A 71,672-nucleotide genomic window follows, 5' to 3' on the forward strand; every position below is an offset into this window, starting at 1 on the left:
GGACGTGCCTTTGCTTAATATCTTTTTCTGCGTTGTGTGTCTCTGTCATCCCTTCTTTGAAAATTAAGAATTCTTGAACAATTTATATCACCTGGTACTGGGTCTGTGCATTTTTTAAGGTCAAAGCGAGCCATGTTAGCAATCTGCGAGTCTAAATGTTACTTTGCACGACCGTGCTATCAAGCCATCGAGTCATTATTTTTTCTAATTATCATATCAATGTAAGCCTAGTGAATTGCATCTAAAATACATAAAGAAATATTGTTTGACTTTGGGTAGGTTATATGCCCTGTCGATGTAACTTGAAAATGGAACTGCCTGTTGTGTCGAAGAGGAAGCAAAATGATGTCTTCAGCTATCTCACTATTTGCCTGGAATCATGTTCTATATTCAAACCTTTGTTTTGCTTTTCTCTCAACAAGTTCTGGAATTTTCAAGGGGGCTTATGGAGACTTTTTCAATGCTCTTTGGGAAGCCATGAACTCTTGAAGATGTGATTGATTCATTTTGATTGATATTTGATGTTCCGTGTGTGCAGAGGAGGCAGAATACCGTGAGTAGGGACAAACAAGAGATGGAACTTATAGCACGAGGACGCCATGATCCATGTGTTCCTCGAGGTTGGTCACTTTTCTTCAAATTTTTTTGTTTTTAAATCGTTTTCGTTTTGAACAAATACTTCTTTTTACTGTGGTGTCTTTGTCCCCAAAATTTCTATTCGTTCTCATAAATTGCTTCCATTATGTAGCTGTTCCCATGGTGGAAGCAATGGTGGCACTCGTGGTTGTTGATCAATTAATGGCACAAGATGCATAATGTATGATGTTTCCGATTAATCCTGCGTTTCAGGAACCCCTCGGATCGTCCAAAGTGAAAAGGCTTAGATTCCTGTCATGTGCCTTATACATACCCAATGAATTGTTCTAATCTCATCCTTGATTTAGAAATAAGATTTGTCGTTTTATATTTCTTTGAATAATAATATCATTGCATAGTTAGGGTGGGGTCTTCTATTTTAGGTAGGATATGATTTTCTTTATTTTAGGAGTTTTGACTTATCTTTTATTTGAACAAACAAAAGATTTGGAATTATAAATCTATAAGATTCTTAGGGATTTGATTTTTGATATAATCTTGTTTAGGGCGGTAGTATTTTGAATAAAATTATAAATAAAAAAAAAATTATTCACAATGATTTGAGGTTATCTCTCAACGAGCCTCAAATCAAAAAATCAAAAGGTTATCTCCGAGCCCCAAATTCAAAATAGACAGACCCTCCTTGGGTGAGATTCATAATGTGGGGTCATAACAAATTGGGGCTTTTCATTGTTTACAGCAAAATCCAAAATATCATTTGGTTAATTAAAGCAATTGTGGAGAATTTGTGTTTCTAATGTAACACACCAACTAAGTCGGCGTGTTTAAAGAATAGAATCAGAAAGGGCAAGCCTTGAAAAAAGCTCATAAAGTCACGGTGTGACATCATGAAATTAAAAAAAAAAAATTATATTACAAGTAAGAAAAAATTATTATTATTATTATTAAATAATTTTAGGAAAATTGTTAGGTGATACATGTATTAAATATGAACAGTATCATTATTAATTTTTGAAATACTCATTTTTATTGAAATTTTGTATTAAATCAATTACTAACAATAACATGTATTATTATTAAATAATTTTAGAAAATTGTTAAGGTAATACATGTATTAAATAAGATTGCATAATAATAATAATAATATTGTAATTATCTATTACAATTTTTTAGTTAGAGAAGAGATTGTTATAATTAGATCTATCATCCCACACTCAAAGTTTTATTAATGATGTGTCTATCATAATAACTACCTTGTTGGGTTGGTATGCCTCTTATCCAATTGTAATTTTACCCATTATCAAGTTTTAGTAGGAAAATACTATATGCCCAGTTCCATTCCGGTGGTGGGTTGAAATAGCTTCCCCCTCGACCCTCGTACAATCAAGGGCAAGGAGCGGAGGGGCCCCAACCTATACTAAGAATAAAGATGGGGCTCCCTCCTTACTCTTCTTACTCTTTAAGCTGCCCTTTAAAGCTCTATAAAGACTCATATGTATACATAAATGATTACACATTGCACTTGAAATTACGAACCTATCCATCCACTTTATTTAAAAAAACTCTTTAAAAAATATATTAATTAATAGTTATGTAATTTTAAGTGCAATATTTAACTCAATGTATAACCCTTTGTATATATATATAGCACCACCCATTTTAGTATGATATTATCTTTATTTTAATATATATCAAATTAATTATACAAAAATATTGATTAAGTTCCAAATAAAATTTTCAAAAAATAAAAGAATTTACAAATATACAATACGTGGATCGAAAATAATAAAAATAATAATAATAACTAGAAAAATTTGTGAGATAATTCTTGTATTAAATGACGATGATGATGATTTGCATTAAAAAAATTAGTGGAAGTAAAAAGAATATGCATTAAAAACATTAATAAAAAATATTGAACGTTTACGAGGAAAAAATAATAAATGTGAGGCTTTCTAAAACTATAGAGAAAACATCTCCAAACTCATAATTAATTTAAGGGCAACTTGTAGATAACTCCCTAAATCAAACATAAGTTTCAATTTACTCCCTATATTTGTCTTTCCGAAAATGCTATTGTCTTTATTTTAATCATTATTATTTCTTGAATTATCAAATGTGGAATCAGATTCAAAATCTGATTCACTTGATTCATCAAGATAATAAATATTTTCATCGTCAGATGAAAATTCAATTGTTTCTACTGGATAGAATCCAATAGTATATATTTCTTCAAGAAGTTTAACTTTATTTTTTTTTTCGTTTCGTTTTGGACATTCATACGCATAATGTCCTTCTTTGTTGCACAATCAACATGTGCAATTCTTTCCTTTACCCTTTGGGCAAGGTGGTTTTTTGTTATCAAATTTTTTTATAAAATTTTCTTTTATAAGATTTTCTGAAGAAATTCTTTTTAAATTTATTTTTCTTATAAGGAATGAATTTTCTATTAAAAGATTTATAAAGTTTATTAAATTTAGTTTGTTTTTGTCTTTTTAAATGTTTATATGGTTTGTTTGTTTTGCAACCATATTCTTTTACTGTGAATTTTATTTTTTCACAACAAAGGTTATTGTTTTGTTTGTAGGATTTAGAGATTCTTTTATTTAGTGTTACTTCATGACATTTTTTTGTTATTATATTTTTGATGAATTTAATAGCTCCTCCTAAAGTTTTAGCATAAGGACTAGTTAAGAATTCATCTTTACTGTTTATTGGTATATTAGGTATTTTATTAAAGATACTTAATTTATAATGTTCCTTTTTATCAACATCTATTAACTGATAATAGTTTGTTTTATAATCACAAATAAATTCTTCTAAGTAACATAAATTGCATAATTTAATATTATCTAGAATAAAAATTGCTCTATTTTGTTCTATGTTCTTAGCTACCAAATTAGCATCATTATTAGATACTCCTAAAAATCTTGATACAGGGCATCAACGAATAGTTCAAAATATCGATGTCCTATCATTCCTTGTGATAGATTAGTAATTACTAGGTTTTCAGCCCAAGTTCTTACAACTCCTACCAATGTTATTTTTATCATCCCATGAGTTAAAACTTGAATATTCTCACTTTTATCTAATAATGGTGTTAATTGAATTTGTACTGATAGTTCATTTGTCCAATGATCTATCTTTGATTTTCTTTCTTTAGTTGTTGAACAACATAAATCTAAAATATTTTGTTTCACAAATCCTGATGTTTTTTATTCTCTAAGAATGTCTCTAACATCTTTATAAGATCCAAAGTATTGGTCTCTGTTATATTTAAATTCTTCATCATCTCTTCCGCCACTACCTTCTACATTCGTTCGTAGATTTAATCGTGGTCTAGAATCATCTTCGGATTCTGATTCTAAAATATCCATATTTCTGTATTGTTCTGATTTTTGATGTGAATAATATAATTCTTCTATATTTATTCCTATTTGTTCAAAATCAGATTGGTTTGTTTCACTAAAAATCTCCATACTTATGTTTTCCATAACTAAGGGGATTTCTATACCATGATTCAATTTTGAATAGTGGTTCTTCTTCCATTTTCCTTTTTCCTTTATCTATTGGAAGAACTTCCTTAAGATAGTTTAATATTTCATTGTTATGTCTTTCTTGTTCAATTATTAATCTAGCCGTGGCTAAATCAATATATTCTTTGAAATTTTTCTCTAATTCTTGTATTGTTAGATTGATCTTATTAATGTTATTTTCTAAATCTCCTAGATTTTTTTCTAATTTTATTAAAGACGTCATTACGATGAGGTTGACTCATTAACAATAGCTTGTTTAATTTTAAGAATATTTTGATTCATGGCTCCAATTTTCTCAAGAATATCTTCATCATTTCTAGCAAATGATAATGATCTTCTTGGTACAGAATGTTTTGTGATTTGGAGGTCATCTGAACTCCATCTTTTATAGGGATTTATTTTTTCAATAAATGCTTTTCGAGGGTGTTCAATTCTTGTAATATTTTCAAACATTTTTTCAACAGAAATAGTTGGTTTTGTTGAAATTATTCCTGTTTGAGAATTATTACTCATTGCTAAACCGACAATATAGTTTATATTGATTGGATGGTTTCCTGTTAACATAAGATTATTTCTATAAAAGTAATAATCTAGTGTTAAAACATCATTTATGTTTTTATTAAAAAGAGATATATTGTACTGGGGTAAATACAAAATTTCATTTTTTTGTAACATAAGTTTCCTTCAATTTTTTCAAGGATAGAATCCTCGAAATTAAGTATCCTTTTGTCACGAACTGTTATTTCAATTGGTGTATCTATTCCTTCTCGGTAGTGAGCTGATATTATTATTTCAATTCCTCCGATATGAACATATTTCAATTCAGATCGTTCTTTTTCACTGGCTTTTGCCATGATGGTATCAATATCTTGAGTTGTTAATAACTTCAGAATATTAGAACTTGATTCGTTATTTATTTTACAAGATCGTTCTTTTGTACGAATAGAATAATAAATTAAATTTTTTCTTGGATTAATAAAATTTGAAATCTTGCTTAATATTCCTGGTTGGTCTATAAGATTTGTTTTTGAATTAGAAAACTCTGTTTTCTGTATCTCAGCAAACTTATTTTGATTAAATATAATATTCAAATTATACTCTTGGTTTTCTTCAGATTCATCAATCTGACTATTTTGATTTGGAATTGTTACTTCTGTCATTTTAACAGATGATAGAACTTCTTAATTTTCTTAAGGCTATTAAAAGCCTTTTTGTTGAATCTATCTATTCTAATAAATTCTGAAAATCTTCGAAACTATATCAATTGAAGATTGACAATTTTTAAGATGTTTCAAATTGTTTTCACAATTTATATATCAAAATTTATATTTTGAGAATATAAATTAAAGATATTCATTTTTGTATTTTCATACATTTTCCATTTAGTAAAAATTGTTACTTCTATTATTTTGTTTTTGTTGATCGGATTTCGATAATTTATTATTATTCATAACAGATTGTTATGTCTTCAATTTCTTCATTTTCAGAAATCTGAATTATCATTTTCCAGTTTATTGAAAAATGTTCTTTTTTATGATTATTGAAATAGAGAGTTTGGAGATCTTTTATTCTATTCCAATATTGATTTATTTGACGTGAATCTTTTAGTAAGATTATTTTATCAAATAAATTTTTAATCTCAATATCTAAGGTTAATCCAGGCATTAGTAATCTATTTTAATAACCGTTTTGATACCAGGTTGCGGAATTCTTGCGGAATTATTATGAATTTCTTATTCATGGTTTATAGATCTGATTTATGGTTTATAGATCTGATTCATTTATAACAGATGGTTGTTTTCATATGAATTTGGTTCCATTCATAGGTTATTATTACAAATTTTAATTGATAAATTGATTCGAATATGGTTAAATCAGAAGTATTTAAATGATATTCATGAAATGTATCATATTCATGATCATCTTCTATTTCAAACCAGTTTTTTATTATTAATCTTCCATTTCTTATAAAGAATGATGACATGATTAATGTGTTTTGACTATTTCTTTAAATTAAGGGCTGCAGGAGATTTAGGAAGGTTACCTTGATTGAATGAGTCTTGGTTTTGAGCAGAGGCCAAATCCTTGCTTTCCCTTAACGATCACTTGATCAACTGGTACTTGCTCTATGGATCTCCAGGTTTACTCTAAACATGAATCTTCAATGGTTGGCTTCCAACCTTATCCTCCTTATGCCCTGCTTGTTTAGTTATTAGCCATAAGGCTTAGTTTTGTTTTTGATTTTATGTTTCTTAGTTTCTGATAGTTTTCATACGTCTTGTATGATTGTAAGAAACTTAAGAAGAGAGAGAGAATACTCAAACTTCACTCGTTTATTTACAGCACAAAACATCTCCTTTTATAGGCATAGAGAAACGCATACATAATTAAAAATAAAAGGGAAGAGGGGGACCACCCGACACTACATAATGGAAAACAACTCATTTAACATCTGAGTGGATGCCTTTCACATGTGGCGTGGTCCACGATTTCATTTGTTTTTACATTGTGTCACTATCTGAATCACTTGTACCTTCGAACCATTTTTTTATTGGTTTGTCTTCTGTGACAGCTAATTTTTCCGTCTGAATTGGTTGGCAATGTCCACATTTATGAGTGGAAATCATTGTTCCTAGTCTTTGACATAGCATTTGTTGGGTTTCTTGGGTCATGTCAACTCTTGCTTCATAGATCGGAGCTTCGAATTGAGCTAACATGTCTTGTTCTTTCTTTTGGATTGTCTCCTTCTGTCCAGTGGTTAATAAAATTTTACTGGTTGCAAAATTTATTTTAACCTTTGAGTTTCCATCAATCTTTCCTGTCTTTGAGATCATGTCAATCAATGTCTTTATTCTTATCTCAGGAAGTGTTGAGATATCCATTACTGGTTTCTCTTCATTTGATCCTTCGAATAAGAACTTGTCTTTTTGTTTTTGACATTGAATATATACCATTGGTTGATAGAATTTGTTATCATCCCAATCTGGAAGGGTTGAGTGAATACTCAATGTTAATACTGGATCGTCTTTGAAGACTATTTTCTTGAATTGAATGATACTATTCCTCAACTGATAAGGAAATAAATCTATTTCTTGATTGTTTGGACTGACTTCTAGCCCGCTTAATAATCCGTTCGAGAAGAATCTTGCAACTTCATGTGCTGGAGCGCCTTGCAATGTTCTTGCTCTTGATATGTATTGTGTGTCACAAGTCTGTAGCCAATGACCTGCATTTGTCTTAGCTGTTCTTAAATAATTTAATGTTTCGAAAAACTCATTCTTGAATTTTTTTGCAAAATTTGTTTTTTCCAAAAATTGGTTTTTGTGGTCTTAGATTGACCATCTTTCTTCCTTTTTTTTCAAGGGCGCTTTTGAACGTCCTTTCTTTCTTTTTTTCTTTTTTCTCGGTGCTGGCTGTGACCACCGGTTTTTTTTTTTCTTTTCTTTTTCTTTGTTGTCAGTGTTGGCTATGACCACTGACTGTTTCTCATTCATCTCCATTATTTTATCAAATGGAGTTGCTATCTTTATTGGTGTTCTTGGTGAGAATGATGATGACGAGGTTGTCATCTTTTCTTTTATCTTCTGAATTTTTCCTTTTACATTTTTTTCTTTTTGTTGAAGAATTTGAATCTCTTCTTATATGTCGATCAATATTTCTTCTAATTGATTGAATGTGTCCATCCTGCACAAGAAAACATATATATATATATATATATATAGTTAGAAATTTAACTCTTTATCGTGAGTAACTCGGATAGTTTTATTATGCGTATCATTGCATTTATGAATTCTTTTTCAAGAATTGAACCAATCTTAGATTGATTGTTTTACTCATAGAGTAATTTATGTTTCTGAATATAAATCTCATTTCATCAATTTATATTTCCCATGATTTCTGAGGCATGTTCGGATGACTGAAAGTCATAAAATAATTTATGTATCTGAATATATATCTCATTTCATCAATTTATATTCCCCATGCTTTCTGAGGCATGTTCGAATGACTCGTGGTCATTTTCTGGATCACTTAGGATCTCTTATGTTATTCCGTTACTACGAATAGTATAATTTGGATGAAGTTCTCTGGTTAATGCGTCGGGTAATGAATTATTCGTTCCTTTGACATGTTGGATCTCGAACGGATAATGGTTCAATTCCAATTTCCATCTAATTAACCTTGCTGCATTTCTCCCATCATTTCTTGATATTTTCCTTGTCTTGAAATATGTTAAATTCATATTATCTGTTCTTACTAAAAACGGTTTAGAAATAAGATAAATTTCATAAGTTCTAATTGTAAAAATTAGAGCTAGTAATTCTTTTTCATTTGAGTGATAATTTAACTGTGCACCTTGAAAAGTTTCTGATGCATAATTTCATAATTCTTCATTATTTCTAGTAGCTGTTTTAGTAAGTTCTTTTAAATTTCTTTTTCCAGTATAAGCTTTTAAACATGCTCCTCAGTATTCATCTGAAGTGTCTGTTTCAATTATTATTATATCTTTATTTTAAGGAAAATATAACTCAAGAAGATTACTAATTATTTTCTTTTTAATAGTGTCTATATAATTAGTATCTTCTTTAGACCATTTCCACTTGTAGTCTGTTGGGTTGTGAAATACAAGCAATCTTGATTTTGATGATAACAAAAATTTTTATTGTGTTTATAACATATTTCATCAAGTGTTGTAGTTAGTAGATCAAAGATTGAAGGTTTGAGCTGGAAATCAAAGTTAATCAAGTTGGCGTAGTTTGGTAAATCAATCATATCTCACAACTCGGTGATCCAAATGACTTGAGACCAAAACGGTTGGAAAGCTTGCTCAAATATCTACAAGTAATATCTCAGGCCAGATGAGTTAATTCGGACGTTATCAAGGTGAAAAAGTGGTCGCAACATCGAGCTGAATGCGAACCAGATCAAAGTTACAGCAACCAGATCAAACAGACCAGCTCTGGTATTTTAGTCATAAATTACAGCTCGATTATCCAAACGAGATGATTCAGTATGAGTTACGAAGCTAAGACAATGATCTATAAATCATCTTTAAGAAGCTCAATCTGAATCGGAGCTTAAGAAGAAGATAAAGCACGATGAAGTTTTGAGATCTGCACAGAAATTCTGCAGAATATAATTTTTGACACAGCTTAGTATTTCGAGTATATCTCTCACATACGAACTCGAAATTGATCGATTCTTGATTCCGTGGAAAACTAAGATAAATGGCTACAACTTTTATGTTCATCACCTTGCCCAGAAATCAGTGAATCAAGAGCTATAATCAAATGAACAAATCAGATGAAACATGGCCAAATCAGATCAAGTGAACAAGACAAGATCGAAGTTGCTCTATACCAGATCAATTGAACCAGACCAGATCAAAGCTCGACCAGATCAAAGCTTGACCAGACCAGATGAGTTTGACCAGATCAAATCGGTCAAACAAGCCCCATGAACAGTAAAATCAGCTCAACTTCAGAAAATGGACAGCAACTCAAATATGACCGTTGCAACTTCAGAAAGTGTCCAGAAACATCTCAAACGGTCATATTCTTGAATCTAACGTTCAAATCATTCTTGGAGACTTTAAATAAAAGACTTTGAACATCAAACACAAGCTTTTGGTGGGGATTAAAAGCATGGGCAGATTATAGAAGAAAAAAAAGCTAGAATGAGAGCAAGCCCAAGGTGTGAGGAAGAAGAAGAAGAGATGAGCTTTCAACGTTAAATCCTCTACACCAAACCCACTTTATAGAACACTATTCCTTGTTCAATATCTTTGTATATGAGTTGAAGAGAGTCACTCACACACATACGAGAGATGTGCTTTGAAAGATTAGTTGAGTGAGAGTCTTAGCACAAAGACATTAAACATTGTGTTTGTAGTCTTGGCATAAGAGACGTTAAACAATATGCGGATTGTGAGGTTGAGGCTTACAATCGAAAGTGGCTAGGAGTTCTTGTTTAGGCATTAGATAAGTCCTAAATTGGATTGGGTTTGTACAAATGGGTTTGTATAAATCAAAGTCTTCTAGTTGATCCTTCCGAGGTGGAAGAAGGGGTGACGTAGGAGATTGAGCTCCGAACATCTATAAACAAATTCGTGTCTATTTGTTTATCGCATTTACATTATTATTGCCACTGTTTTAAGATGCATTGTTGAAGCATTTTATGTGTTCTTCATACACCAAAATATTGCATACAAAGTGTTTGATAAAATTCTTCAACCAAAATGTTTTTTATTATTTGAACTTGCATCTTTTAAAATGACTTTCAAAATGTTTATTCGGTTTCTACGAAGGATGATTTCGAGTGTATTCCGCTTGGTTTGAAAACCAAACTCGATATAATTCATCGGTGCTCGGTTTATTTTTGAACATTTCAAGAACGAGCTATTGTAGCTCTAAAATATTTTTTAGTGTGTATTCACCCCCCCTCTACACACGTATTTCGATCCTAACATAGTCCTGTTTAACTTTTACCTGAAGAGGTTTTCTGATTTCTGCAAGTTTCTTAATGTAATTTCCAGAATAAGTTAATAATCCTAGAAATCTTCTTAATTGATCTTTATCCTTGATTTCACTAGGAAAATCATGAATTTTCTTAAGTATATGTTGTTGTAAACATTTTTTCCATCTTCTATTTGTAATCCTAAATAATTTATTTTTGTTTTGAATAACTGTGCTTTCTTTTCAGAAAGTATAATTCCATCTTTATGACAAATATCTAATACTGTTATGAGGTCTTTATAATGTTGATTTAATGTTTTTGAGTAAATTAATATGTCATCTATGTAAACACAACAAAAATCTACATAAGGTTTAAAAGATTAATCTATGTATCTTTGAAAGATACCTGGTGCTTGTTTAAGTCCGAAAGGTAATACAGTCCATTGATACTGTCCTTTTGGACAACTGAATGTTGTAAGTAATTGTGTTTGTGGTTCTAATTGAATTTGCCAGAATCCTGATTTACAATCTAAACTGAAAAAATATTTCATTTCTCCTATATAAGATAATAAATCATTCTTATTTGGGATATAGTATCCATCCATAATTGTTGCTTTATTCATTTTTCGATAATCAATTACCATTCTTTTCTTATCAGTATCTTTCTTATTGACATAAAAGGCTGGTGAAGAGTGTGGACTCTTACTAGGGATGATTATCTTAAGTTTTAATAATTCTTGAACTTCTTTTTCAAATATTTTTACATCATCCATGTTACATCTTCTTGGTGCTTCACGCATTGTGATATTAGGGTCTTTGAATTTTATTAGAGTAATGAATTGTTTTCTTTTCTTAATTTTGTCCTGAGGATTTTCAGAACAAATATCATGATTTTTTTTCAGGATTAATCGTTAAAATATTTTTTATTTTTAGTTCTATTGGATTTGTATTTCGTTTATGAAAATTCTTTGTAAATCCTTCATTTCCTACACGAAATGTTGTTCGTATTTTAGGAATGTAAATCATTGATGATCCTTTGTTTAAAGTTATGTGATTTTCAAATTGTGTAAAAGGGAGATATTCTCTTAAAAAGTTATTTCCTATTATAATGTTCATTCCTGATTCTATTTGGTATATAATGAGTATTACAAATTTTGTTTCCTCAATTTCTATTTTTAATTTTTCTGCTACTGTATCAAGCATTATTATTGATCCATCTCCTATTCGGACTTTTAATCCTTTATCGCATTTCTTCCAATAATGATTTGGAAGTATATGTTTGCTTCCTAAACACATACTTGCTCATTATCAACATAAGCATGTATATGATATGGTTTATGTTCTTTGATTTTAATTTGAATTTTTATATAAATGCTATTTGAATTAGTCTTGTTTTTACTTTCCATTCTTTCACATTTTTTTTATTTTTTTAATTTTACTGATTTATTAGAATTTTAATAGATAAGGGTATAATGGGTATTTTTAAACAAAATTTTCTGTCTTCAGGGAATTTAAAATAAGTTTGATTTGTGTAGGGATTTATAAATAAGTTATAAATTCGGAACTTACTTCCGTGTTACTACCTTTGGAGAATCTCATGATGGTGGTGTAGCGTGTGTGATCGATGGATGCCCTCCTGGAATTCCCCTCACAGAAGCTGATTTGCAAGTTGATCTGGATAGGAGGTGCATTTTAAGCTTCTTTTTTGTTCTTTTTGTGTGCGAGTGCAACCTACTTTCTATGAACAGCGGAAAAGGGAACAATTTTTTTTTATTATTCAGCTTTGTCTTGATTTTACCAGTTTTTGCCTCACCGCCGTAAAATGTATGTAACTGGATGTGGTAGATGACAAAAACAGAGATAACAGTTCTTATATCACTAAAGAATTGGAGATAAGACATGTTAGATGTAACTTTCTTTTGCCGTGGTTTGTTTCTTTGAAATCACAGAGTTATATTCAGTTCCAATTGGCTAATCTTTGTTGATGGATTCAGTGTCTTCAGGAGGCCTGGTCAGAGCAGAATAACTACTCCTAGAAAGGAGACTGACACATGCAAAATATCTTCAGGAACTGTTGATGGTTCGTTCTTCATTAGTCTATCTTGAACTCTATGTTTTTCTTTCCGTGCCCTTATTATTGAGGCGTGTAATGCTTGTAATGTTCTTGAAAATGTAGTAACATATCATGTACTTACTGCAGGGTTAACCACTAGATCTCCAATCAATATAGAAGTGCCCAATACTGATCAAAGAGGGCATGTAAGTACATAAACAGGTCTTTGTTTGTTGTCTAATTTAGAACTTAATGGTGCAATTTCATCAATGTACATATGAAGATATTGAAATCTGCCTAGAATTGATTTTCGAAAAGACTGGTAGGCAGACCCATAGGATTAATGGGGCTAGTTTCATTTCTGTGATTTCATTTTTCAGGACTACGGTAGGAGATCTTCTGCCAGAGAAACAATTGGAAGAGTTGCTGTAGGAGGTGCTGCAAAGAAAATTTTAAAAACTACATTCTGGAACTGAGGTAAGTCTTGTGTTCACATGTTTAGTTGATTATGCAACTACTATATTTTTTTTTTGTTTAGCTTTACCATTTTTATTCTGATAATTTTTCTTTCAGATTTTTGCTTACGTTTCACAAGTGCACAACGTCGTACTTCCTGAAGGTTTGGTTGATCATGACACCCTGACACTTGATCAGGTATATGAATTTACCTACTTTTCCTCGACATATCGTAAATGATGGTGGAGAAACTCTTGCACATGTGTGTTTTGTTTATAAATCTTGTCCATATTTTTATTCCTCTAATTTTATGTGGTCATCTTTTAGGCCATTTTGGTGGTGTAATGTTTGTTATCATTCAAATTTTGGCAGATTGAGAGTAATATTGTAAGGTGCCCAAATCAGGAGTATGCTGAGAAAATGATTGATGCTGTTAGAGTGAGAGGTGATTCTATCGGAGGCGTTGTCACTTGCATTGCTCGGAATGTTCCACGGGTACCCCCTGTCGAGCAACACATTGGAATGTGTTTTATAATTTACTGCAACACTCTGTCTTTTAGTCGTTCGTAGATTTTAAAAATTCTTCAAAAAAGCTGTCTGAGCACCCATTTGCATATTTCTAGGAGCTTGGTTATCCGGTCTTCAACAAACTTGAAGCAGAGTTGGGCAGAGCTGTTATGTCACTACCTGCAACGAAGGGCTTTGAGTTTGGCAGTGGATTCGCAGGTACACAATCATATATGTTTATGATCTAGAATTTCCTTTATTTGATGACCGGCTGATAGTTTGCAGGTGTTGTATAATAATTAACGTAACGTGGAGACATTTTTGTCCCAAGTTTAATAATCTTTTGTTGAAATCTACCAGGTACTTTTTTCGCGACTGGCAGTGAGCACAATGACGAGTTCCACAGGGACGAATCTGATCGAATTAGGACAAAAACCAACCGATCTGATGGGATACATGTATATTGTGTTTTTTTTTCCTGAAGGACTAAATGTATAGGTTATACCTGTTATCTTTCTAAGTTTACTGTTTATGATTCCCCAATACATTTTCAGGGTGGAATATCAAATGATAAGTGCATGAGAATAGCTTTCAAGCCAACAACCACAATCTCTGTAAGTTATCTCCTTTTCTCTTCCTGCCTTCGCGGTTTCCCTGCTTTGGACGTGCCTTTGCTTAATGTCCTTTTCTGCATTGTGTGTCTCTGTCATCCTTTCTTTGAAAATTAAGAATTATTGAACAATTTACATCACTTGTTACCGGGTCTGCATTTTTTAAGGTCAAAGCGAGCCATGCTAGCAATCCGCGAGTCCAAATGTTATTTTGCACGACCGTGCTATCAAGCCATAGAGTAATTATTGTTTCTAATTATCATATCAAGTTTATAAATGGCTCTGCCAACAACAGTTGCCAATTACAATGAGTGAATTGCATCTAAAATACATAACTTTGGGTATAGGTTATATGCCTTGTCGATGTAAAACCGGGTACTTGAAAATGAAACTGCCTTTTGTGTCTAAGAGGAAACAAAATGATGTCTTGATCAGCTATTCTCACTATTTGCCTGGAATCATGTTCTATATTCAAACCTTTGTTTTGCTTTTCTCTCGACAAGTTCTGGAATTTTCAAGCGGGCTAATGGAGACTTTTTCATTGCTCTTTGGGAAGCCATGAACTCTTGAAGATATGATTGATTCATTTTTATTGATATTTGATGTTTTCGTGTGTGCAGAGGAGGCAGAATACCGTGAGTAGGGACAAACAAGAGATGGAACTTACAGATCCATGTGTTCCTCTAGGTTAGTCACCTTTCTTCAATTTTTATTTTTTTTAAATCGTTTCGTTTTGAACAAATACTTCTTTTTACTGTGGTGTCTTTGTCCCCGAAATTGTTAATTACCTTTCAACAGCACGCACGCAGCAACAGAAAAGATAGCGAGCCGAGAGTTTAACTCTCTATCTTTAAGACAAATTTGCCCGCCTAGGTGCTTACGGGTTGATCAAAGTGTCTCCCAAGATAGAACGCTATCTATCAACTTCGATTAGTAGCACTACAAAATCGAAGCACTATGAACACTTCAAAGTGTTTAAAAAACTCAGACTCGAAACTCAGATGTATGAGTATGCAAGAGAAGGAAGAGAGAATCATAAATTAGCGAGTTGGAATGAATGCATATGGCGTCTATTTATAGACGTTGGAAAGCTGCCTCGGACGGTTGCACCCCTTCGATGCATGCATGGCCGAAAAGTTGCAATGGTTCGGTCTGAAGAGATGCACCTGTTCAGCCGAAAGGACGCACTGTTTCGGACCAAAAGTCGTGCCCATTCACACGAAAAGTTGCACTGATTCGAGCTGAATGGTTGCACTGATTCGGAAGCAAAATAAAATATTTAATTTATTTTTGTCCAAAAAATTTATACTTATGTCAAAGCCAGCCCAGCCCACGCCCACGCCCACGCCCGTGACCGTGCCGTGCCGAGCCGAGCCGAGCCGGTCAGTCGGACGGACGGCGACGGCGGGTGGCGGCGGCGTAACAGGGGGCGTAACAGAGGGCGGCGTGACTTTGGCAGAAGGATCAGTAGCCATCATACGAAATTTGTCTTAAACTTGTTAATCACCTTTCAACAGCACGCACGCAGCAACAGAGAAGATAGCGAGCCGAGAGTTTAACTCTCTATCTTTAAGACAAATTTGCCCGCCTAGGTGCTTACGGGTTGATCAAAGTGTCTCCCAAGATAGAACGCTATCTATCAACTTCGATTAGTAGCACTACAAAATCGAAGCACTATGAACACTTCAAAGTGTTTAAAAAACTCAGACTCGAAACTCAGATGTATGAGTATGCAAGAGAAGGAAGAGAGAATCAGAAATTAGCGAGTTGGAATGAATGCATATGGCGTCTATTTATAGACGTTGGAAAGTTGCCTCGGACGGTTGCGCCCCTTCGATGCATGCATGGCCGAAAAGTTGCAATGGTTCGGTCTGAAGAGATGCACCTGTTCAGCCGAAAGGACGCACTGTTTCGGACCAAAAGTCGTGCCCGTTCACACGAAAAGTTGCACTGATTCGAGCTGGATGGTTGCACTGATTCGGAAGCAAAATAAAATATTTAATTAATTTTTGTCCAAAAAAGTTATATTTATGTCAAAACCAGCCCACCAGCCCACGCCCGTGACCGAGCCGTGCCGGTCGGACGGCGGCGGCGGCGCGCGTGTGGCTATTGACATTTTTTAATTAACTGTTTAGTCCCATAAAATCACGCCAGATAATGATTGTGATACTTGGTTATGTTATTATCTTTTATTTTTTTAATATGATAATATTTTTTTTGTTAATTATATTAGAATAATTTATTTGTGTATTATGATAATAACGATTTTTACAATTTCAGTTATTATTTGTTGATTTTTTTCATTATATGTGTGATATTTCTTAAAGTTGTGTGTCAAAAAGTTGGTTAATTGGATTATTTTAAAGATTCTAAAATAATAATAATAATAATAATAATAATAATAATAATAATAATAATAATAATAATAATAATAATAATAATAATAATAATAATAATATCATTTCAAGACAAGGAAAACATAAAATCGAATTAATATAGGACTTTTACAAATCATTATAGGTAATTTTACAAATCATACCTAGGATATTACCAAATAATTTGATTATTAATTCTCAAAAATCGCTCAAGAACGTCTAAACGTCATCACTCGGCTAAAGAGTTGGAAGAGAAATTTTAATAAAGCATTTGAACATGTGATTCAATCTATTATTATCAGCGTTCTAAAAATTCCCGCCTAGGCGGCGCCTAGGCGGCGCTGGGCGCTGGGCGGCGACCCGCCGCCTCGACTAATGCCTGGGCGGTGCTCTGGGCGTCGCCCGATTAATTGGCCGCCTGGGTCACCTACTGCCTAGTCGGTTTACCCATTAATAAAAATTAAAAAAAATTTAATTTTTTTAATTAATAAAAAAAACTTAAAAGTAGATATTTTAATTTTTTGAAAGAATTTTACACAAAAACTGAAAAACATAAGATATAAAAATTATTTTTCATAGTGGAACTCATAAATATTCCAAAATTTTATTTTTTTAAGCTAAAAAAAACCTCCTAGGCCCTGTTAGCAAATATTATGTAGATAATATTTGCTAACAGGCCCCGCCTAGTGGCTAGGCCGCCGAGCGCTTTTTAGTCTGCCTAGCGCTTTTTAGAACATTTATTATTATTATTATTATTATTATTATTATTATTGCTACATAATGTTATAAAATTATTTAACCAATTAATTATTATTATTATTATTATTGCTACATAATGTTATAAAATTATTTATCAAATAATTGGTTAATTAATTGGATTATTATTGTTGTTGTTCTTATTATTATTATTATTATTATTATTATTATTATTATTATTATTATTATTATTATTATTATTAAATTATTATTATTATTATTATTAAATTATTTTTATTATTAATATAGTAATTGAAGCCATATGGGCTAACCGAGGCAGGTAAAATTTTTAGAAATTGAAGTCACGCCACTTTGAGTAGCGTGATTGGAAGTGTTTTAATTTTTTCTTTTTTTAAATTCACGCCTATTAAGAGGGCGTGATTTAAATTAAGCGTAATAAGGTAGAAACAAAATCTATCTGCCTTTACCTTATAATAAAAATAGATTCTGTGGTGAACAATGAAAAAATCCTAACAATTGGTGTCAGAGCCGGTCGTTATGGGGGATATCAATGTTTTTCAATAAAAACTTGAAGCCTTTGTAAAATAGGTTTCGAGATAAGTTGGAGGAAATACTCAAATGTTTGTCAACCTTTCGATAAAAAAAGGAGATCAGGGCATCAGATTTGAACAGACCACCAACCAACATTATACAGGAGATCAAGGCTGCGAGGATGGCATATATATCCTCTGCACTTCAAAATTCAAAGTAATATTTCTCCGGTACAATAGCCAATCAGTCCCATTGGGATGTCTTAGTTATGTGAGAAAAAAAAAATTCAACACCAACGCACATCGGAGAAAGACAAGAAAATGTTTGCCTTTGTCCAGGCGATAGTGAACCATGGTTCCTTAATTGGGAACGAGATCAGCCCATGTTCCAGCTGAAGGAATTTAAGAACCAAAACTATCGAAGCCTAGTCCTTGAAAGATTCCATCAACTTGAAGAGAACCAAGTGACGCCTTTTAGTGATGCTCAAACTCTGAGGGGAGCCATACCTTCTCTCATGGTTGAGGACAACCATGATCTCCAAGGGGAGTAATCTCATATTCTATTATACTGCGAGATTTTATATTTGATAAATAAAATTTTTGCATTGGATTTTTATTGTGTAATAATTGATCCAAAACTCATTTTCAATTTTTGAAATAAAATATTTAAAATAATATAAATACAAAGGATCATTTATTAATATATCACGCACATAATGGGTTGCTTAGAAGCAACTTTTATATATATATATATATATATATATATATATATATATATATATATATATATGAATTTTCAGCTGCCGAACCATGTTTCCCCCCTTGGTCCGCGACTAAAACCCAGTAGTGGGTTTTAGTGATGCGAAAAAAAAAACAAAAATCACTAAAACCCGGTAGTGGATTTTAGTGGTCGCGGACTAAGTGGGTAAACATGGTTAGACAGCTGAAAATTTCTATATATATATATATATATATATATATATATATATATTATGTATATTATTATTATTTTATATATATTATTATTATACTGCATATAAGTATGTATAAAAATATATAAGGATATGAAAGTCAAATTCAAAATTTGTTCTCATGTGTCCAAAATGACTTTGGCAAAAAGTGCTCCAGCATTCATGATAAGTGGTCCAGTTTTGCGCAATTTTGTCGTCCTTGTAACTAAATTGAAGTATATATGCTGGGAATCAAAATCTCAGACAAACATGTGAATGTGGTTGATTTTTAAAAGAGAATATATATTTTTTTTGTCTATTAACTTGTTCATGATTTGGTTTTAGTTCATTAACTTTTCAAAATTTGATTTTGGTATACTAACTTTAATTTTCAGTGATTTTGGTCAGACTACATACATATTGGCTAGACATGCACGGACATACGTTGTGATTTTGGTCCAACTACATATGCAACGCTCGGAAATTTGGTACGTACCCGCATGCATAACTAGGGAGATTTAATAGTTTAAAATAGAGTAAAAAAGGGTTAAATGACTTTTATATGATATTATGTGATTTATTTGCATTTTTAAATATTATTACAACAATATTAAAACCGCTATTATGAATTTATTTGATAAAACTTATTTTGCGATCGTGTAGACGGGACCGTGGACGAATGAGATAAAAGTTTTCATCTAAAAATTTATGACTAAAATTTTTAAGGGTTAAATTAGTATCTTAAGGTTTTATTTTAAAAATAATAGTTTTAATATATATGTATGTATGCATATGAGTCCAATATTCACCAAAATAAGTCATTTTAAAAGTTTTAAGGGGCTTTTAAAAATCTATAATTATATATCACAAAAATTATCAGTAAAATAACAATTTTTAAAGGTTATTTTTATATTAAAAATTATAGATTTATTTTCCTAAAAATCTAAACTTAATATCTTAACAAATTAACGATATATCTAGATTCTTCTTTATTATTTTCTTCACCTTCTTCACCTAAAATCACACCCTAGCCGCCATCTCCCCTCTCCCTCACGTTCCTCATCAGAAAACCTTCACAGCACACACAACACAATTAATTTGAAGAAAAATCAAGAGTTTGATGTGTCGCTCATCTCGGAGATCAATCTACGCGTCGGTAACGTATGTTCGAGCGAATAAATCGCAAATGCACGTCTCGAACTCATTCTTGACCACCATTTAAGTCATATTACACTGATTTTAAAATGATAATTCTGATTTTACATGATGTATGTGATTTGAATAATGAACAACCAAGAATACATGAACAACCACGTTTTATGCTATATTCATCATCTTTCTCATGTTTTTCTACCATGGCTTGTACTATAGCATGATGCACCATGTCTTGGGGTCTGAGTTAGGGTCCCTATGGTCGAGAAAGGCCAGGGTTTGGGGTTGGAATGGGCTGGAACCGAAGAAATCTCTTCTGGCCTATTCCAGTTGGGTTAGAACCGGAAGACAGAGGGGAAGATATTCCAGGTGGTGCTTTGGGCTCAGGTTTTCGGTTTCGGGTCGAATCTAAAATATAATGGGTCAAGTTAGTTTGGTTCGGGTTTGGGTTATATTTGTTGGGTTCGGGTATTTTTATTTTAAATTTAATAAGAGATTAAGTTAATATTAAATGGGTTTTAGGCTTGACTTAATTAATTAATTATACTATTTTAATTTTAAATATATTCTTAATTAATTAATAAAATGAGCCCACTAATTTGTCATGGACCGTGTGATCCATGAAAATTATTGAGTCAAGTTATGTTGGGTTTAGTAATTTAATGGTCTAATTTTTAGGTTAATAGGCTAGTTAATAATTATTATATTAATTTTGAGTTAATTAATTAAGTAAATGGACTTAAATAATATTTTTAGTGAGCCCATTAGTTTCCCATGGGTCTGGGGTCCATGAGAGTTAATGAGCCAAGTCATGTACTCATGTTGGGCAAATGCTTATTGAGCTAGTCTAGGAATTTTTGGGTTTAAGTTAAGTGGTCAGCAGCTCGAACAAGTCCTTGAAAAAATAAAAGGTCCGTAAATATATATTTACTTCATGCATGTTTTTTTAATATATATATATATATATATATATATATATATATATATATAAGTATGATTTTTAAGAAAATAATTTATATATATATTTGCGGGCAAATTTTCATGAAATAAAAAATAAAGAAATTTTTTAAGTTAATGCATCATGTAAGAATTTTTATGTTAAGTTTAAGGGCATGTTAAGAAAAATAAATTTTTATAAAAGTTGAAGTGAAGGTGAAAACTGATATGGTTCGTGACCGTATAAACGAAGGAACATCAGTCAGTTGGACTTGTCACTCGTGCATAAATAAAATAATATAATAGTATGTATAGAGATACATATAGGGAAAAATTATAGAGGCGAATAGATAAATTTTGCAACTGAGAAAGCTACAGATCAAGAAAAAAAATTTGCAGAGGGGAACACAAATCTTCAGGCCCTGCGAAAATTTGAGAATTGATGAGATTATAGATTTGGGAAAGAAGAAACCTCCGGGATAATGAATCTTTGGAGCCTATTGCGAAAATGATTCCTACTCTCTCATTGATTTTGTTTGATATTAAAAGTAATTTATTTGATATTTATAATGAATATATAACATCAAATATGGTGGACAAATTGTTTCACATGAAACACAATCCACTGCAATTAGTAATATTATTTCTAAACTTACTAAAACACAACTTTTATTAAGGTATAATGGACGAAACGTCCAAAAGGATCCTCAAGTTTTAGTTAGGGACTTGAGAATTATTTTATCACTACTTTTGATTTTAGTGAAACAGATGAGGAAAACTTCGATATTTTGAGATGGTGGTCGCAAAAAACACAAATATATCAAATTTTTTCTACAATGACAAATAAATTCTAGTATGTCCTGTTTCAACAGTTGCAGTGGAATAAGCTATTAGTAGAGAAAATACATTGGACGAGAGATGTTTAGCTTAAGGCCGAAAAAATTTGATGCCCAATGTTTGCTTAATGATTGGTGATAAAAAAAAACCGCTAGTCGAACACAACATATACAAAGTGATGATGAAGAAGCCAAAATGTACCGAAGGAACAACCGAAACTACGACGGAAGAAAATGCGAGTGAAGTAGAATAAAATGTAATAGATTTGTAATATAAGATGTTGAGATTCTAATATATTATTTATTTAATAAATGTAATAGACTTTTATTATAGAAATATGAAATATTTGATTGAATTTATTTAAAGAATATGTCTTATAAATTTTTTTTAAAAAAATTGAAGTTGCACACTTGCACCTTCGAATTATCAACATTGGGGCGCAGCAAACTTCTTCTTGAATTTTTTTTAAAATTGCAAGGCTTGGTTCAAAACCGGTGGTTAACCGGACCCGGATCGAAACCGCCGGTTCACAAACCGGACCGAAACCGGCCATGGGCGGGCCGATTAAGGGTTGGTAAAATACCAACCCGGACCCAGCTCGTGGCCAAGTCTACCGTGGGGGTGGGTTGGTTCGTTTTTTTTTTAAAAAAAAAATGCAGTTTTTTTTAAAAACATGAGATATTGCGGTGCGGTGCAAGGCGGAGCGGTCGGTTCGGGCGATTTTTGAAAAAAATTGATTAGCCCTACCGAATACACCACTTTATTATGTGATTATGAGTAAATATCTAGTCATATATATCTTATATCTTTGAAATGAGTTAAGTCGAATATTTAGATTGAAAAATAATATTTTTGATTTAAAAAATTATTTTATTACAAGTGAGGTTGATATTTTTTCATTTTATTTGTGGGGATTATACGATCTTTTTATTATCAAAATTAACAAAAAAAAAGTATAAAATTACAAAAGTAATGTAAATATATTAATATATACAAAAAATATATTTAAATTTATCATAAATGTTAAACATATGTTAAAATAAAAATATTTTAAAATTTAATTTAGAAAAATTGATAAATTATGTACAAAAAACGGATAAAAGGTATGTTGAAAATTTAATAAAAATGATAATACGAAGAAGTAAAATATCAACACAAAATCTTTCTAAAATATAAATTATTTTTTAATTTTCAGTACTATCTTTATCTATATTTTTAAATTCAATTATTTTGATTTATATTTTAAAATTCTTTTACGAATGTCACTTCTAATATATATTTTCTTTCGAATGTTCGATAGTATTTCTATATGTAATTTTAACTTATATCATATCTTTATTTATAACTTTAAATTTTTAGATTAGATTAGATAGCTAAACTTTTGAATATTTGATGTATCGTGCCGGTCTTGAAAATAACATGAAATGAATTTTCGATTAATATCATTAATCTGCCTCCGACTACCACAAGATATGAGAGTAATGCCTCAGCTAAAATGAAACATGTACAATAATTATTATACCATAAAAAAATTGATACAAAAATTTTAGAGTAATAATTCATGTACAACCAAATTTGTGCAACACATTCTGCCACCATAAAAAATCGACATAAACATTGTATTTATCAAATCTCATGATATATTTAAAACAAAATATCACGATATAACATCAAAATATTACTATACAATAGCAAAAACTCACGAATATAAGAGCATATTCGAGTTCGAGCTTGATTCAAAACTCGATAATTTTAAATATTTTGGCTCGAGCTTGGCTCGAAATGAAGCTCGAGTTCGAGTTCGGCTCGAAACATTCGAACCTGTTCGTGAACTATTGCTCGGATATTATGGTTCGAAAAACTGTAAATGTTCAAAAAAGTTCGAAATGTATATATTTATTATATAATTATATTATATTAATTAAATATTAAGGCTCGGAAACTATCAAACATAATAATTTTGGCTCGAGCTCGGCTCGAAAAAAGTTCGAATATGTTTGAATTCGGCTCGAGTTTGATAAGTTCGAAATACGAATAAAATATTTATCGAGCGGTCTCGTAAAACTCACGAACTGGCTCGATTCGTTTGCAAGTACTCTAGTAAATATCGTTGTATAAGATAATTGGTTGTAACTCTAGCATTATTCAAAATTTTATTTGTCAAATCTGAATACAAAATCTAACGATTATATTTTTTAAAAAAAATCTGAAGATATAATGATGGTAAATATGGTGTACGTTTTACAAAATATATATTGGTGGTAATTCAAGAAGATACGATAACTAAGAATAAAAAAAAGTTTCCATGTGCCACGATAAGTTTCCTCTGCATATCCTACACACGCGAGCTAGACAAATTCAATTCCTACAAATATAAATCTTCCTCATTATCACTTATTAATAACTATATATATTTTAACCAACATTAAAATATATATAAGATAAGATAGTCGGAAGAACGAATTTGATCACAATATTAATTGGAGATAGCTAGCTAGCTAGCAAATTAAAGGAGACAGGGATGACGAAAAAGCAATTAACAATAGTTAATGGAGATGGCGTGGGGGTTCTGCCGGATGCTATTCTGGAATATATACTATTAAAATGTCACTCGAAAACCCTTTTGAAACTAAGTCTCGTCTGTTCTTTATAAATTCTGGTTTCTCTCGCAGACACTATTTTCTAACCAAAATGAGCCTCACAGGACAAGCGCTGGACCGATGGAATATAATTTTCTCTCCCAGAGAGAAAATATCTTTTATAATTATGCCCTCCTCCCAAACAATAATCTTGTGTGCTTCATCGTCGATGGGGATAGATTCGTGGTGTGTGATCCAAGTTGTAGGAAACTATTGTATCTACCATATTCGAAAAAAGTTTTTGCTTATGGTTTCTGTTTCCTCCCTACCACCAACCAATATGTTATCGTCAGCTTGAATGGCAAAGATGAATGGGAGATGATCACTTTTTGTACCAAAACAACTTCAAAGGTCAAGGACAATATTCACGCACCCAACCGTGAGGAGTTGGCCAAGCCCGAGGGGATTTTCGCTAACGGGGTTTTATACTGAATGAGGAGATACGCACCTGCAGATCGGAAACCATCAGCTCTCATCATGTGCTTGGACTTGTACAAGGAAACATTCTTTACGGTTGCATGCCCCCATGGGATCCATAGATATTTGATCTCCTGGTCCCTTGATGATATGAAGGGAGATCTTTATCTGACGACCGCGCATTGGCCGATACCATTTGTTACAATATTGTGGAAGCTTGATGCTACAAATCAGACATGGATTCAACACTACAAGATTCACATCGCGTCGGACAATTTCTCGACTTTAAGACCACTTTTGGTGAGTGAAGATGGAGAAATACTAGTGTTTCACGTTGGACCATTTCTCGAGTGGTTTGGCCGCCGAAATCATAATGATCATGAGGTAATTTTGACTAGAATTGGAAAACTTGGTGGCGAAAGAATTCGGCCACCATTCGATTTCAACTTTGTGAGGGATATCAAAGTCCACGCCGATGCCCTCTTTCTCTCTTGAACTTTGTTTGAAATATTAGTTGATTCAAACTTTATTTGAACGATCGAATTGTTATTTAGAAAATCAACATATATATGAAACAATACCGAGAACTCTCATAACAGTAGCTAGCCAAATAAACCAGTGACCTCTTGACACTCTTCATCTAATCCCACCAACACACAGTTTTCATACTTTAATGTGTTCACCTACTCCACCAACTAATATACCACTTTCATGAATATGTTTTTGCTTGCTATATATGCGTGCTATGATTATCTCAACAGAACGAATAAATTGAAGACTTTAAAAAAAAATGGCTGCTGTGATATTGATAAATTCTTGAACCTTTTGTAGTGTTAATTCATTGATTTTGCGTACATTGAAAAATTTTCACCTTATGTATTAATTATTATGCTTTTTCAATTTTTTGTTGGAACTCATGTATTCATCAATTATGTCTTATTGTTTATATTGTTTTCCGAGTTCAAATTAATTGAACATTTTTAGTTGAGTAATTAAATGAATGCTACCGGGCTACTGAGCAAAGATGATCTGTGGATGCGTTTTGTGAATGAACGAACGAACGAACAAGATCGTAGTAATTAAGATTGTACCAGTATTATAACGAGATATTGGGACGATTCAATATCTTAACACAAATTATTAAATGGTTTTTTAATATATTAACACAAATTATCAATAAAGTAAATCGAATAATATATTATAATTAATACCATACTATGGACATCGTACAATGCAAACAACAATGCAGTTTGATCAAATTAAAGCATTAATTCATCGCTTCAAGACTTGAAAATAACAGCGGATTGAGCCAAGGAAATCCTATTCCGGTGTCGAAGATTTCGAGTTTGAAAAATGCCAAGGAACTTTTGTTAGCTCATCTCTTTGACAAGTTTTTCAAGCGCCTCACTTGTGAGAGGAATGTATAAGCAATCTTCACCATCTGAATTTCTTCTAGTTTTGACCAATTCATGGTCTTTGAATTCTGTCAAATGAGTATTCAGAGTAATCTGACTGCTCACTAGAAAGCGTTCCCGAGATATTGTGTAAAGACTATTTAACGGCATCCCTGGAGAGAGGAAAACAAATAAAAATTATTGGTTTGATAAGGAAAAAGTGACTAATTTCGAGCAAGCATGTGAACACTTGCCTTCTTCATCAGGATGGGAGAGCTGATGATTGGCCAGAACTTTAAAAACACTCTGAGCATTTGGTGTTAAACTCTGTAAAACTATTGAAGCAGTCTTCACATTTTGCGCGCTGCCACTGTGTGCGAGTATCAAAGGGAAGAACATTCCTTCAGCCTTGTAAGGTGCATAGGTAGGAACATGGAACCAGTACCAATTGAACTGTGTATGAACCATTTTCTTGTCCCACACTTGAAAAAGAATTATAACACACTTAGAACAGGGATTACAACCCAATAAGACCCAGACTCCAAATTTAATGCTTAAACCCTTATGAAACCAACTGCTCCGCCAATGGACTGATTTTATGGTCTCATTTGCTTTCTATTAGTTTTGGTATAAGGAGAAAGACACCAGTATTAAAATTCAGGGATCAACATAGTTTCTCAGTGAACATAGAGTCTTTCACATATCATTTGAAAGAGAAACCGTATTTTAGTCTGACTATGAAGCATGAAACTCTAACAAACAGCTTGAACCAATCATAAAACAATGCAGAAACTCAAGAAAACCATAAGTCTGAAGCTCTCAATAAGGTAACAAAAAGCCACGTGTCCACAGCCTTGGCAAAACTATCTGGTACAATATAATTAGTAATGATCAGATGAACTTACAGAGAGGTGCATTCACATGATCGATGGAAGCAACCATACGGATATGAGAACAGCCTGCAATTCTAGCAAGATATTGTTGTGTCTCAGAATCACGCAGGCCAGGTCCATCTATATTGTTAACTATGATACACACAAAACATTCATCATTCTCTAAATGTGGTCCATCGAGAAATGAAATAAGGTCATCCATGGAGCGAGTATTAAATGGTTGCTGGTTTTTAGGTTGCTTTCCAGAAGTACTTTTTTGCAGCGTTTTCAATTGATCCCACAGGAGTTCCGCTAAAGTTGCCACAGCCTACATATTGCACATCAATGAACTGGTGAGCATCAAAAGGAAAACTGATTTTTCGCCACACTTGTGCAGGACTTTTTTCATGATTAAAGACATTTGTAGTTTTACAGATGATCTAATGATAATCATGAGTCATGACAAAGAAGTTATGAGAGAACAACTTAATGATGTGGAATGGGGTGGGGATGGTTGGAAAATGAGTTTTTCACTGAGTACTGATATTTCTGTGCACCGCTACAGATGGGTAATCGTGATTCACACGGCAATGGTTACTAGCATGTTACCGGTTAACTTTTTGATAGAACTTGCAATCTTTTCACTAACTCCTCCTTCACTGATACAACAATCACAAGCTTTACAGTCTTATCATAAACTCTGAACATGTCTGAGCACATTAATGAAAAGAAAAGACGGATACAAATATTTTGAGATTAAAATCCATACCTGTTTGAGATTGACTGATTGAAGATATCCATTGATCACAAGAACAGAATAATCCCTCAACGCGGTTGAGGCGAAATCCTCTATCAATTCTTTCTTTGACCCAAACCCATACATCAAAAGCCCAAATCCACATCTTTTATAGAGAAGTAGAGAAGTTTGGGTTACTAACTCAATTATTCAAAAAGGAAACACCTTCAAGCAAAAATGCCGCAACTTGAAAAACAGGAGCTAACAAATTCTAGTGGGAGTACCTCAATACAAAAGCCCACTCTTTGTACGAATCCTTATAACTGTTTATTGCATTGTTAATTTCTTTCTCGTGCTTCTGATCAATGTTGGCATATGCTTCTCTTAGCTTCTGCAAACACAATGGATATTATAATTCTTTTATGTGATTTATTCAAATCTCAGCATAAATGACATACTGGGTCAGCATATTTGTGTCAGCCAGCCCAACATGAGATTAAACAAAACACCTGTTCGTCAACGAGATTGATTTCTGAAACTTTCCGTGCGGATTTTTTAGCCGAGCTGCTTAGTTCTTTTGCTAAAAAATAGTTTCTCGAGAACCCAAAATCATCCTCTTCCATGTCGTTTGATTCCATGATTGAATCCAAATGCGTGCCAAGATTATTTTCCACACGTTTCAACTTTGAAGTTTATCTCAACACACAGGCCAGCGGAACAAATTTGTTACAGATCAGATTCCAGTTCAAGGAAGTGAGAGCACTTGAAGGAAAGCTCAACCGAAAAAAAAAAAGGAGACAGTACACTTCTGTTGCGACTCAGCTCTGTATTGTATGTATCTTGTACTATATTAAAAGCATAAAAGTTGGTAGCGAATCTCTGCCGTATAAACGATGGAACATCGCTCAGTTGGACTTGCCACTCGTGCATAAATAAAATAAAATAATAGTATGTACAGAGATGCAGATAGGGAAAAATTATAGAGGCAAATAGACAAATTTGCAGCTGAGAAAGCTACAAACCAAGACAAAAATTATGAAGAGGGGAACAAAAATCTTCAGGCACTGCGAAAATATGAGAATTGATGAAATTATAGATTTGGGAAAGAAACCTCCGGGATAATGAAGGCCAGTGACACAGTGTGTCCGCCGCAACTCGCTGAGAAATACGAGGAGAACACGGGTGGGCGGTGGGCGGTGATTGTGAACAGCGAACCCTAGCCGCCGCAAATCGCCGAGGAAGATGAGTTACAGAAGAAGAGAAGAGTCGAAGACAGAAGCGGGAAATGCTTGGGAAATTTAGGGAGAAGGGATTCATTTCTAACTTATTTTAAAAGAAGGATTCATGTTTAAAATTACTTATATATCCTTCTATGTTATTATTATAATTCTAAATCAATAATAAATTTCTTCTTAAACGAGCGACGTGATTATCTCTCCTCTCTTTCTTCTTCATCTCTTTCTTTTTCATTCAAATTATTTTCTATTTCTCAATTTCTTTCTTTATCAAACAAAATCTTCCATTAAACTCAAAAATTCTACGCACTCTTCATCTTCTCAAAGCGAGACAAATCTTAGCAACAAAGCGAAACAAATGACTGACAACACAGTGGTAACGTTTCTTCCTAAATGTATTTTTCAAAACTCATCGTCTGTGAATTTAATCAAACGTGAACCCTTGGTCGACCCAAGCGTGGGTTTCGATAAAACGCCCCATGCCTGGGTCGACCCAAGCTAAGGGTCAACCTAAGCTTGGGTCGACCCAGAGCTTTGGGTAAACCCAGAGCTCTGGGTCGAACCAGATCCCTTGTGCTTGGCGTGCTTGGCAAATCCATTGGGTCTGCCAAGCAATGCGGGTCTGCCAAGCAAAGCACTTGGCAGACCCAAAGCGTTGTGCTTGGCAGACCCAAGCTTTGGGTCTGCCAAGCACAAGTGCTTTGCTTGGCAGACCCAAGCTTGGGTCTGCCAAGCACAAGTTTGGGTCTGGCCAAAGTGGTCAGACCCAAGCTTGGGTCTGCCAAGTGTTTGGCAGACCGTGTGCTTTGCTTGGCAGACCCAAGCTTGGGTCTGACCCAAGTGCTTATTGCTCTCTAGGTCTACTCATCTAATATTTGTTTTTTTAATTATTCTAAAGCATATATTTTTGAATTTTCCAAGTGCATTTGCCAACAAAATTAGGTAAGGATGTAATTTTTCGTGTCAAATTGACTATGGAGTCGAGGTATAAAGAGATGTCGGAGAAGATTCATAACTATCTAAATAACAATGAGAGAGCGACGTTTTTTGAGCACTCTCCATTTGGTAATCTCGTTAAGTATTACCGAGATTTTAATGTTTTCGGTCAAATTATTTGGTATCTAATGAGTAGGCAGATATTTGATAATAACAGTGATGATTTTTGGATGGTTGTGCGCAAGAGGCCGGTAAGATTTTCTATGTTAGAGTATTGTTTAATAACCGGTCTCGATTGCGGTATAGAGCCGATAGATTTACCAGAGGAAGATGTCTTTGCATCCAGAAATTTTGTTGGTAAGTCTCAGATTTTTCTCAGTGATTTGGAGGCAAAGATCAAAGCCGTAGGGCAGAATGAGACCGAGGGAATGGATGTGAAAAAGTTGAAGATAGCTAGTCTTTATTTTTATTGTGCTGTGCTCGGTGGGGGGGGGGGAGTAGGAAAAAGAGCATGAAGATTGATCTCAGATGGTTAAGGCTTATAGAAGATTTGGATAGATTTAATAGTTATCCTTGGGGTAGAATAGCCTATCGGGATGCCGTCAAATCTTTGAAAAAGGACCTTTCAGGGAAATATACTTCCCTTAGCGAGACATATGGTTGTAAAGAAGTTGATGGCAGTTTTTTTCTCAGTGGTTTTGTGCTTCCTCTGCAAGTATATCATTTTTTTTTATTTTAAATTTTAAAGTGACTTTGTTTTCTTTATTTCTAATAATAACATTGCTTGAAATTTATATTACAGATACTTGCTTATGAATATTATCCTAGTGTGGGAGAAAAGTTTGCCAAGAGAAAAGATGTGGTGGACGGTTTGATGTTGCCCAGGATGTTTCAGTGGATAACTAACACGTCCTCAAACCGTGCCCCGTCTGATGTTGATGTTTGTGCAGCCTTTGGTGCCTGTGATATACATGTAAGTAATATGAATTAATTTGATATAATAACTCTTGTAATAAATTTTTAATTTATTTGATACGAGATTAAATTAATATAGGATTGTGTTGGATGTTTGACTCCTACTCCTGAGGAGCTCGTGTCATCGTATTATACGACCGGTGTATTTGTTGATTCTGCACCAGATGTTGTCACCACTCGGGTACTAGAGCTGTGGAGTCAGGGTCAGACTGTTATATGTAGTCAGCACCGTCTCGAGAATGATGTGGAGTCTCCCCTAGTCCAGCACACCCCTTCTATTGAAGTCACTAGATCCAGCTCTAGCACCTCTTATGCTGAAGCCACTAGATCCAGCTCCAGCACCAGTTCTCTAATCGTACAAGTCCACGAGTCCACTTTGGACTCAATCCTTTTTGCCGCCCATCACCACTGGAGCATCGTTTGAGTGCATTGGAGGATAATGTTAAATCATTGCGTACAGAGATGAGAGAGTGCAGAATGGAAATGAGATTGGGTTTTGATGAGTTGAGATCGATTTTGGTGGAACAAATTAGAGCAGGTTTGGATGAGATCAGGTCTCAAAAAATAGTGCATGATCAGAGAGATTTTAGAACAGTCTATTGCAGAAGACAGAAGAGGAAATCATCTGTACTTGAGACAGACGTTGGTGAGTAATTTTTAATTATGTTTTCATAAGAGGATTATGTAATAGAATTTTCTTTAGAATTTTAATTTATTTGATGTATGCTATTAGGTGTGGATCATAATATGGTCAAGGAATTGTTTCCCTATAGTAGCCGAGCTGAGCTGGCAACTATACCAGAAGAATCCTCGGAAGGTGAGTTGATGCATTTTTTACTTATATATTTATGTATAGTATAATAAAAAATCAAATTTATGTTTAGATATTCAGGTGACTCCTGATGCGGTCATGTCAAGTGCCGAGGCAACCACGTCGAGAGGTTGTGACGGTGTGAGGTCATTTGCGGAGAGTGTGACTATCAAGGTAAACAACTCGCTGGCTCGAGTCAGGGCATCGATACTCGTGAGTTCGCCTAGCAGAATTAAAGGGTTTTATGACGATTATGACAAGACATTTTACCGGCCCATGGCGATTGCAAATTCGCCATTCTTGATTAGTGTAAGCATTTACAATTCGTGTATATTTGTATAACACTTATTTTTAAACTTTGAAAATTTATTGTTCTATCAAATGAAGCACATGGGTGAAGCTCTCCGGGGATTGCTCGAGATTCAGCTGCGACATCCTGAAGTGATGGCACCCAATGTATCGCTGATGAATAGGCACTTCTATACGTTGATGTCAGTAGTAAATGAAGATGAAAATCAAGTTCTGAACACAAATCTTGTGGGGGTGGTTAAAGGGACTAATCCAGAATGGCCGTGCGTGCCATGGGCAAAGGCATAACTAATTATGATCCCTGTTCACTTTGATGGGCGCTGGTTTTTACTAAAACTCATAGCAAGGGTCAATAAGTGCATTATATTTGACTTGCAGCGAAGACACGACCCTAATTGCAAAGCTCTGGACGAAGACATACGACCTATACTTATCAATGTTGCTCGTCTGCTATATCTTGTTGGGAACAATCCACACCCTGAGAGGTCATGGTATATAAAGATGCATGATGAATTCAAAGCCCAGATAAAACAGTAGGTTCTCTAACATATAATGTTAATATGTTTAGCATTGACAGATGACTAATTAGTTCATTGCTTTTTATTGTACAACGAGGATTCAGGAGCATTTGTCCTAGCTGCGACTGGATATTCATTAACTAGAGACAGTGCTCACCTAGTGTTAAAGTTAGATGATAGACTTGTAACTGAGTTTATATTTTTTTTAACATGTAATATGTTTGATAATCGATGGACATTATTTTGATTTGTAATTATTTTTTTGAAGTGAGAAATTTAAGATTTTATGGTTGAATCTTTGAATGTTTGACATAGAAATCATTTGAATTGGTCAACAATGGCTCTCCACGGTAGACCATAGAAATTTTTTGGTAGACCATAAAAAGTGTTTGGTAGACCATAGAAGGAATTCTCTCGCTTCTACCTTTTGCTAAATTCACCAATAGAAGAAATTCTCTTTTGTTTTTTTCTACCAACTCTCTTCTCTAAACAAGGAGGTAGGACCACTGGAAAATTAATGTTACGTGGCCATTCACTTTCTTCGGGAACGGGATAGACAGTCTCTGAGTAATCCATGCACCATGTCATTGTAGAATAATACTTTGAACACAATTGATATAAGTCAATCTTCGCTAACCAACTGGCTGCAATGGCATGAGCACATGGGACTCTATCAATATCAAAAACTCGGCAAGCGCATCTTTTAGATTCCAGGTCCACAATGGCCGAATGTCGACCAATCCGAACATCAAACTCAAGATGGCCCAATTCAAAAACTTGCATTCCCTGGGCATCAGTGAAACGGCTTCGAAGAATTCCCTCTATGGTTGGGGTCAGATTAGTGTTAGCTGCAACTGATGCGTTGCGATAGCGGACAAACCAAGATGATGTCAGTCTCTGCAAAGAATCTAAAAGCGAAATAATAGGAAGCTTCCTATCTTCAAGTAGTCGAGCATTGATCGATTCAACCCCGTTTGTCGTCATAATATTGTAACGGGTATTTGGGCAATATGCTCGAGTCCATCGATCAAGTGTATCTCTCTCGTCCAAAAACTGTGCGGCCTCAGGATATCTCTTCCTAAAATCACTGTATGCAATATCAAACTCGTTTTGCTTATAAATTTTTGCAATTTGCAGAAACAGTTCCGTTGCACCCTTCTTTTTGCACCTGATTTTCAAGTTCTGGGATAAATGCCACGTACAATGGCCATGATGTGCATTTCTATAGACACTAGAAACCGCATTAATTATTCCCTGATGTCTGTCTGAAATTATCACCAGTTCATCCTCGTCTGGTACTACTTCTAACAACTTCGTCAAAAACCAACTCCACGAAAACGTAAACTCAACATCGACGATTCCCCACGCCAGAGGATATTGGTGATAATTTACATCCTGTGTGGATGCCACAAGTAAAACACCATTGTATTTTCCCTTCAACCATGTGCCATCAATTGATACAACTTTTCACATGCTTCGATATCCCCTGACACATGCACCAAAAGCAAGAAACATATACTTGAATCGATTTTTCTCGTCAACACATATGTCTGTTATGCTTCCTCGATTCATCTTCTCAACCATGTGTAAATAACAAGGCAGTAAAGTAAAACTTTTGGTAGGATCACCTTTCAAAATATTGTCTGCTAGTTCTTTCCCTCTCCAAGCCTTGTAATATGATATATCAGCATTCAGACTGCTTTCGGGGCTATTGACACTGGATTACCTTGGAAAGTATTCACCAACATATCACGAACAATAGCCAAACTAGCTCCGCGTATTCTCTTACTTCTCCCTGTCAAATCACAAGTGTGTGTATTGCAATATGTTCGAATGGAGAATGCATGTGAATCTTTAATCTTTGAGGTCCAGATTCTCCACTTACAATCAGCCACTATACATTTTACAGCATACACTATATGAATACTTTTTACTGTCTCAAATTCAAAACATGCTTCCAAACTGATCCTTCTTAACACCTTTTTCACTGCATCTCTGTTTTGAAATTCTTGACCAACAAATAAGTTTGAACCATCTGTGAATAAAAATGTGTCGTTAACAATATCCACATTTGCAACCACATCTTCCTCATTTCTTGCAATCACAATTGTCTCATTATTTGCAATCACAATTGTCTCACTATCAATATCCACATTTTCAACCACATCTGCTTCATTTCTTGCAATCACAACTGCTTCATTACTTGCAATCACAATTGTCTCGCTATCAATATCCACATTTGCAACCACAACTGCCTCAATATTTGCAACCACATCTGCCTCATCAAAAGCCTCACTGATATTATTACGATCCAAAGAAACAATATTCAAATCAAAATAATCATCATAAGAGGTTTGATCGTTATAATCAGTATTGCCTTCATCAATACTAACTTCATGCACGTTATCAGAAACATCCAAAAAACCAACATGTTCAATTTCAACTTTGAGCACTGGCCTCGTTTTGGGACAACCAAAATACAGATATGCTTTCAAATCTTGGTCATTATCGATATAGATCGGTTGAATGTTGCACGTCAACTCTAGAAGGTAACTCAACCTCAGGTTGGCAGACTCTTCTATTTTTCCAGTTCTATATAGTTCACGATTTAAATTTTCAAGAAAAAAAAAATCACCATCTACTGGAATAGCAGCAAACTTTGAATTGGGCCCTGGATTCCATTTATATATGTTGTCTTCACTCGCTTCCCATCGACCATCAAAATGAACAACAATAATCGTAGGCATAACCTACAAAATTCACAAAAATAATGAGAATAAGACTATTTTAATTACCAAAAATAACAAAAATTCTCCATGGTCTAGCATGGTCTACCCATGGTCTACCCATGGTCTATCAATAAAGTTTATGGTCGACTAAAAGAAAGTTCTCAGTCTCAGTCCCAGAACTCTTTGGGTCGACCAAAAAATTCTCCGAGATCACCAATAAAATCAAACTCAGCTTATTCCAACACATCATTTTTTAATCCACACTTGCTGAATGAAAAAAAAAGACTTAAATCGTATTAATGCTTACATTCAACAACAATGGAGAAAACTTGCGCTTGTACTGAGATAAGTTTCTTCAAATACAGATGAATGGGAAATAGACAATGTTTGAAATAGATTAGGTCTTCTTCACAGCTCAAGGATCGGAGCAGCCACGTGAAGAGAAAAATGAAGAAGATGACAACCCCAAGTTTTTCTTGCGGGAAAATAAAATAGGGCAAATTGCAGGAAAGAATCGAATAAAACTGTTAGGATTGTTAATTAGTTTAACTAATTAACTTATTAGGTTTAATTTTAATTTACCTGAGTCAACTCCCTTTTTTTTTAAAAAAGAAGTCAACATCCTTTTTTTTAAATACTCCCCAAAGTAATCATATGTTTTTAACCAGCCCGAAATGCTTTGAGCCATTATCGATTTATTCTTTTTTATTTATTTTTTTGTTTTTTGAAGCTATTCTTTATAAATAAAAATAAATAAATTACAATATAATATATTATTATATGTTTTTTATATACAAAAAAAATTCAGTCTTTTTTAAAGTTGCATATTACTCATAAGAAAACCGAACCACCGCATCTCTTTTAAATAGTCTCAAATTCATACGATATCTCCCAATTCGGTACCCATTTCCAATCCGTCCAAAGATGATGGGAAGATGCTGTTCATCGATTCCATCGCCAAATCCAAGCGAATTGAAGCCATTTCAGGCCATCAATGGATTACAACAGCTCGCGGAAGCCAATCGATTCAAGGCATTGTTAATTCTTACCAACAATATTATAATTCTCCTATGAAGCTTTGTCTTCTTTGTTTTGATTTGTTTTGTTTTTGTTTTTGTTTTTTTTTTCTTTTTGGGTTTTCATTCCAGTATCTCACTTGTGACCTTCGAATTGTTATGTTTAATTCTCGTGGTTTAATTTCAATCAACACGGCTTCATCTTTACTGTTGCAAATAGTGTTCCTCTGTTGTCGTACATGTACTTTGGTGGATAAGTAAGTGTTTTTCCATGTGTTAAGTCGAAGAACAACACGGGATGGTTAGAATTGACAAGTGGCATTTACCTAGACAAGTAGAACTGGGGATTGGAACACTCTTGGATTGGTTGATGACAATGAGCGACTGGATTGAGGTGATGGGAATTTTGAGATTGATACTCGTTAATTAGAACACAGTTATGATGTGAGGATTATGTTTATGTATGCCACCTACACGAACGAACTACACTAATGTTTTATTCAGTATCCAGTTTTTGTTAGTCATGTCGGTAGAATTAATATACATTTGATATTTGGTGGAGCAGGCATGGTTCTTGGATCAGTTTGGAGTCCTGCACGATGGGAAACAGCCATACCCTGGGGCCGTCATGACATGTATGTTCTCATCTGTTAGCTTTGGCATTTTGGTAAGCCTGTTTATTTCTTTAATAGTTTCTTTCGGCAACTTTGGTATCTAAATTCACTTAGCTTTTTGTATTCTCGTGTGTATCTTTTTGCATGTTTGTTTTGTGGAACAGTAGAAAAGTTAGCAGCCTCTGGTGCAAAGATGGTGGTTATTAGTAATTCATCGAGGCGTGCATCAACCACTATAGAAAAGTTAAGCAGCCTTGGATTTGATCCCTCTCTCTTTGTGGGTGCCATCACAAGTGGAGAGTTGGCGCACCAGCATCTGCTGAGGTTTATTAAGCTACTCTACATTAATTATTTAGAATGCAATCCTTGTTATAAAGTTCTTACGATCTTCTCTAAAGTTCTCTTTACCTGATTAGAAGCAGTTGGATAATGATTTTTCTTGTGTAGAATGAACTCTGATTCTTGTTTCTCAAGTTGAATTTTTTGTTTGAGCTAAGTTGAGGTTATACTTTTGGGTCAGTATGACTGTATGATCCAATTATATTTCCATTGGTTTTTATTATTTTTTTATTAATTCCATTTGTATAATTTTTATCAGCTGATTCGATTTTGTTATCATAATAATAGTGATAAATTTGATCAAATTTTCATCATTTTTTATCCATGGGACCCATTTTTTTTTGCTTCATGTAAACAGTAACTTGTAGTTGTACTTTTGAAAATACCTTTTGAGATATGCTAAGTTATTTGGAAATTATCTTCACGATGGTATCATGTTACTCGATGAAAATCAGGAGAGAGAGTGAGTGGTTTGCTAGACTGGGAAGGTGCTGCATGCACATGACCTGGAATGATAGAGGTGCAATATCTCTTGAGGTATGCTAAGTCATCAGTGTTGGCACCAACTATATTATTTTGTGAAAATGTACAAGTTTCTTTGTCTCAATCAATTGGTTATTATCATACAGATGTTATTTTATTTTCAACTAAATATGATTTATCTTCCTGCATGAAAATATAAAGTGTTGAATGCTAAGGGCTCTAAAGCTTTCAAGTTACAGGTGAAAGAAAACGAGAAAACTATTATGAAGCATTTATTTATGTGAGTTTGCTTTGCACTTTTTAAGAGTGCTTTTGTTGATTACAATCCTCAATAAGAATAGGAGAAAGAAATTTTAAATTTGGAATATTATAAAATGTCATTTTATGAGCACAGAACATGTGTCGTCCCTTGCCTACTGATGAAGTACTCAAAGTTAATCGGTTTTCTATTAGGCATCCCCTTAACCTCCGCCGCCAAATTTCTGTTTTCGTGATGGTGCAAGTGTATTGTTGCTTTAGGGCTTGGGGCTTCGAGTTGTGGATACTGTCGAAGACGCTGAATTTATTTTGGCTCATGGAACTGAAGCTTTGGGACTTCCCTCTGGTGCTGCTCTTCCCAGGACACTTGAGGAACTTGAGAATATTTTAGAGAAATGTGCTGCTAAGAAGATTCCTATGGTGGTGGCTAATCCTGATTTTGTTACTGTGGAGGTTAGAGCTCTGCGGGTGATGCCTGGTAAATATTTAGTATATTGTCTGATGTCTCCTCTAAATTCAGTAACGAAAATACTGTTCTTCAATTGGCACTCTTGCATGTATCTACTTGGTTAATTTTATGTGAATTGTTCCATTAGGAACTCTGGGAGCCAAATACGAGAAGCTTGGTGGGGAAGTGATGTGGATGGGCAAGCCCGGAGAGGTGACTTGGTTTGAGAACTGAAAATCTTATTATGAATGTTATTGCATTGTTTGACTGAGTGCATATTTGTCGTGTGGCCCCAGCAGGGCTCATGATCTAGTGTGTTTGTCTCCTCAAATGTTGCTGGAAATGTTTCCGTCATCCATGATTTTTCGAAACCAGAAATTTATGCAAAAAACAAAAAGAAAACAGAAAAGTGATTAGATTAAGCAAATGGCAAGGGAAGTATACACAAATGCAGTGACGTTGGAGTTCTCTGTCTGTTTTCTTTAACAACAAAGTCCTTGATATTGGTAAACTTCATTGATCACTTTTCTTATATCTCTCTATGGTCTGTTTTTGGGAATAAACATCACTCTATGGTCATTTGTTTTACTCAGTTTGCCAATGTTTATCTAGTACCGGTTCTGTTCAGCTTTTTGAGCCTTGATGTAAAAGCTTGTGAATTATGATAAAAGTTGGATTGTGGCTGTTACATTTGCCTATCACTAACACTAAGATTTGTTTTAAGACACTCCATATAATTCACTATTTTGATTTGATTTGATTTGATTTGGAATTCACGACTTTAACTACAACTTCAATCGACAATACAGATCATATATAACTCAGCCATGTCATTGGTTGGTGTGGAAGCTGCTGCTTGTATTGCTGTTGGGGACTCTCTCCACCATGATATAAAAGGTGCAAATTCAGCTGGAATTTCATCAGCTTTTATCACCGGTGGGATCCATGCAACTGAACTAGGACTCCATAAATTCGGAGAAACTGCAGAGGATTCCTTGGTCCGTTCTCTTTCCACGAAATATGAAGCATTTCCAACGTATGTGCTGCCCTCGTTCACATGGTGATCTCTCTGGTGGTGAGCATTTTGCTGCACCCTATATTTTTTGCCTCTTGTTACCCGCATTGCATACCTTTTGAACAGAATTATACACCTCCCAGTTGTATCTTAAAGCGGATTGTTATGTAGTTTTGACATCTTTCACAAATGGTACGTGTAATCTCTTTAACCTCCAGGCGATTGCAGGTTCTCATAATGAGATTAGCCATCTCCAAATTGTCTTGTTGCACTTCTTTGCTTGAGGGCATCAAGGGCTGCACCATCAAGCGTTCAGTAAAAAAATTTACCATATACATCACGTTGCGTGAGCATTTATTGGGTGGCCAAAGTCAATATCTTGTTTTAAGCAAAACTTTTTTTATTTTTATTTTTTTATCTATCATGATATGATATTTGAGTAAGCAGATGGTATCTGCAAAAACAACTTCAATCACATCTAGCGTTATGTTTTTGGGTATTAGTTCTTCTGGACCTCGAAATAAACGTTGACATTTTTGTCAAGTACTTGTATTCAGGGGCAAAAAAAAAATTTATATTTGTCCCTCAACAATTACGGATAAAGAAGCTAGACAACTGAAAAGGGAACCGTAACACATAACATACTAACACAGTGTCATAGCAGATAACGCACAACAATCCAAAATAGTGCAGCAAAATATCGACATGCTTATTATATTGATCAACAACAATAAAGGTACAAAATAGAATCAAAACAATAAAACCACCACCAACACGTTTTCAACTTATTGCATGGCCTCGTGTGCCTGGATAATTACTCATAGCGTAATGACAGAGTATTGAACTTCCCAAAAAACAGGCCGTAAAACAAGTACAACAAATTCTCGTTTAATCACAGTATAAATTACTTGTATGGACCATACTCAAGCCTGCAAAAAGCTTGCATATTTGGCTCCTAGGAAAAGCCTTTGGATGCAGAGCAAGGCATTTTTGGTGACCTCTGCGTTCTCATGGTTCATCAACTTCATCACCCGGTCCTTTGCTTTGAGGTCTGTCACAACGATACGGCCAGCCTGGTGGTGCTGAATGAACTGAGAGAGGTCATAGCAAGCAACAGCTAGTGTTCTAGGATCAGTAGATGTATCCAAAATTGTGATCAGGACCCTCAGGATCTGTAGCAACGTTTCGAATTAAAAATGCGAGACACGCACAAAAGGTGCAAGAAAAAAAAAACGCAGTCCAGGTTTCAAAAAAAAAATGAAAATTTGCTACTGTAGATAAACCTGGCTAGTCACTTTAAGTAAATATCAAATTGTTGAATCGGGTTCGTCTTACTATACGGAGTAGTATTCCACACAATATTATCACATACTCACAAATGCCCCGGCACTAAAAACTCATCTAAAAATAACACTTGCTTCTTTTAGTGCAACAAAAAAACCAGTATCGCTTGAAACAAGTCCCAAGTCAAGAAAAATCAGCAATCCAGCCAAAGAATTTGCAATAACAAACCTGAAAATCATGTTCTTCGAAGTTTGTAACGTTGTCCCGCCAGAATATAGGATCTTTATGCATAGGTGACCAATCAAGGTGTCCAAGGAGGACTTCCTGCTTGTACCTATCAAAAGAACTAAGCTTCTTGATGTTATCTTTCAGTCCTTCCTCCAGTTGATTCAACGCTTCCAGCAGATCCTGAAAAAAATAAGAATAAAAATTGCCTTGGAAGATCAGACTTGTGGGTGATAGAACAGAGCTGAGGTGTTGGTTATGCTTCACTCAGCCTCAGCATAGAGCAGATACTGAAAGAAATTGAATAAGCATACAACAGCAACAGTAGTTAAACACTTAACCAAGCCCGCATGAGCAAGAGTTTTCAGTTAGGCTTAAAATGGTCATCTTTTATGCCTTTTCCCGTGTCATAAAATGATCAATTACTCTCCTCAAGGGAAATATGCAGAATCAAAACCAGAAAAAAGAAATTAAATCATAGCAAATAAAATAATAATGGAAAAAGAAAATTATTGAGCACTCACTCTACATTGAGAATTATGTTGATAATAACATATAAATATGGGAGTTGACATATTACACACGTAAATGTATGCACTGTGAGTATGAATTTTGTTGCCGTTGATAACATGAATAAAATTCAAGGCATGCCATCTGCTCTAAATTTTAACAGTGGTGCCATGAGTGGTGGCATTGCTTCATGCATATTATTATAACAAAAAATATTCTTTTGAGATATCATCTTTACTTGCCTTTCACCTGATGCAAGAACTAAAAGATAAACAAATCTAAAAGTTCCCAATAGGCCAAAAAAGTTCCTCACCTCATCACTCCATGCTTGGGCTTTCAAGCTCTGAACAAGCTGTGGCAAGCCCAGGTCTACCATTTGAGCTCCAAATGTTCCTTTGTGAAGCAAATTCCTAAGGATCAAGACAACCAGACGGACGACCTAGCACAAGTTGATAGAAAGATAAATTCATATGAATGTTTAGTAGAAAACGTTTCCAACATAAGTCCAGTCATAAGTAAAATACAGATTCCGCTGATTCAAAGCTTATACAGAGAATAGGGAGGACAATTAGGGATGTAAATATAAAAAGGGTATCCATCCAGAAAGGTATATATTACTCTTGAGTCTTGACAATTATCACAAAAAGGAACTCACCTTTTCCTTTGTGGATCCCTTGGCAACTTCAATCAGCCGCGGCAAGCATTTAGTGGTAGCCAAGTACTCAATCGCAGGTTGATAGTAAGACAGGAGCCAAACACAAAGGCAAGTTTCATAAAGGAGCTGTTTCAAGGATAAAATCAAGGACAAGAAATATCAAGTTATACGGATAGGTGATCGAACATTTAAAATTCCAAAGCCAATAATACTTATGCCACAGTCCACTGTTATGTAAGGCCAGATTGAGAACCCAACCCATCCGCTAGATGATAGATTCTATATGATGTATTTGAGGAAAAGCAAAAAAAGTTGATGCTGTTCTACTTTGAAATCTGTATGCATTACCTGGATGGATTGTTGAGTGGATGCTGGAGAAATTAAAGGAATGAGCAGCTTCACTCCATCAGCCTGAACAAATGAAGATCGCACCGCAGGCTCTTTCAGTAGAGTTGAAAGGCAGTTGATAGCTACTGGAATGCTGCGGCCAGCATGAGATTGGTTCTTCAGCTGTACAAGAAAACTGTAAGAGCTAGGATTGCTCACAAATATAGTGTATCAGTTCTAAAATATTTTCCCCCGGGATATGTAATAGCTTATATGCCCACTCATACAATCTTTCAATGGAATGTGCAGTTCATTCTCTCAAGAAGCAGTTACGAGTTGTAATTGCATGGAAGCATCTATCTATATTATATAGGAATAACATTAATTAATATATCTGCTCATGCTCGTAAGTATACGAGTTTTAAATAATATTTACGCCAACTAGTTACTAAGAAGCATAGTCGTACATCTCAATAAGAATGATGATGGGCAACAATAGTTGGTGATCCTGTTGGTTTGACAGCACAAGTATGCAGAGGGATGCCCCACAATAACTTCTTAAATATATCACAACATCAGTTTTCCTTATTATCTATCATCTTCTAAATAGGATTTGGGATAACCATTCATCATAACTGTAACAGATATTAACTTCCAGAATCTGTGAAATTTTCAGCTTACGTGAACAGCAAAAACTGATGAAGACTGAGTCCAAAATTTAAGGTGGCAAGTCTCATTGACATTCTGCAGAATTAACCTCAGTGAAAAAATAACTGAAAGATCACTTACCTGTGCACACAACCAATCAACCAGACCCTTCAAAACATCAATTATAGAGGTGGCTACATTCTTCGACTTGGCTGCTGAATCAGAAATGGCATTATCTTGACCTTTAGGCCTTCCACTGAAATTAATGAAAGAAGAGAGGTCATAAAGGAGGCAACTTTTTTTATCGGAAACGGTAATATATGTTATGTAAAAAAGAAGAAGAATAATTACAAAAAGCAGACCAGAGATCCACACAAGAAAAAGATAAAACCAATCTATCCATCATGGTTAGGAGGCAATAACCATGATTGGGAGGTCAATACATGAAAACATTCGCACCTTACTATGAAAGAAAGTATCTTACAGCTCTTCTCTTGTATGAACCAATTACCTTTCCAAAGCAGCCTGCAAAAGAAAAAGGAGCATCTCCAACCATTACAAGTGAAACTTAATAAAATATAGGGTGATGATTCACGAGTAACTACAAGTGAATGCTTTGATAAAAGAGTACTACTACAGTATCACAATTCACAATGACCTTTTCTAGCTTCCGCATCGACGACTGTAAACTAATACCTATTTTGCTTTTTGACTCTTGGTGGAAGAATAGGCTTTTGGTGGTCAAAGTTATTCACCGGTGGTCCAAGGCAACAAGAATCATCTAATTTCACCTTAAAGATTAAAGGTTTCCTCTACGAGAAAACACTAACTTAAACAAAAAAAGTAGCTACAGAAGTTAAATAGTGTTCCAATTTGGAGGGATATCAAGGAAAATAGACATGGACCAATAATGTCGTCCACATCAATGCATGATGTAGCAATTAGCATGGGTAGAATACTTGCCTCAGGAAAGGATCATATATATCCTCGCCGGCCAGAGACTTATCATGGAATATTCTAGCTCGTTTGGGATTTGCTGTCGAGTAAAAGTTACAATTATATATATATGGTCAGCTAATTCAAATGGTAAAAACTGAGAAAAAAAACTAAAAGTTTTGCTACTTACCCAAAAGCATTTCATCAATCAGAGCTAACACATATTCCACAGTTTCTTCCTTGAATATGTCTCGCAAAATGCTGACAAAACATCGAATATATACTGGACCATCCTGCATAGTTACTTTCACCAATCAAATAACAAGAATTATTCATCAAAGTCATCCGAGGCTTGAAAAACATAAGCTGCCATTTGAAGCACCATAAATCTAGGATTTAGGTGCTGCACTCAACAAAAAAACCTACTAAACTTGAGACAAACCAAACAAATGCATGATGGCTAAATTTCTCCACCTGCATAAAATAGTACTAGAAATTCATGACACCAACTCAAAAGTAATCAGAATTCAGATGATAACAAAACTCCAATGAGAAGGGATATTTTCTCCTTTTGATAATGTAGTGAAAAAGAAAATTTTTCAGCAAGTCTTTCTCATATCTCTCCTACTTTCTGAGTTCCCAAACGAGAATAAAATAAAGATCAAAGCTAATTAGACAACCATTTCGGCATAAACAGGTAAAGTGTGAACAGCCCATAAGAATCATAAAACAATTAATACCTCCCACAAAATAACTACAAACACTTTCACAATCCTTCAAACTTTTGACGTCCAACTAAAATATAAATTAAAAAACACAAAACAAGTCTAAACAAATCACAAAACACCGAAAATTTCAACTAAATATAAAGCAGTTAGAAAATTACATCGTCCAGTAACTGAGCCTTGTAACTCTCAGGCTTCTTATCGTAGCGCCGCAGCAGCTGAAGTCCAGTTCCGGAGATCAACTTTGTCGTCATGTAGGTCTCCCATGGAATATCCCTCCTCAAAACCTTCAATAAATAAACCACAGCAGATACAAACAAGATAAAATTCCAGCAAAACTTATAAAAGAATCAAGAAATTGCAAATCAAGGAAGACAATTAAACTCAAATCACTTAATCAGGCACTAAATCAGAGCTCATGGTGTACATTAAACTTGAAATTTCATCAGAAAGAAACACCGAATGCCTGTAATTCTTCGATCTACCTGGTCGGTGGAGAGCTCCGCTTGATCGGTGGGCATTTTGGAAAATCGGAAAGCAGGGAGATGCTGTGATGATGAGGAATCGAGATCAAGAGAGAGGGAGAGGAAGAATAAAGTTGCATCAGGCAGGCCGGGTATAAATGCTGGCCAGGCCTAACACTGGGCCGAACAACGAAATAGGCCCAGTATTATTGCACCAGATGGCGTGGGCTAAAAACATAATTAACCAATGGTGTGGGTTAGATCATGGTTTTATATACAAAACATATTATGTTATGATCCTGGTCTCATGGGCTAGTTCTGGGTCTTGATGGGCATTAATTTCAATTGGGCCTTCAGGAATTTAAGAGCCCACCGCAGCACAGGAAATCAGGAATAAGGTTCTTTACTTATTTTGGTGTTGGGTCACCTGTCCGGACCGGTTCAATTTGGCATGTCTGCCCTCGGGTTTGTGATTTATTAATCAAAATAAGGTTGAGCTTAAGGGTTCAAACGAGCCGAGCTATTCGTGAGCAGATCCGTCAAAGCTCGACTCGAATTCGAGTAGTTCGAGCATATAATCGAGCTCGAGCTTTAAATTTATGTGCTCGCGAGCTACTCGATAAGATATATATATAAAAATATATATAAATATATATATATATATAATATTATATTTATATATATTTATTTATTTATTTATAATATTTATATATTTATATATTATATTTATTTATTTATTCATATATTTTTTTATTTATATATATATATATAATTTTCAAGCTCGAGTTCGAGTACTCGAACTACAGACAAGCTCGAGCTCGAGTACAAAATTTATTACTCGATCGAGCTCGAGCTCGAGTAGTTACATATGAGTCGAGCTCGAGCTCGAGTAGGGCTCGGCTCGATTGCACCCCTTGAGCTTGATGGAAAAATAAATAAGGTTGAACTTGGATAGAAATATCTCAAATTCGTGGATTTGAAATATTTTTTTGTTATCCTTTCATGTTTACATGGTAATTCATATTAATTATGATGAATTTCAAGTTTATTAGTAATTCTAATTAATTAAGATGGATTTCAAATTCATCCAATAACGTGGTCATGATTTGAAATCCATTTTAATCTATATATCTAATATGTAAATAACTAAGATTTTTTTATATTTTATTGTCAACAATAAATCGTAATCGAACTCCATATATAAATTTGAATCCTCTCATTCAAACTCAACTTAAGAGAATTGTTATTTATTTCGAGTTAAAAACACCTCGAGTTTTTCTTCACCTATAAGTATAAGGTTGTAGCAAAATAGATACAAAGTAAAAGTTAATAATTTAGATGCTCAAGAATAAAAGGAAATCAATTGATAAATCTACAACTTTTATTGATCTCAAAGGAAAAACATGATAAAATTAAATCCAACGTGGTACATTAATGAAAGAAAATGATCCTTATTTGAAAATAACATGCATATAAATAATTAGTCTAGTTTATGATCATATATCTATCTTTCCGTTATCCATTGTAACTCCTCAATCACTTGGAGCAAACTAGCGTTCTCTTCCCTGAGAGCGTCAATTGTATTTTGAAACTCCTGAATTTGAGCATCTGCTTGCTGCTGATACTTCACATAGTGTACCAGGATTTGCTGCATCTGAATCATGATATCCTGCATTGGCTCATGCAAGCATTGCTTCTCTGCCTCGAGGCGATGCAGGGAAGCATAGCGATTGATTTCAGCACGCAGTTTCTTCTCTTGATCCATGCCTATTTTAATGTCGTCACGCAAACGTCGATTGTCGCCCCTAAGTTGTTCCATATCCTTAGTAAGTCCAAGCTTTTCTTGTTGCTCACTGGCAAGTTGTGCCTTCAATCTCTTAATCACACGATTTTTGTTGTAGATGGCGAACTGATGCATGAGAGAAGCGGCTTGGGCATCGGTACCGGGGAAAACCATTTCCTAAAAAAGCTTAGAAGTTTGAATGTATAATACGAGTGATCAATTAATACAATAACCATGAACCAACATCAAACTTTCAGTTTAAAATATTTTGGTATAACATACGTGTTGAATGGGATTTTTCAAGGAAATTTCCAGAATGGACCGAAAATATAAGTCATATGGATCATCATTATAAAGTTTAATGAATAGGATTTTGAATTTTATATGCAAAGTTATAACCATCAAATTTGCTTTAAATACTCAAACCTAATTAACTCAAATTTGAGTTCAGTCCCTATCAATCAAGAAAAAAATGTGTATGCACTCCGTGATCCACAAAAAAAAGTTTCTGCACTGCCTGAGCCATGTTTTTTTACAAGTAAAAATCGGTACAAAACGTTGAAAAAATGATATTAATATATGATATTTAAACATTAAATGATTTAGATTAGATCTGGTACGAAAGATAACATTTTGGGTACAAAATTTGAACAATTTTATTTATGTCAACATTTACAACACATGTTTGCATACTCAGTACTTAATCCTATATTAGTACCCGACCTAAAAGAATTGGTACTCCAATATCATATATTAGTACCATATTTTCAATATTTTGTACCGTTGTCACACAAAAAAAGACAAATATGTAATTAATATTAATACATGCATATATTTTTTAGTACTCGAAAATCATATATTAGTATCAATTTGAAACAATTTATGCTCAAATATCATGTACTAGTACTATATAATCTATATTTTCAATATTGTGTACCGAATTTTATAAAAAAAAATACATGTGGTCACACGGAATGCAGAAACATTTTGTTGTGTATCAGGGGTTCAAACATATTATTTTGACAGAGATTGAATGCAAAGTTATGTTTGGGTTCGGGAATTTAAAGGAAAAGTCATAAACAGAGCATAAATATATAACAATGAAATTTTGTCCTATTTTCATGAATTACTAATGAGGTTTTGATTGTTAATCCTCTAAAGAATGAGGTCATGTAACAATTATAATTTCATGGTCATATCATAACATAACATATTTAAGAATTTTTTCTCCATATAAAACTCAAATCCTAACAATGATTAGACATGGTTCTATAAGACAGGACATATATAGAACAAAGAAGAGCATGCTCGATCGAGTTAACACATACACATATACTTTTTATAATATAAGCACACTTACAAAAATTGCTCAACAAGAATTTCGGTTGCTGTTTAAAACTCGAAAATTAGATTGTTGCTTGTTCTGAAATTCAGACCGCTGCTTGCTCGAAATCTAAAAGAGTTTGTGGTGTGATTGCTGCAATGTTTGAGATCTATTTATAAGTGCTGCGTTTTTCTTATTATGGCACAAAATCGTGTTATTTATGGCACAAGAGAGATCAGAACTCTCTAAAAAGACAAGAGAAGAAAGAATGAGTGAATTGGTGAGTTCGAATGAATGCAGGGGCTATCTATTTATAGACGTTGGAAGGCTGCCTCGGACGGTTGCACCCCTTCGATGCATGCATGGCCGAAAAATTGCAATGGTTCGGTCTGAAGAGATGCACCTGTTACAAGAATAACGTCTATTCGAGTACTTATAGCAATTGCTGCTTTAAATAATCTCGAAATTCATCAAATGGATGTTAAAACGGCCTTTTTAAATGGTGAGTTAGAGGAAGAAATATATATGGCACAACCTGAAGGATTCATTGCTCCCGGTCAAGAAAAGAAAGTGTGTCGACTCATTAAATCATTGTATGGGCTCAAACAAGTGTTGGAAAACGCGGCTCTCTGATCAATCACGATTGATACCCGGTGCAGCGGAAGTTTAAAAATTTTATCATGGAACAATTCCATGGTGTGGGTATCAACCGTTCAACGATTAAATTATTGTGTGTGTAAAATTCAAATAACAATTAATTAAATTTTACCTTCAATCTCGAAGCGAGATTAATGGACACCACACAGATTTCTCTGCGCTTCTTGTATCTCCCAGGAACTGATGAACTCCTTCAATCAGGTCCACGAATGGGGTTTAAATCCCTCTGATAGATTGCACTAGAAAATCTATCAGAAGTTTTTCTGCGAAGAGATTAAACGAATCTGATTCGTTATTCCTGACTGCAATTCAAAATCACAGACCGGAATTTCTCGGGCAGAGTATGGGAGGGGTCGGCCGATTATTACTTTGAGAGGCTAGGGTTTTCGATTTTTGCTTCTCAAAAATAATGAGCTGTTGTCTGTAATTTCTGTACTGCAATAACTTATTTATAATGCAGGCCACTAACACTTAGGGCCCATTAGTCATAAGCTAGGGCCCGACAAGCAAAGCCCGCACGTTCAGAAATTAATATAAAATTCATCGTGACTCCGATTGATGAACCGATTTCACCAATGTGCACAGAAACCATTTCTGCACATTTTAAAGTCAAAATAAATTTTCTTGAATCCGAATTCAGTGGTTTCCAAAAATGCCCATCCCTATGTCATTTTAGGAAATCCTACTCCCTTACTCTTATTTAAGAAGTCCAACTTCTTTATTCATTAAATTTAACTCTTTAAATTTAACTATCTCAACGGGGATTAAAACTCCATTACACTGTGTGACCCTCAATGGTTCAGGGATACAGCTAGCCGTGGGCTCACAACTCCTTGTGACTCGGAACAACGATTTCCGACTTGCCCAACGAATCATGGTAAAGCGCCTAGCAACATCGCCCCATGATTCCCTAGGTATCACTGATAGTGCCTACAAGAACCAGTAGATTTTGGTTAGCGTACAGTACGGTCCCTTCATCCATATATCCCGATCGAATCAACAACCATTGGTATATCGAGAGTCGCTCAAGGTTCGATAACTATGCAATACATCTTGAAGATCAAATTAGTGACATCGCATGTGCTACTAAGAAACCATTTCTTAAATCACATCAAGTACTCTGGCCAGAGATTTGTCACACTAATATCTCCTCAGATCGCATAGGATATCCACACTCGCAAGTATGTGGTGAATCCTTGACAACAATGCATCGACTCCTATATGTGTCGTAACTGTACCCAATCCCGACACCTGATGACCCCCATAGAGTCGGTAAACGAGTCAAACACAGCACTAGCATATAGAGTCTCCATGATGTTTCAAGTCGTAAGGACTAATGGTGTACAACCAAAACCGCGGACTTTATCCACTCGATAAGTGATAACCACTTGGAAAGTCCGGATAGGGTAGTTCGATTATTCATCCTATGAATATCCATTTGCATGCTTCGAACATCTCCATGTTCCCTACCAATGAAACGTGGTACTCCGCATCGCAAATGCTAGTCTCACACTCGAGCGATCCTTATCCTTATTCTCGGACGGCTCAATCGACTAGGAACAGTTTAGAATATACAGTGACTATAAGATGTATTTCATGATAGACATCCCCATGTTCTACCACATCTTACATACACTATAGTATATTCAAGGTCTTTATCAAAACAACAATAGTATATCACAATATAACAATATGAAGAAAGATAAAGTCATTGCCATTAATAAAAGTGTAAATTTACATTAAACAAAAGATTGTTTGTACAAAGAGTCATCAAAGCCCATAGCCACAAGTTGGCTCACTGGGCACCCACTCTTTCAATCTCCCACTTGCCCTATAGCCAACTAGTCATACTACGTAGACCCATTGCTTCGCGATGTTTGTCAAACAATGGTCCTGGCAAGGGCTTAGTAAGCGGATCAGCGATATTGTCTGCAGAGGCCACTCGTTCGACAGTGATGTCTCCTCTTTCTACAATCTCCCGGATGATGTGGTATTTCCTCAGTACGTGTTTGGATCTTTGATGAGACCTTGGTTCCTTTGCTTGAGCAACGGCACCCGTGTTGTCACAGTACACCGGGACTGGACCAACAAATTCAGGAATGACGCCCAACTCTTGGACGAACTTCCTCATCCAAACGGCCTCTTTAGCAGCAGCTGATGCTGCAATGTATTCAGCCTCAGTGGTGGAATCCGCTGTGGTGTCCTGCTTGGAACTCTTCCAAGAGACAGCACCGCCATTGAGCATGAACACAAATCCAAAGGTTGACTTCGAGTCATCCACGTCACTTTGGAAGCTAGAGTCGGTATAGCCTTCCAATTTCAGATCTCGTCCTCCATATACCATGAACATATTCTTAGTCCTTCGTAAGTACTTAAGAATGTCCTTCACGGCTTTCCAATGCATTTGACCAGGATTAGACTGATATCTGCTCGTGACACTCAGAGCAAATGCTACATCCGGTCTGGTAGATATCATCCCATACATGATACTACCTATAGCTGACGCATATGGTACATGTGTCATATTCTCTATCTCTGCATCAGTCTTGGGACACATAGACTTGGATAGAGAAACTCCATGACACATGGGTAGATGTCCTCTCTTGGACCCATCCATTGAAAACCGTTTCAATATGGTATCGATGTAGGTTGATTGAGTGAGTCCTATCATTCTCTTAGATCTATCTCTATAGATCTGTATCCCAAGAATGTAGGATGCCTCACCCAAATCCTTCATCGAAAATCTACCTGATAACCATATCTTTGTTGACTGCAACATCCCTACATCATTCCCAATGAGTAGGATGTCATCAACATAAAGTACTAAGAATGTCACCGCATCCTTAACTACTTTCTTGTACACGCAAGGTTCCTCCGGGTTCTTGATGAAACCAAAATCTTTAATTGTTTCATCAAATTTCTGGTTCCAACTTCTTGATGCTTGTTTTAGACCATAAATTGATCTCTGAAGCTTGCATACCTTATGCTCGCTTCCCATGGATGTGTACCCCTCAGGCTGCTTCATATAGATTTCTTCCTTAATGTCTCCATTAAGAAAAGCAGTCTTCACATCCATTTGCCATATCTCATAGTCATACCATGCAGCTATGGCAATAAGGATTCTTATGGACTTGAACATAGCAACTGGTGAAAAGGTTTCATCATAGTCAACTCCTTGCCTTTGAGTATAACCTTTCGCCACCAATCGCGCCTTGTAGGTCAATACCTTACCATCAGGCCCAAGCTTTCTTTTGTAGATCCATTTACACCCTATTGGAACAATTCCATCGGGAGGATCTACTAAAGACCAAACTTGGTTTGTATGCATCGAATCCAATTCTGACTGCATAGCTTCAAGCCATAAATTCGAATCCGCATCAGAAATTGCTTCCTTGAAGTTTCTTGGATCACATCCAATGTCGGGATCATCTTGATCCCCTTCAAGAAGAAGACCATATCGAATAGGAGGTCTAGAAGTCCTCTCGGATCTTCTAGGTTCAGGCGTGTCCAGCAATGGTTCCTGAGGTGTAGGATCGTTATTTTGTATTTCGGGTTCTTCTCGAACCTCTTCGAGTTCCATCATCTCGCCTTTCTTATCCAATAAGAACTCCTTCTCCAAGAAGGTGGCATTCCTAGAAACAAACACCTTTGTTTCAGCAGGATAATAGAAATAATATCCGATTGAATTCTTCGGATACCCTACAAAATAACATAAGCTGGATCGACTATCCAACTTATCTCCCACTGTCCGCTTCACGTAAGCAGGACATCCCCAAATCCTCAAGTACGAATACTTAGGAGCTTTGCCATTCCATAACTCGTATGGTGTTTTGTCCACTGCTTTAGTGTGGACGTTGTTCAACAACAATACCGCCGTTTCAAGCGCATAGCCCCAAAACGAAGGTGGAAGCTCAGTGAAGCTCATCATAGATCGAACCATGTCCAACAAAGTTCGATTACGACGCTCCGATACACCATTAAGCTGTGGTGTCATAGGAGGAGTCCACTGAGAGAGAATCCCATTCTCTTTTAGATAGTCCAAAAACTCGGTACTTAAGTATTCTCCACCTCGATCCGATCGAAGTGCTTTAATACTTTTACCTAGCTTGTTTTCTACTTCAGCCTTGAATTCTTTGAACTTTTCAAATGCTTCAGATTTATATTTCATTAAATATAAATACCCATACCTTGAATAATCATCAGTAAAGGTAATGAAGTAGGTGTGGCCATGTTGAGTCCCTACTCTAAATGGACCACAAACATCTGTATGGATCAAATCCAACAGATTCTGACTACGCTCAGGTTTCCCCTTAAAAGGAGATTTAGTCATTTTTCCTTTTAGGCAGGATTCACAAGTAGGTAGAGAGTTAATATCAGACATATCAAACATGCCCTCTCCCACTAGCTTGTTCATCCTCCTTGAAGAAATATGACCTAGCCTAGCATGCCAAAGGTTCGCCGGGTTTTGACTATCGATTTTCCTTTTGTTTGTTGTCGCCGGTTTATCAACATAATTCACTGGAACGTCTTTTAGTTTTAAGTTGTATAGATCGTTTTCAAGTTGTCCATTTCCAATTAAACATTCATTCTTGTAAATATTGCAAATCTCATTCACAAAATTGCAAGAATAACCATCTCTATCAAGCATAGAATAGAAATAGAAATAATGTTTTTAATTAAATCTGGCACAAATAAAACATCTCTTAACAATAATTTAAAACCGTTCTGCAAAGTCAAACAAACATCTCCAATGGCCGTAGCTTCAACTCTGGAACCATTCCCGAGCCTCAGCTGGGTCTCACCCATTCTAAGCCTGCGACTTCTTGTCATCACCTGCAAATCATTGCAAATGTGAGATCCACATCCGGTATCCAATACCCAAGAAGTTGTATTAAGTGACATGTTTATTTCAATATAGAACATACCCTTTGCAGTTCCCAACTGCTCAAGATATTCCTTGCAGTTGCGCTTCCAATGACCCGGCTTCTTGCAGTAATGGCAAACATCCTTGGATTTTCCATTGTTTGAAGCCTTTGTCTTTTGCTTCTTCTCGGGCTCGACTTTCTTGGGTGGGGCAGAACGTTTCTTTCCCTTCATACTTGGCCCCTTCTTAGCAGAAGATGAGGAGCCCACCAAGAAAACGGGCTTATCCTTCTTAAGTGTGGATTCATATGTAACGAGCATATTGACCATCTCTTCTAGGGTGGCCTCTATCTTGTTCATATTAAAATTTATCACAAATCCATCAAATGAAGAAGGAAGAGACAGAAGCAATAAATCCACATTGAGTTCATGATCCAACACCAAATCTAGGGTCGCCAACTTTTGTATGAGCCAAATCATTCGTACCCCATGATCACGGACCGAAGTCCCTTCACGCATGCGGCACGTCATCAACTCCTTAACAGTTGCGAACCTTTCAGCCCTCGACTGAGCCCCAAAAAGTTCCTTGAGTTGCGCGTGAATGTCAGCAGCATTCACCGTGTCCTCAAATCGCCTCTGGAGTTCATCAGACATCGAGGCTTGCATATAGCATTTGGTCTTGATGTCATGGTCACACCATGCATCAAGCTTGGCCAATTCCTCCGGACTTATATCAGCTGGTGCTTTCTTCGGAGGTGCTCTCTAACACGTAGAGCATTTTCTCCGAAGTTAAGACAATCTTCAACTTCCGGAACCATTCCGTATAGTTGGCGCCAGTCAACTTGTTTTGTTCGAGGATCGAGAATAATGGATTTCGCGAATTCATTGTATGAAATACTGAAAAGAAAAACAGACATATATCAATGATTGTTTAACAATTTACTAAGACATAAAATAGGCGAATTTAATTTTATGAATCTCACTCCCACTATTTTAACGATTTCACCACCCTCTAGTGAAAACGGGAAACTTTTTCCTTAGTGAGAACATGGAGTCCAATTGACAAACTTATGGTCCCGAATAATATCAGCCAACCATAATTCTCAAAAGGTAGAGCCCAATTGCTTCCAAAGCAACCCCCATGTGTTTACCTCATGTCCAATAAGGGCCCAATAATATGACGCCGTTTAAAGTGACATGTCAAGATGACCCATCAATATTAAGTTGTGATGGACGGTCGCCATGTGGATCCCCCAATAATATGAGCCGATCCCATGGGAGTTCCACCCAACTTACAACATTTGTCGATCCAATGTACAGCTTTCCGACGGACGGGCCCCCCCAATAATATGAGCCGGAACGTATCCGGGTAGCATCACATACATTGACCGTTGATGGAAGGTGGGAACATTTAAACAAATTTAAATTTCCTTTATTTATCTTGATATAAATTTTAAATCATATTTAAAATGAGGGATTTTTAATTATAAAAATATTTGTCTCATCATATTCATTTTATTGCATGCTTGCCGGATTCACGCAATTTATGTCTAAACATGCATACAATCATAATATCAAATATTATATAGGATGATCGATTCCATTTCTAATTGACCCGTGGTTGCCAATCACGGGTCTTAGTCCAATCCTAGGTAATATGCAGTATGCAATGCAATCCTATTACATGTGCTTCCAATTTACATTTCTTCAGTCTTTATTGTCTGCTGGGCCCACCATCTTCAAATCTTGATCTCCCACTAAATCTAATGCATTTACAATAAATAACAATGACAAGTAGGGGATACATTTTAGGGGTGGGAACGGGCTATAAACCAAGCCCACTTTTATTACATATGACATTCATATCGGGCCATAAACCAGGCCCATTAATAAAACCAACAACAATAAAAACAAAATGTAAATTCCTAACATACACCTACAAAATTGGTCATGGCAATCGATCATCCTTATCCAATAACATTTAATTCAAAATTAATTTATTGGATAACATGCAGTGGCAATTCAAATTTAAACAAGATAAAATCATATTTTATATATAAAATCTCATTTCACATATAAAATCATATTTTATCTCTATATCAAATAAAATCATATTTTATCTATAAAATCCAATTTTACAAATAAAATCATATTTTACCCAATATATCATAAGATCATATCTTATCATCAATTGTACCAAAATAATTGATTTCAAAATTCAATTTACGGATAAAATATTAAAATTTTCCAAAAATTCAAATTTATATAAAATCAATTTTAAAATTTACGGACTCGAACAATTCGATCCGAAATCTCGTGAACCAATCAAAAACAATTTTTGACCGGACCAAAAATAAAATTTTATCACATTAAAATTAATAAAAATTTAATTTTTCCCGCGGGCCGCCCGGGACACTCCCGGGCCGGTCCGCACCCGGGGCGCGGGCCGGGGGCAGCCCGGCTGCCCCCTTAGGGCAGCAACAATTGCTGCCCTGGCGGCGCCTGGTGCCGCCGCTGGGCGGCGCCGAGTGCCGCCCCTGGGCGGCGCTGTGCGCCGCCCTGGGCAGCGCCGAGCGCTGCCCTGCGCAGCGCCCAGCGCTGCGCTGGGCAGCGCACAGCGCTGCCCTGGGCGGCGACGTGCTCCCCCTTTGGGCGGCGCCGTGCGCCTCCCCCGGGGGCAGCGACCATCGCCGCCCCCTCCGGGCAGCGATCCAATCGCTGCCCGGGTTTTGCCCCGGGAAAAAAAAATTTTATTTAAAAATATTTATTTTGTTTCAAAAACCGAGACTCAAAAATTTTGTACAATTGATTAATTCAATCGTTTGATCTGAGCAACCTGGCTCTGATACCACTGTTGGAAAACGCGGCTCTCTGATCAATCACGATTGATACCCGGTGCAGCGGAAGTTTAAAAATTTTATCATGGAACAATTCCATGGTGTGGGTATCAACCGTTCAACGATTAAATTATTGTGTGTGTAAAATTCAAATAACAATTAATTAAATTTTACCTTCAATCTCGAAGCGAGATTAATGGACACCACACAGATTTCTCTGCGCTTCTTGTATCTCCCAGGAACTGATGAACTCCTTCAATCAGGTCCACGAATGGGGTTTAAATCCCTCTGATAGATTGCACTAGAAAATCTATCAGAAGTTTTTCTGCGAAGAGATTAAACGAATCTGATTCGTTATTTCTGACTGCAATTCAAAATCACAGACCGGAATTTCTCGGGCAGAGTATGGGAGGGGTCGGCCGATTATTACTTTGAGAGGCTAGGGTTTTCGATTTTTGCTTCTCAAAAATAATGAGCTGTTGTCTGTAATTTCTGTACTGCAATAACTTATTTATAATGCAGGCCACTAACACTTAGGGCCATTAGTCATAAGCTAGGGCCCGACAAGCAAAGCCCGCACGTTCAGAAATTAATATAAAATTCATCGTGACTCCGATTGATGAACCGATTTCACCAATGTGCACAGAAACCATTTCTGCACATTTTAAAGTCAAAATAAATTTTCTTGAATCCGAATTCAGTGGTTTCCAAAAATGCCCATCCCTATGTCATTTTAGGAAATCCTACTCCCTTACTCTTATTTAAGAAGTCCAACTTCTTTATTCATTAAATTTAACTCTTTAAATTTAACTATCTCAACGGGGATTAAAACTCCATTACACTGTGTGATCCTCAATGGTTCAGGGATACAGCTAGCCGTGGGCTCACAACTCCTTGTGACTCGGAACAACGATTTCCGACTTGCCCAACGAATCATGGTAAAGCGCCTAGCAACATCGCCCCATGATTCCCTAGGTATCACTGATAGTGCCTACAAGAACCAGTAGATTTTGGTTAGCGTACAGTACGGTCCCTTCATCCATATATCCCGATCGAATCAACAACCATTGGTATATCGAGAGTCGCTCAAGGTTCGATAACTATGCAATACATCTTGAAGATCAAATTAGTGACATCGCATGTGCTACTAAGAAACCATTTCTTAAATCACATCAAGTACTCTGGCCAGAGATTTGTCACACTAATATCTCCTCAGATCGCATAGGATATCCACACTCGCAAGTATGTGGTGAATCCTTGACAACAATGCATCGACTCCTATATGTGTCGTAACTGTACCCAATCCCGACACCTGATGACCCCCATAGAGTCGGTAAACGAGTCAAAGCACAGCACTAGCATATAGAGTCTCCATGATGTTTCAAGTCGTAAGGACTAATGGTGTACAACCAAAACCGCGAACTTTATCCACTCGATAAGTGATAACCACTTGGAAAGTCCGGATAGGGTAGTTCGATTATTCATCCTATGAATATCCATTTGCATGCTTCGAACATCTCCATGTTCCCTACCAATGAAACGTGGTACTCCGCATCGCAAATGCTAGTCTCACACTCGAGCGATCCTTATCCTTATTCTCGGACGGCTCAATCGACTAGGAACAGTTTAGAATATACAGTGACTATAAGATGTATTTCATGATAGACATCCCCATGTTCTACCACATCTTACATACACTATAGTATATTCAAGGTCTTTATCAAAACAACAATAGTATATCACAATATAACAATATGAAGAAAGATAAAGTCATTGCCATTAATAAAAGTGTAAATTTACATTAAACAAAAGATTGTTTGTACAAAGAGTCATCAAAGCCCATAGCCACAAGTTGGCTCACTGGGCACCCACTCTTTCAACAAGCTCCTAAACAATGGCACAAAAAGTTTGACAAAACAATGATGTCAAATGGATTCAAGATTAATGAGTGTGATAAATGTGTTTATATAAAAGACACACATGACTTATATGTAATTGTTTGTCTATATGTAGACGACATGCTCATAATGGGTAGTAATCATGATATCATCATGAAAACTAAGAAAATGTTGACAAAACATTTTGATATGAAAGATATGGGAGAAGCTGACGTTATCTTAGGAATTAAGATTGTAAAAGCGCCTGAAGGAATTATCCTAACACAATCTCATTACATTGAGAAAGTACTTAGGAAATTCAACGCATATGACGTCACACCGTTAAAATCACCCGTGGATTTAAGTTTACATTTATCCAAAAATCGAGGTGAACCCGTATCTCAACAGCAATATGCAAAGATAATTGGGAGTCTAATGTATATTACAAATTGTACTCGTCCTGATATAGCATACTCAATAAATAAATTGAGTAGATTTACAAGTAATCCTAGTAATGATCATTGGAAAGCGTTGGAAAGAGTATTTAAATACTTAAAGTATTCAATGGACTATGGATTACATTATGCAACATATTCTTCCGTACTAGAAGAATACTGTGATGCAAATTGGATATCTGACACAAAAGATTCTAAATCCACAAGTGGATATGTGTTCACCATCGGTGGAGGAGCTGTGTCGTGGAAACCCTCAAAACAAACGTGTATAGCTCGTTCCACAATGGAATCGGAATTCATAGCTTTAGACAAAGCGGGAGAAGAAGCGGAATGGCTTCGTAATTTTCTAGAAGATATTCCGTGTTGGATGAAACCAGTGCCAGCAATTATGATACATTGCGATAGTCAGTCGGCTATTGGTAGGGCACAAAGTAGTATGTATAATGGTAAGTCAAGACACATACGTCGAAGAGATAATACCATTAGGCAGTTGATCTCAAATGGAGTTATCGCAGTTGATTATGTAAAATCAAAAGATAACTTAGCGGATCCGTTGACAAAAGGTTTAGGGAGAGATCAAGTAAACTGCTTATCAAGAGGAATGAGATTAAAACCTATAAAATTAAAGAATATTCATAGCGGAAACCCAACCTTGTAGATTGGAGATCCCAAGATCTTGGTTCAATGGGAAAATCAAGTTATGAATGTTCGTGTGCACTTAGAACTTCGTTCTCTTCTCATTCCTAGGATAAAAGTGCAACCTGTGCAAGTAGTGAGGTTAAGTTTTAAAACTTTTAATGATTCCTATATTTCTTTAATAAATAGGGTATGGCAGGATACTCATATAATAGAAGGTCACCTATTTAAGTGTGAAGACGGGCCGCTTCAAAAAAACACTTAAGAATCCAAGATTTTGTCCAGGGCCAAAACGGACAAAACCATGAGAACAAATAAAGTGTGAGAAAAATTATTGTGTGAATACTGTTGTCTTGGTTTACATCAACGGCTGAATAGTTCAAGACATCACGTTCACTAGGCAGCCTAGTAAATCCGATAGTATTTCACTAAGGAAGGTTCAAAGCCGCAAGCTACCTCTTCCCATACAATAATTTTCGTAAGAAACTCTGTTTTAGCATATGCATACATATTCGCATAAATCACATTCATGTGGGGATTGTTGGAAAATTTGTTATGGACAAATGGATGGTGAATGAGGCTTTATGCTCATTGTCCCACATTGATAAAATGTGGGAATAAATTGCACTATATAATGTCAAAGTTTAGACAATGGGTTGGGGCCCCAAGGGGTACCCATGTTTGTTAAAGGGAGCGGACCTAGTCTAGGCTAGGTTCGAACCATTAGCCACGCGCGCGCCGCCGCCGCCGTCCGACCGACCGGCACGGCACGGCACGGTCACGGGCTGGGCTGGGCTGGCTTTGACATGAATATAACTTTTTTGGACAAAAATTAATTAAATATTTTATTTTGCTTCCGAATCAGTGCAACCATCCAGCTCGGAAACAGTGCGTCCTTTCGGCTGAACAGGTGCATCTCTTCAGACCGAACCATTGCAACTTTTCGGCCATGCATGCATCGAAGGGGTGCAACCGTCCGAGGCAGCCTTCCAACGTCTATAAATAGATAGCCCCTGCATTCATTCGAACTCACCAATTCACTCATTCTTTCTTCTCTTGTCTTTTTAGAGAGTTCTGATCTCTCTTGTTTCTCTTCATAAAAGAGTTTCTTTAAAGCACTTTGTGTTCGAAGTTCTTTGGGTTTGCAGTGCTGCTACTCAAAGTTGTAAAGCGTTCTATCTTGGGAGACACTTTGCACAATCCCGTTAGCACCTAGGCAGGGCAAATTTTGTCTTAAAGAAAAAGAGTTAAACTCTTGGCTCGCTGTTTTGATCGTGTGGTTGCAAGTGGTGAAATTTGTCGCTACAATATCTATATCTTTAGTTAAAATATATATTATTTATATATATATATATATATCTAAATATATATAATATATATGTCACTAAACGTACACACACACACACACACACACACACATATATATATATATATATATATATATATATATATAATTCTTTATTTCATAATATATATATATATATTAAAGGAAAGTATCAATTTTGAAATTGTAATTGAAAATTTTCTCAAAATTTTCTTTTCGAAATCTCTTATCTTTTAATATCATAGGATTCCACAAATCCTAAAAAATTTCAAGAATTTCAAATTTGAATCCAACAAATCAAATCTTTTAGATATATAATATATATTCTCAATAAATAAAATATATCATTGATTTCTATTTGGATAATAATACCATAATAATCCAAATATATAATTATCTCATAATTATATTTTAAATCAAATAAATATTTATATACAAGCCCTTAAATTTATGGAACAATTTTTCATTGTTTCATACTTTCATTTGATCTCTTATTTGTGTTCTATTCCGTCATTTATCAAGAAGGCGTGCCGGGGACCATGGACTCATAATTAGAAGCTCCAATAAATCAGACAAACAATTAAACTCTTTAATCAATTTATCCAACTTATTAATTCCGTTATTACTCCACTAAAAATACGGAATTGCACTCTTCTCAATTATGAAATATTTTACTCTACCAAATTAGTAGTCCATTGATATAATCATTACATATTAATTAATCCTTCATAGACAATTCATAATTTAGATCTAGGATTTTTCCGTTTACCTCTCCAATTATTTTATCCTCATTTACCATTAACTCACTAGTGAGTGGTTCAATTTATAACATACTTATAAATTAGTTGGGCTCATCACTCACTTTCAAAATTAACAAATGAGAGAATTGTCTTTCTAGTAATTCCCGCAGGAAAGAATGAATTTCATATATGTGAATTAATATTCTCAGTCACTCATTTCAACATAAATCTAAAATGCAAGTATTGAGAATGCACAATTGCAAACTTAAGCAAGCAAATTAAGAATTATATTGAAATGAACAGGAGTCTATAATCACCTCAGGATTAAGATTCATCCATATATGATCATCTTTTGATTTAATTAGAATTTCATATTAATAACGGAAATTTATTATGAAATATATAATTAAATCGGTCCAAGTCCTACATAATCTCATTATATATAAATGCCCCCATCTAGATGTCTCCACATCGATGGTCCGGATAAGACGGTCACATTCATAATGTTCATGAGCCGCATTAGTGATGTTTTAATTAAAGATCCCAAACTTTAATTAATTTTATCACATACTTCATTAATTTAAGTTTATTATCCATAATTTTATTCCTCTCGCATATATAACTCTTATATATACTAATGTTATGGTTACATCCAATAAACTAGGGATTTTACTATGATATTCATGACAATATTTGCAATAAAAATCATTCGATAATAAATGTCACTATTAATAATAACAACATGTACGATTACAATGCTTTAAAAACACAATCCCAACAATTTTAAATTAAAAAAATTCGAAAAAAAGCCCGCACCAAGGCTCACGGGATTTTCGAAATGTAGGTCATGCAAAGTCTGACTTCGTGGTCTTCGCACAACAATGGGCTCACTCCTCAAGTCGTTATTATATTATTAGTATCCAATTACATATTTGTATCCAATTACATAATACTGATATAAATTTAACATATTATATATCTTTAATTTTTATTGTTTTTCAAAATTTACACTCATCTTGGGTTCAAATATAGGGATGGCAACGGGGCGAGTCTGGGGCGGGTTTGGCTAAACCCGAGATTCGCCCCGCCTCCCTTTGGACCCGCCATAAATTAAATAATTTTAAATTTATTAAAATAAAAAGTTTAAAAATTAACAAATATCATTAAATTTAATTTCAAAAATAGATTTATAATATTTAAGACAAAAAAAAATTATTCTCACAAGTTTAAATTTATTAACTTGTAATTAATTAATATTTATTAGCTAAAAAACGTTATAATGATTTATTTTTATACTAAACATATCATAATAAAATAAATTCATTTCAATCCAATAATATTACACATTCAAATTGATAAAATATTAATTATTTAGTATAATAATATAATTATATATTATTAATATTACATATATATTTTATATTTATATATATACATGAATATTTTTAATTTATATATATATATATATAATACTTTGGCGGGGCGGGTCCGGGCGGGTTTGCCCAAACCCGAAACCCGCCCCGGACCCGCTTGTGGACCCGCTTTGGCGGGTCTAGACCTGCCCCGTCGGGGCGGGTTTGATGCGGGGGCGGGTTAGACCCGCCCCATTGCCATCTCTATTCAAATATCACACATGTGTGTTGGTAGTAGTTTGGAATTTTCCCTCCCAACTATATCATACAAATATATTCCTTCCATCTCAATTATATATGTCATGTTTTTTTTTGTCCCAAATATATAGACATGTATCAGTAATATTGTTTTAAACTCATATACTAATATACCCCTATTAACTATATCTTAAAAATTGTACAATCATTTTTTGAATATATTAAATAGGAATAATAAAATAGTAAGTTTGTATAAAATTAGTTTTCTCAATGATTTTTCTTAATCAACATTAAAAAAAAAGTGTGACTATATAATTGTGACGGAGGATGAATGGAGAATATAATATATAACATGCATGCAATAGTTTATATATATATTGATCAATTCCTTTAATATAAAAAAAAATGGCCGCTTTTGGATGCTGGTATGGATTCTTGTTGACATTGGAAGGCTGGCAGGCGGAGAAAATTAAACTGAAAAGAACACTTCAAATTCTTATATCGAACAAATCCACGTCCAAAACAAAACATCATCGTAATGTTCGTTTTCAGTTAACGTTTGTAATCACAAAAACGGGTGGAGTTGATTTTCATGGGAAATGAAGCATAAACATCGCCTTCTAACTTCTTTTCTCTGTTTGTAATCATTATTTTCTTGGTAATCAACATTCTAGGAAATGGGTTTTACGTGAATGCTCTTCTTCTTCTTCTTCAACAAACTGTGACAAATTTAAGAAATTTTGTTTTGTCTTTTTTGTGGGAAGAAATTTGTGCTGCACTGCAGCCATGGCACTCCGGTGGTTGCTCTTCTGCTATCTGGCTTTATCTTCATGGGATGTCTCTTCTGTGACAGACCCCCAAGATGGTAAGAATATCTTTATCAAAATGTTTTTAATGTATTTGAATTTTTGTTATTATCCATAAATTTTTTATAACTAATGTTTTTTTCATCGAAATTTCTCGTTTGATTCGATTTGTGTTAATTTGTGTGTTGTGGTTGTAAATGGATGTCAGAATTTTGGTTCAAGTATACATATATCTGATATGAAGTGAGATTTTTTAAAGTTAGTAATCGATATTCGACCAATATTAGTTTTGAATCTGCAAAAGAAACAACATCAACAAATGAATTATTAAACTAAACTGAAGGTTGTCTGAAAAGGAACTTAGGGAGGTCTCTTGTTGTCTGATTCAATCAGTCACATGACGTTATTCTTCATGTCAAGTTTTGACCTTTTCGTGTTCTATAGCTGTAAAAATCATAATGATATAGGACTTGTAGTATTCATAGAATCAGATTCTAATGCTTAAGCACTTTCTTGGATTGGTAAATGGTTGCAGCTGCAGTACTTCGATCCTTAAAAGGTCAATGGGGAAACACGCCCCCGAGTTGGGACAAGTCCGATGATCCCTGTGCATCGTGGGATGGAGTTTCATGCGACAACTCGAGGGTCATTTCACTGTAAGATTATAACAGTTTCTATTTTTATTCCAAAAGGGTGACACTTATTTTTTCTAGGTCAGTCGCCCTTTGGGCGGAGAATCTTCGTGAATTTTTATCGTATGCTCTCTTTCACTATGCAGAGGAATATCATCTTTGCAAATAACAGGTCAAATGAGTGGTGACATTGGAGGCCTCAGTGAATTGACTACCTTGTGAGTTTTCTTATATCATAAGATTGAACACTTCCTGTTGAACTAAGAGCTGTAACTGAACAGTGAGTTGGTCACCGTATGATCGATTTGCTTGTGACATCGAGGCCTATAGGTCGACTTACTGTAAAAAATCTGGTGTGTCATCCGTACAGTTTAGAGATTGGAGTTAAACTGCTACTCCTTATGTATATCTTGCCTATTTTTTTGCTTTAAGCCTAAGACTGAGCTAATGATTATAGGGACTTGTCATATAACCCCGGCCTTACAGGTTCGATCTCTCCTCGACTTGGAGATCTGCAGAAGCTAACTTCACTGTAAGATCAAATATTAATTACGTGTCATGCTGCATATACATGAAACTGGTTCATTAGTTTCTTGGTTTTCTCACAGAACTCTGTCCGGCTGTAGCTTCACAAACAATATACCAAGTGAATTGGGGAATCTTGCAGAGTTAACTTTTCTGTAAGAACATCTGGTTTAGTCACATTTTGTTATGAAATTTATCGAACTTCTCTATGCATCTTACTTAACGGAACACATATGCATCGACAGAGCGTTGAATACGAATAACTTAACTGGTGAAATACCACCTTCTCTTGGTAAACTCTGGAATCTATATTGGCTTGATCTGGCAGAAAATCAGTTGAGTGGATCGATCCCTGTCTCTACAATTTTTCCCCTGGGACTGAACCAACTTAAGAATGTGAAACACTTGTGAGTATGATTAGCTATGAATCTCTGATCTTGTTAATTTTTTCATTTTTGAGGTTTCTGATCTTTAATATTTGCAGCCATTTCAACCGAAACCAGCTCTCTGGTGTGATTCCAGAGGAACTTTTTAGCCCCGACATGGCGGTATTACATGTGTAAGCCGAGAAACAAGACCATCTTGTTCTGTTCTCAAAACTCCTTTTAGTAACTGTAGTAACGATGAAAAAACTATTTGTAGATTGTTTGATGGGAATCAATTTGAGGGGAACATTCCATCTACTGTTGGATTGGTTCAGTCGCTCGAAGTTCTGTGAGTGACTTAGAGTCTTAACTATGTTTCTTGTTTTAACTTCACTTCCATAGATCTAGCCTGATGTATGTGAATAACTTTTTGTCATTTTGTTGTTTTTTGACAATGAATGTGTGTAGTCGGCTTGACCGGAATAACTTGAATGGAAGCATCCCATCAAATCTCAACAATCTCACTAAAATCACTGAATTGTGAGTATTTTTCCAAGTCCAATGAAATTTTGAGTCTCATTACCTACAATGATTTGCTAATATTCGAATATTCATGTGATTTATTGTAGGAATTTGGCTCACAATATGCTCTCTGGTCCATTACCAGATCTATCCGGACTGAACTCCCTCAATTATGTGTAAGAAATAGCCCCCCTAGTTTTTTCCTTCATTGAGTTCATGGCAAAATCGGAGTAGACGCAGCCTTCTTTTACTGCAGGGACTTAAGTAACAACTCTTTTGATCCATCAGAAGCTCCAGATTGGTTCTCGACTTTGAAGTCACTTAATACATTGTGAGTATAAAACGAAAAACAAATGAACATCAAGAAAACATTCATAACAAGGACTTCTCTCTCTTTTAAAGTCAAGAATCATGGAGCAATTATCCTCCTGTCACTAATTCTGTCTGATCCTCAGGATGATTGAAATTGGACCGTTGCAAGGCTCGGTTCCACCTGGAATTTTCAATTTACCGCAGATTCAACAAGTGTGAGTCTACAAACCTACACAAATTCACCAATGATATTTTCCGAAATATGCAAAACTGAAATAAGTGGCAACTATTTGACAGGAAACTGAGTAACAATGGCTTTGATAAGAATTTAAACATGACCGACAATATCAGCCCGCAACTTCAGCTTATTGACTTGCAGAACAACAGCATTCCATCCATAACGCTAGGAGAATATAAAAGTACTTTAATGTAAGAATACTACCATACTCATATGAAACAAAAGTATTGAACTTTATACATGTCTTAGATTACTTCTCTTTTGTCCATAGGTTGTATGGAAATCCCGTATGTTCGGCCTCTCTTGAGAATACGGTTTACTGTCAAATTCAGGAACCAGAAAAGTCTTACTCCACCAGTCTCTCAAATTGTGGAAGCCATTCGTGTGACTCCGATGAAAAACTCAATCCACAAAGTTGTGAATGTGCTTATCCATATGCAGGAACATTGAATTTCAGAGCACCGTCTTTTAGAGATTTATCAAATGTTACTTTGTTTCGGTCATTAGAAACTACACTTTGGTTACAACTAGGCCTTTCCAATGGATCAGTTTCTTTAAATAATCCATTTTTCAATATTTATGACTATCTGCAAATGGAGCTTGCGCTCTTTCCTACCAATTCAAAGTACTTCAACCGGTCAGAGATTCGGAGGCTAGGATATATGTTCAGCAATCAGATTTATAAACCTCCAAGTGGATTTGGGCCCTACTATTTTATAGCAGCTCAATACAGTTTTGAAGGTAAGACTTGAGTAGTTATGAGTTAAAATGGTTCAATCTTTGCATATGAACACATATTTCTTGATTATTTTTTAACAAAAAATTCATAATGGTTTCAGAAGAAAAGGGGAAAGCTCGCTTTAGCCCGGGTATGATAGCTGGAGTAACGACCGGATGTGCATTTCTAGTCCTGGTTCTAGCAGGATTAGGCTCATATGCATTTTGGCAAAAACGACGTGCTGAACAAGCCGAATCAATAAGTAAACCATTTGACAATTCCCATTTCTTCTGAATTCATGTGCACTATATGGTCCATTTTCTTGACTTATTCACTTGAATTCTCCGATCCAGTAACTTGGCCTTCGAGTGGCAGAGATAACGGAGGGGCACCACAGCTAAAAGGGGCTCACTGGTTTTCTCACGCCGAGCTAAAAAAATGCACCAGTAATTTCTCTGATAACAATCAGATTGGCTCAGGGGGCTATGGCAAGGTTGTTAACAATTAACAAACTCACTCAATGTACATACTTGCATGCCATGAATTGGTAAGATAAAGAAATCTACTTGTTTTTGGTAATCAGGTATACAGAGGAACGCTGTCGAGTGGACAAGCAGTCGCAGTTAAAAGGGCTCAAGAAGGCTCTATGCAAGGCAGGGTTGAATTCAAGAATGAAATAGAGTTGCTTTCGCGAGTTCATCACAAAAACCTCGTTGGACTTGTCGGTTTTTGCTTTGAACACGGTGAACAGATGTTAGTTTACGAGTATGTGGCTAATGGAACTATTAGGGAAAGTTTATCAGGTAAGCTCATTTTCAATAGTGAACTGTTTTGTGCCATCTTCTGAAATTTTCATAGAACTTTCGGGTTTTATTCATGAACAGGAAAAAGGGGAATCCCTTTAGATTGGAAGAGGAGGATGCGAATTGCGTTAGGCTCAGCTAGAGGATTAGCTTACCTACATGAGCTCGCTAATCCTCCGATTATTCACCGGGACATCAAGTCGACTAACATTTTGTTGGATGAAAATCTAACAGCAAAAGTAGCAGATTTTGGGTTGTCTAAGATGGTATGTGACACTTCAAAAGGCCATGTTTCCACTCAAGTAAAAGGAACACTGGTTAGTAGTGAACATACCGAAACTATTACACTCAAAATTTTGGGAAAAAAAAAGCTAATATTTGCATGTTTTGTAGGGCTATTTGGATCCTGAATACTATATGACACAACAGTTAACTGAGAAAAGCGACGTTTATAGCTTCGGTGTTGTGATGCTTGAACTGATCACCTCTAAGCAGCCTATCGAAAAGGGAAAATACATTGTAAGAATAGTTCGGATATTGATGGAGAAGAAGGATGAAACATACTTTGGATTGAAGGAGATCATCGATCCGACGATAAGGGATGCTCCGAATCTCCTAGGATTTTCAAGATTTCTTGAGTTAGCCATGCAATGTGTCGAAGAATCGGCTTCAGACCGTCCAACAATGAGTGAAGTTGTGAAGTCCCTCGAGTCCATCTTACAGGATAGTGGCCTAAACACAAATTCGACATCTGCATCTTCGTCTGCGACCGAGTTTGGATCGGATAAAGATGTTCATAGGCATCCTTATGATGCGTCTTTACCAAGAAAAGATGGTGGTGAAACTGATGATTTTGAGTGTAGTGGTGGATCTTCAGTGTCTACAAAAGTTCAACACAAGTAGAAATGTATAATGTTGGAATGTTATGTATAATAATAATGGATTTCCGATTCTTTGATTTAATTTGTGTAATAATTTGGAAGAATTTACATGCAACTGCGTGGGACTTTTGTCAGTGCTGAAATATTGTAAGCTATCCACAATCCAAAGAGAATAAAATAGCGTTTGCTTCTCCTTTACAATGGAAAAATTTAAATACCAGTTTCATTGAAATTGTTTGACGAATGAAAGTATTTTTTTTTTATTATTAGTATAGTAATTTATAAATTAATCACGAATTTGAATGTGTGCAATTTTAATATTCATTCTATAAACTTATAAATTGCTATCATGATCATTACATATGTACACATGCTGTATACTGAAATATACATCAAATATTAGTAATACTAGTATCTCAATGCATACGATACATGCATGATTATACTGTAGTTTTTTGTAAGGTTTTTTTTTTTTTTTTTTTTTTTTTTTTTTTTTGTGTTTTGCCTTCGTAGACTTTTGTAATCAGTTCGTAAAATATGTGTAATTTTGTAATTTGTTATGATACATGGTAAATTGGTAATATCGACATTTATATATTACTAGTAAGTACGACGTGCGTTGCACGTGTTATACGATCCAAAAAAACAATTTATAAGAAGTTAAGAGAAATTAAATATTTATGTAGATTTATTTAGAAAAGCAAAATTTTCATTGTTCATTGAAGCTTGAATAAAAAACATGGTGTTCATTCTAAATTCTCGATATTAAAAAGCATTAATAATTTTTCTGCCGCTTAATTTTCACTTTTTGGTCATGATTATGTTGTTTTTTGTTTGAGTTTCTTCATTCTTCTATTAAAATCACCAATACTCTCATCATCTTGAATCTTTGTGATAACGTTTTTGGAGATGACTGACTTTGATTTTTTTTACGAGGTTTTGTCATTTTGTTTGCGCTTGTTTTTTTCTTATCACCATTTTGTGTTTTATTGATGTTATTAGTATTTTTTTTTCTTATTATCTGTAACATTTCTCTTTAACTGTTCTGGTTTCTTGAAACCATCCCCAATTATTTTTAGTGTCGCATTCTTATATGAGATAAAATTGTCTAATTTGAAAAGAAACTTGTGATATTATTTTATTGGGTGATAAAATATGGTTTTTTACTCCAGTGTACATGGTTGCTACAATATAAAATACGTAATTATTTGAAATACTACTATAAGATAAATATGAAAATATTGGAATGAATTTTTTAAATTAAATTACAAGTGTGTCTGTCGATATATTTCTCAATAGAACAACCAATAAATAAAACTGCAACGTCTCTTCAAACAATGTTAGTTAATTTGGACGTTTCACTTTGATCTTGGACGATTATTGTTATTCGATACCTGAAAAATCAATTGTGAGAATGTATACACAAAAGAATTAAATTTTTTTGATTAAGAATCTATATATAGTTTAACATAGGTGAGTACCTTACAACCTTATGACGTCTTTTATATTGATCTTAACATAATTTTTGCAATTAAATCCACGAGAAGTTTTGATAACGTCTTTGTAACAATTACTACAAGCCTTGTACCACGACAATGCTTTATTTTCAATTTAATTTATGCTTTCTTTGATTTAATTATACTTGTTCTATATGAAGGTTATCTGATAATTGTGAACATGTCGAATTATTTTAAATTCATTTCAATATAGTAATTTTGATTACTTTTAATTATTTTTGTAGATTTTAAAAATTCACGGGTATTCAATCCAAACTTTTGTATTATCTATAAAAGTCTAGCAATATTCAAAATAGATCACTTTCCTAGAGTTTTAAAAAGTTAATTGATATTCGACCTTAACTTTTAAATTTTTTACAAAAGTCTACCGGTAGTATTAAAAAATCCAATAAACTTGTAACAAATTCATTGAATTCATTAACATAAAACATTAAAGCATAAAGTAAAATTATAAATTATCAATTTTTTTTTAATCCAACCCAAACATTTGGATGAATTTTTAAAACTCATAATTCACGTACAAATTTTCTCTTTCTCTCTCTCACGTCTTCTCTCTTCTCCTCTCTATCTCACTCTCTCCTATCTTCAAAATATATTTTTATATTTGCACTATTTATGAGAAAATAAGTTTTTTGGTCCATTAACTTGTCCATGTTATGGTTTTCGTTCATTAACTTTTTTGATGTGGGTTTTGGTACACTAACTTTGCAATTTCATTGTTTTTTGGTCCAACTGCATGCGTGTCAACTTCTGATTGGTCCAAAATGATGATGTCGACCAATCAGAAGCTAACACGTATGCAATTGGACCAAAAAACAATGAAATTGCAAAGTTAGTGTACCAAAACTCACATATGAAAAGTTAATGGACCAAAACTAGGGATGGCAATGGGGCGGGTCTAAACCCGTCAAAGCGGGTCCACAAGAGGGCCCGGGGCGGGTCTCGGGTTTGGCCAAACCCGCCCCGGACCCGCCCCGCCAAAGTATTATATATATATAAATTTAAAATATTCATGTATAT

General features: G+C 35.0%; 6 protein-coding genes and 1 pseudogene across 10 annotated transcripts in view; 5 read left to right on the forward strand and 2 right to left on the reverse strand.

Moving 5' to 3' along the window:
* Positions 1-1,075, forward strand: part of LOC140865429 (chorismate synthase 2, chloroplastic-like) — a 4,310-nt gene extending 3,235 nt beyond the window's left edge. Inside the window, exons 11-12 of the mRNA XM_073270076.1 lie at positions 539-620; positions 749-1,075. Of these exons, the coding sequence (XP_073126177.1) occupies positions 539-620; positions 749-816 (150 nt within the window). The 3' untranslated portion in view covers positions 817-1,075. The remainder of the gene's footprint in view (positions 1-538; positions 621-748) is intronic.
* Positions 1,076-9,807: 8,732 nt separating this feature from the next.
* On the forward strand, positions 9,808-14,904 carry LOC140860917 (chorismate synthase 2, chloroplastic-like; annotated as a pseudogene).
* An 11,086-nt stretch (positions 14,905-25,990) lies between these two features.
* Positions 25,991-29,040, reverse strand: LOC140865538 (origin of replication complex subunit 2-like). Its single transcript, XM_073270206.1, has 6 exons — positions 28,277-29,040; positions 28,052-28,158; positions 27,801-27,933; positions 27,065-27,359; positions 26,414-26,641; positions 25,991-26,332 (listed from the first exon to the last, which is right to left on the reverse strand). The coding sequence occupies exons 1-6, from the start codon at positions 28,403-28,405 to the stop codon at positions 26,136-26,138; spliced, it is 1,089 nt and encodes a 362-aa protein (XP_073126307.1). The 5' UTR covers positions 28,406-29,040; the 3' UTR covers positions 25,991-26,135.
* A 2,335-nt stretch (positions 29,041-31,375) lies between these two features.
* On the forward strand, positions 31,376-32,386 carry LOC140860919 (uncharacterized). Its single transcript, XM_073263916.1, has 4 exons — positions 31,376-31,559; positions 31,647-31,730; positions 31,798-32,033; positions 32,112-32,386. Exons 1-4 carry the CDS (start codon positions 31,376-31,378, stop codon positions 32,319-32,321), a joined length of 714 nt encoding a protein of 237 aa, XP_073120017.1. The 3' UTR covers positions 32,322-32,386.
* A 3,758-nt stretch (positions 32,387-36,144) lies between these two features.
* LOC140865250 (uncharacterized) lies at positions 36,145-39,994 on the forward strand. 4 transcript variants are annotated; one of them, XM_073269820.1, is made up of 8 exons: positions 36,145-36,312; positions 36,862-36,931; positions 37,075-37,234; positions 37,705-37,786; positions 38,252-38,468; positions 38,587-38,651; positions 39,248-39,513; positions 39,682-39,994. In XM_073269820.1, the coding sequence occupies exons 1-7, from the start codon at positions 36,205-36,207 to the stop codon at positions 39,500-39,502; spliced, it is 957 nt and encodes a 318-aa protein (XP_073125921.1). In that variant the 5' UTR covers positions 36,145-36,204; the 3' UTR covers positions 39,503-39,513; positions 39,682-39,994. The 4 variants fall into 4 exon arrangements, with proteins under 4 accessions (XP_073125921.1, XP_073125920.1, XP_073125919.1 ...); XM_073269819.1 differs by having other exon boundaries at positions 39,672-39,993; XM_073269818.1 differs by lacking the exon at positions 39,682-39,994 and having other exon boundaries at positions 39,248-39,665.
* A 157-nt stretch (positions 39,995-40,151) lies between these two features.
* Positions 40,152-45,353, reverse strand: LOC140863099 (V-type proton ATPase subunit H). Its single transcript, XM_073266259.1, has 11 exons — positions 45,249-45,353; positions 44,925-45,050; positions 44,229-44,331; positions 44,066-44,138; positions 43,562-43,627; positions 43,244-43,358; positions 42,476-42,637; positions 42,128-42,253; positions 41,786-41,911; positions 40,966-41,145; positions 40,152-40,625 (listed from the first exon to the last, which is right to left on the reverse strand). Exons 1-11 carry the CDS (start codon positions 45,282-45,284, stop codon positions 40,377-40,379), a joined length of 1,362 nt encoding a protein of 453 aa, XP_073122360.1. The 5' UTR covers positions 45,285-45,353; the 3' UTR covers positions 40,152-40,376.
* Positions 45,354-63,779: 18,426 nt separating this feature from the next.
* Positions 63,780-69,294, forward strand: LOC140863533 (leucine-rich repeat receptor protein kinase HPCA1-like). Of its 2 annotated transcripts, none has more exons than XM_073267021.1 (20): positions 63,780-63,868; positions 64,098-64,198; positions 64,675-64,795; positions 64,918-64,989; positions 65,229-65,303; positions 65,380-65,451; positions 65,542-65,703; positions 65,781-65,855; positions 65,939-66,010; positions 66,130-66,201; positions 66,291-66,359; positions 66,440-66,514; positions 66,639-66,710; positions 66,793-66,924; positions 67,005-67,474; positions 67,573-67,713; positions 67,805-67,944; positions 68,035-68,254; positions 68,336-68,571; positions 68,648-69,294. In XM_073267021.1, exons 2-20 carry the CDS (start codon positions 64,120-64,122, stop codon positions 69,155-69,157), a joined length of 2,865 nt encoding a protein of 954 aa, XP_073123122.1. In that variant the 5' UTR covers positions 63,780-63,868; positions 64,098-64,119; the 3' UTR covers positions 69,158-69,294. The 2 variants fall into 2 exon arrangements, with proteins under 2 accessions (XP_073123122.1, XP_073123121.1); XM_073267020.1 differs by lacking the exon at positions 63,780-63,868 and adding an exon at positions 63,916-63,991.
* Positions 69,295-71,672: the final 2,378 nt, after the last annotated feature.

Source organism: Henckelia pumila, chromosome 4, assembly GCF_033568475.1.
Source record: "Henckelia pumila isolate YLH828 chromosome 4, ASM3356847v2, whole genome shotgun sequence".
Taxonomy (NCBI): domain Eukaryota; kingdom Viridiplantae; phylum Streptophyta; class Magnoliopsida; order Lamiales; family Gesneriaceae; genus Henckelia; species Henckelia pumila.

Coding starts and splice junctions, on each gene's coding strand:
- LOC140865538 (XM_073270206.1), bottom strand. CDS start 28,405: ATGGAATCAAACGACATGGAAGAGGATGATTTTGGGTTCTCGAGAAAC. Junction 28,159..28,276: donor TCAATCTCGTTGACGAACAG/GTGTTTTGTTTA, acceptor TTGTGTTTGCAG/AAGCTAAGAGAAGCATATGC. Junction 26,333..26,413: donor CTCCCATCCTGATGAAGAAG/GCAAGTGTTCAC, acceptor TCCTCTCTCCAG/GGATGCCGTTAAATAGTCTT.
- LOC140860919 (XM_073263916.1), top strand. CDS start 31,376: ATGAGAGAGTGCAGAATGGAAATGAGATTGGGTTTTGATGAGTTGAGA. Junction 31,560..31,646: donor TGTACTTGAGACAGACGTTG/GTGAGTAATTTT, acceptor GTATGCTATTAG/GTGTGGATCATAATATGGTC. Junction 32,034..32,111: donor ATTCGCCATTCTTGATTAGT/GTAAGCATTTAC, acceptor TATCAAATGAAG/CACATGGGTGAAGCTCTCCG.
- LOC140865250 (XM_073269820.1), top strand. CDS start 36,205: ATGATGGGAAGATGCTGTTCATCGATTCCATCGCCAAATCCAAGCGAA. Junction 37,235..37,704: donor GCGCACCAGCATCTGCTGAG/GTTTATTAAGCT, acceptor GATGAAAATCAG/GAGAGAGAGTGAGTGGTTTG. Junction 37,787..38,251: donor GAGGTGCAATATCTCTTGAG/GTATGCTAAGTC, acceptor TTGTTGCTTTAG/GGCTTGGGGCTTCGAGTTGT.
- LOC140863099 (XM_073266259.1), bottom strand. CDS start 45,284: ATGCCCACCGATCAAGCGGAGCTCTCCACCGACCAG. Junction 41,912..42,127: donor AGGGATCCACAAAGGAAAAG/GTGAGTTCCTTT, acceptor AACTTGTGCTAG/GTCGTCCGTCTGGTTGTCTT. Junction 40,626..40,965: donor TCGAAGAACATGATTTTCAG/GTTTGTTATTGC, acceptor ACGTTGCTACAG/ATCCTGAGGGTCCTGATCAC.
- LOC140863533 (XM_073267021.1), top strand. CDS start 64,120: ATGGCACTCCGGTGGTTGCTCTTCTGCTATCTGGCTTTATCTTCATGG. Junction 64,199..64,674: donor TGTGACAGACCCCCAAGATG/GTAAGAATATCT, acceptor AAATGGTTGCAG/CTGCAGTACTTCGATCCTTA. Junction 68,572..68,647: donor CTCAAGTAAAAGGAACACTG/GTTAGTAGTGAA, acceptor CATGTTTTGTAG/GGCTATTTGGATCCTGAATA.